Genomic DNA, 71,490 nt, shown 5'->3' with positions numbered 1-71,490 from the left:
TTCAGAAAAATCAGTATTAGAAAAAAAATGTTATTCATTTTTTCACAATAAAGAAAAGTACATATTAAAGAATATAAAGAGCTCCATATCATGGCAAAGTTATAAATATTGATTGATTTCAACGTATTTTTGTGCATTTGTCCCTTTGAAGAATTTGTTACAGTAACGTAGATATTATTTTTACACATAGGCCTACATGCAACATACAATGTAGTTTGTTCATAGTTGCTTGCAAGTATGTTACAAATGAATTTATTTGTAACTATTTATTATATTGTTTTAAAATGTTTTGTTTTACATTTGCAGACGCTATAGCTTTAAATGACTTAAGTTACAGTACTTCCAACACAAGATTTCCCAGTATTTAATATCCATGTATAACTGTAATCAAACAAAGAAAAAAAGAAGGAGAAAATGAAAGTGAATAAAGGAGGTGAAGTGGCCCCTGCATGTGTTAAGTCAGGGCTGGGTTCAGATAAAAGGGCTCATGGGCGACCTACAATTCTACAATTCACTTAGCAGAAGCTTTTATCCAAAGCGATGTTCATCAGAGAGTAAGTACAACACAAGCAAGGATCTAGAAAAAGGAAACAATGTCAGTAAGTGCAAAGGATCAGCTTTGAGTCCGATTGGACACACAGGTGCTGACAGGCACAACATTGACGGCAGACCTGTCTGATGGCTGTCAATCTCTGCCTGTCTGAGGGGAAAGACTTGGACATACTTACCTGGAGAGCCTCACGTCCATTAAAGTAATTAGAGAGTAATCATAACGGGTACACCATTATCACCCCTCCTGCCAGCTCTCACACCTGTTGCTAGGAAACATAGAAAGGGCCCATGGAAAGACTATTGAAAAAAAAATAACACTACTGATTAAAAAATGATCTGCAACATAAAAAGAGGTATAACTGAATGAGACGTTGGCAGTTACAGACATGTAATGATCTGGAATAGTTGTAAAAGGGAATAGGTAGCATAAAATGTAGGAAACAAGCTTTTATGGTGAAGACATGATATATCACATACAGGAACCTTTTATGCAAAATCTAACCATTTCAGGATTTCCAGGGTGAAGTTGTGAGTAGCTATGAATAGGCAATGATGCATGTTTGTCTTCCTGTTGGAGCGTTGATAGCGCTGTTGTTTATGGTGTGTAGTAATGATTAAACAGCATGTTGGTGATTATAACGAAAGGGGGAATATAGGACTTAATTATCACATAAATGTTCCTCACACATTTTTCCAACCCCTCCACTATCCCCCCCTTTTCATTTCTGTTTGTCTTCCTCTCTATCTGACTGTTTTCCTTTGGCTTGATTCACCCTCTCTGGGATACTCACGTTATTTATGATACATTTGCTATCCCAATTGCTGATTCTGCTGTCTTTTTTAATTTCCCAAGGGACGTGAACTGTGAAATCCTGCAGGCCTGGACAGCAACTGGCTGTACTGGGTGAAAACAGTGAGTGCAGTGGAAGACTTGGGGAGAAAGAGAAGGTCAAAATCAGGAAGTGTGAAAGCAAAGAAGGTAACATTAAGCACAGTGGTCTTGAGGAAGAAATACTGCAGTCTTGTTTTCCTCAAGTACGGTTCACTTGTTCGGCAGCATCCCCCGAGTCCGGCAACATCATTAAAGTTGTGTTGTAGTTAAGTTTGTGTGCGGTTTTTTTTATATATTGGTGTGTTAAATGGCATCTAAAGCTGTATTAAGGGACTTTTCCCAGATATTAAGGACTTTTCGAGGTACTCAGTGTGTTTCCAAGGCAGGGAACAGGGTAAAGTCTAATGTAAATAAAGTCTATCAGAAGATTAACAGAGCATCAGGGAGTGAGTGTCTGGCCATGGTGCTATATGCTGAAATATTTACAGCCCTCTGAAAAGTAGTAGCTGCCAATATAACCATTATACACCATTAAGCTCTGTATATCAAACATGGACGAGTGTAAGTCATTAAACAAAAACATGAATTGCAGTTTATATTTGTTATGTGTAAACAGAGTTTTGCAGCTGTAACAATCTTTATCTCTTAAGAAGATGGCAACCTTTGAAATGTCGCTTAAAAATAGGCGTGACTCTTCAATACCAGTGGACTTATTTGTTTAATCTTCACAGGTCTGAATCCCACAGTAGAAAAGCAAACACAAATAGGCTTGAAGAACCTTGAATTCCCTTGAATAGAAAGTCCTGACTATTAAGCCCGGGATACTTTTGGTGGAAGAGCAGTTCGATTAAACGTATTTGACTTACAGTTACAGGGATATCCAGCCACCCTCTACCAATTACATCAGCAGGGAGCTCAAAACGTGTAATGTAGCATGACGCATGTAATTCACACATCACAGACATACACACAATTATCTGAACTCAGACTGCGCTGTCCATGAGTCATAATGAAGCTGCTCTCTCGTAGCTCCTCTCTTTGCATAACGCAGGACACTTGAGGGATCATAGTTGTACACCCACTCAGTTTTCACTGAAGAGATCTCTGCAGCTGTCCATTTCTCGGAGTGAAAGTACTGTACACTGATCTTCATGCTGCAGCAGGCAGATTCATATAATAATGACTGTGATTATTTAAAGCTACACGTCAGGGATGTCAAGCAATAGCCAACTTAAGTGGGCCTCCACATCTTTTTGTAGAAGAAATGGCTTTAATGGATAGTCTTTTCTGGTGTGTGTGGACAAGAGAATTGCCTCAATTTCATGTGTCTAAATCCATGCTGCATTTGTATTTCCACAACATTCATTATTTTCTCTATGACTGTTCATGTGTACCTATGACCCTTATGGCTGTCTCAGTTGATGTTATGCTTAAATGCTCAGGCTTTTCGACTCCAGAGAGTAAATTATAGCTTCTCTCCTTCTCGTGCTGATAGGATACAGTCAGTATAAGATACATACACACTGCTGACTGGCACAAGACAGTCACTGGGATGTTAGAGGTGTGCATTTTGGGGTGAAATTCACATGCCATAATTCTTCCCCTTTGACAACACATTTTATTCTGCTGTCACTGCTGACAAAATCCCCAAGGCTAGCATCATTGCTGGTGGAATATTGCTAGAATTTGATTTTTGATTTGATTTGCTGCCTTGATTTGAGTTCTGCCTTTGATATGGTCAAACATTTTATTTTACTGGAACTACTGAAACTCGGGGTTGGCATCTCTAGTTAATTAGTCTTAAACTGGTTTTATTCCTATCTACATGGTAGATCTTTTAGTGTTGCTATTGGCAACTCCCAATCATCTTGAGTGAAGCTGACCTGCGGTGTCCCCCAGGAGTCTGTCCTTGGACCCCTCCTCTTCTCACTGGGATATATCATCCGCAGCCACAATGTGAGTTTCCACTCATAAATCTACACAGACTATTTAATTTAATTTTATGTTCAATAACCCAATCACCCTGTAATATTGTCCTCTTCATGCACATGCACACCTTTAATGTAAATACTGTAAAAACTCTACCTCATGTATATTAACCATCTGTTACATAATCACATATTTACTATCAATCTCATCTCAGCATTTTTGCACTACTCACCATTGCACTATTGTCTTATTTAGCCTTGTATATATTATTCTTTGCTCATTTATGTTTATATTTAATGTTATACTTTTGTACATTGAGAGCACAGTTCACTGAAGAAAAATTACCTGTGTGTGTAAGCATATGGCCAATAAAGCCCTCTCTAATACCAATGATTTAAACCATCTTAACACACTGAATAACTGCATCCGGAAACTTAAATGTGGAATGGCTCAGAATTTCCAACAGTTAAACCTTAAAAAAAAAATGGAGGTGATCATTATTGGCCCTGTCTCAGCAAAAATAGTGACACCTTTGGACTCTCTGTACCAAAATACTGCTGACAACTGTAAGCATTTTGGTGTCATTTTTGACGAGTACCTCAGTCTGAACTGACATGTCAACTTAGTTATGCAGTCTTGTTTTATGCAGCTCAGGCAACTCTCCGAAGTTGTATAAAGAAAAAACTTGTACACGTCTTAATCAACAGACACGTTACAGCTTGTCCAAAATGCAGCAGCCTGACTCCTCGCCAAAAAAGGGGCGTAAACAACTCCTGTTTTAGCTTCCCATATTTCTGATCTCCTCACTACATACATGCCAGGTTGCAACCTGAGGTCCTCAGCCAAGGCACTGCTAGCCATTCCACAATCGAGGCTGAGGACGAAAGGTGACAGGGTCTTCTTTGTCAGGGCCCCCAGCCTCTGGAACAACCTCCCAGATTGGCAAGCTCTTTATTCTCTTTAAAAACTCTATTAAAAACACTTTTCAGATGTGCTTTGATGGGAGTTATCTGATCGGTTTTAATCCGCTTTTTTTCTAATCAAGGCATTATTAAAGGCAGTATTTTTGATCTTTTTATTGTTTTAATCTGTTTTCTTTGACTCCTTAATACAATGTTGTATTCCCTTTCATCTATGGTCTTCATGATTTTACACTGATTTCTTTCCTTTTCATTTTTATAATCTGTCACCTTTGATCAAAGCAAACCAATTTTTAATTACACACATCATGTTGTTGCATTTCTAATAATGGTATGAACGGGCACGGGATATCAATTTGCTTGATAAACTACTATCAAATGCTTCTGTGCAGCCATTGGGATGTAACAATGTCAAATTGTAAAGCCTTTCCATGTTTTTTGCTTGTGATGTAAACAAAGGAAAACCACATAGAAACAGAAACATGGTTTTCAGATTCAACACTTTGATCAAAAATCATGTCAGGAAGTCGTTCATCTTCAAATTCCCATCTCTTACAACCAAAGCTCAGAGGCAACATGGATTCTTTTCTAACATGTGTGTGTTCATTTCTCTCCAGGAACTTTCAGCTCATAGGGGGTGTTCAGGGTGTAAGCAGTGAAGCGTACTCCTCATGCTGTTACAAATCATGTGCTCCATGTCTAAGCACCAGAAATGATGTTCATTATCCATCCATAATTAAACATGTCACAGACCTGCGGAACAACACAGGTGAACTGCTGTCAGATGTATGTGACAGGTTGCACCTGTGTGTGTGTGTGTGTGTGTGTGTGTGTGTGTGTGTGTGTGTGTGTGTGTGTGTGTGTGTGTGTGTGTGTGTGTGTGTGAGAGAGAGAGAGAGAGAGAGAGAGATAGAGAGAGTGTGTGTTTGGTACATTTCTGTGTGTGCATCTACATACTGAAAAGAGACAGGGTGTGTATCTTAACTAACCCCTCCTGACTAATCCGAATGTCACACTTTTTCACCTGGCTCTTCTTTCATTATCACTGCAGACAGATCAGGGTCTCACCTTGGTCCCTCGTCTGGTTCTTCTGTAACATGTCTGGCTCCCGGCAGGGATGATATATACTCACTTCTAAACCCACACTGCAAATCTGGCGCCTCAAAAACCTGAGGACAGAAATAGTAACCACAAAACGGCCCAGGTACAACAAGAACCTCTTCTAGATAACATAGAAGGCGAAATAAAGAAGAGAGAAACTGAAATGGAGGTAAAGATCACCCTGATCTAATCCTGAGCTGAAACAGTCATATACGATAAGAACTGGATGTACATCATTAGTTGTATTAGTTTGTTTCTGTGTGTGTGCTGCACATGCATTTCAGTAATGTTTGTCATTTGTTCTTCAAAAGTGTTTTGATGTCATATCCCCCTGTGGGAACTCTTCTCTGCCGGGGAATCTTGTGAGCATTTCCCCATATTTTTTTCTATCTTTTATTTTCAGGATGTCTGCCGGCTTCAAAGAGAAAAAGCATTGCAATAACTACAGTTTGTAGTGGATTGCATGACTCAACTGCTGTTGCTGCTGCAGGGATCGAACTAAGCTAAGACTTCTTTTCCAACAGACATTTAAACACAAGGAGACTAAATATGTATTGCTGATGTGCCAAAATTAAATTTCAGCAACCAACATTCACAAAACAAGATGTGTACATGCAGTGCAAGCATGCATGTGTGCATGTGTATGTGTGTGTCTGTAGGGCAGCTGGACAACTAAACTGCTGTATTGCCCTGTGTGGTAACTCTTGGGACGCTGTGGGACTCCGTTGACTATGATAACTGTGTGTGTTTTTGGTGTGTACATTTTGTGGGTAAAGCCCGATGAGGTAATGTCACAGTCCATTATTCTCAAACAGCTTGAAAGGATGTGCATGTGTGTGTGCATGTGCATGTGTGTGTGCATGTGCATGTGCATGTGTGTGTGTGAGCGGTCTCCAAAGAGCGCCTGTCAGGGTGGACTTGAGGATGGTTCCTACAGCTGAGCGCCTGTGCCCAGTGCTAACAGAGCATAGGAGCAGAGATTTAGCACTGTTTAAAATACTGACATACAGGAAGGAGAGGTGGGGGAGAGGATGTGAGTTTAGGTAAGATTTATCTCTAAAAGTCTTTGTCACATTAGAGTTATGCCACTTTCAACCTTCCCTGTCAATGTAAAGCTGTATGCAATGTAAAGCAATGTAAACAATGAACAACCATACATAACTTTCAAAACCAAATCACGCAAGTTTGTCTTCTGCCTACCCGTGAAATTACAAGAAACTTTTCAAGCCTTTATCATAGACAATATCTTAAGTCTCTTTGCAGGTAAATAAATTTGCCTCAAGTGATTCTTGTGCTGCCGTACTTTCTTTAGATCCTGCCTGAGAGAAAGATTCAACTGAATTATATTTTGAACATCGAAGGTCCTTCTCTGAGAGCACCCACCTCCATTTGTGGAGTGGCTGATCACAAGAGTTTCCTCTAATATGTTAAGTCTTTTAAAAAATATATTATTACAAATAATGTACATGGCTGAAATCCAGCGTAATCAGATCAGGTGCAGGGTTTTATGCAATAGGAGAGGGAATGAACAGACAAAGAGGATTGGAAAGGATATTGGGATGTAACAATTCACTCAACTCAAGATGCTTCCTGCATCTTATCCCATCTCTCCCCCTATCCCTTTCCAAGCCCGGCGCAGTCTAGGCCTGTGAAGACTGTTTCGTCATGAGCCGGGGATCCGGCCGAAGATTTCTGCCTTTTAATAAGGCAGTTTTTTCTTACCACTGTAACTTTTGCTGCTTTGCTAAAGTGCTCATGATGGATAGGCCGGATCTTTGTAACATAACAATGAGTAAGGTCTTTTACCTGCTTTTTGTAACATAACAATGAGTAAGGTCTTTTTACCTGCTCTTTTGTAATGTTAACAGACAATGAGTAAGGTATTTTACCTGCTTCTTGTAAAGTGTCTCGAGATAACACTTGTTATGAGTTGACGCTATACAAATAAAAGTTGATTGATTGATTGATTGATTGAAGATAAGATACTATCTTCTAATTTTCATAAAGAAACGAGGTTGATGTTCATTTTCGAATAAATGTTGTTCTAATATTTAAATTCTTTGACAATAAAATTATTGAAATATTATTTGGTATAAATAAAGGACTCAAAAACATGTACAGCGCAACAACTGTCTTTGTTTTACCAATATCAGTTTACATCCACGTTTTTGAAAGTTGTCGTTACAACTGGCTCTATTTTTTTTTTTTTTTAATCACAAACCAGAATCATAAGAACACCTCTGCATGTTGTAATCTTGGTGGCTTTTGCATTCGTTAAGGCGATTTAAGATCTTCCTCCTAGTTAATGTTATTAATGTTTTGGTGTCCAGAGCTTCGCAGAGTGGCGCCGTTTTACCAGCTGCATCATGTTGGTTGTGCTATTTGTGTAGTTCACCCATGGACTTTAAATTTAAACGGATGAATCCTGAGTGATGTCACCCATCTGTTACTACAGCGGGCTTTAAAGTCCCATCAATGGCGGTCGCCATGCTGGAAATGCTTTTTCACCCTAACTTTCAGTCAACCAAACGACAGGGTTGGAATTGGAGCTGAGGCGGGTTTTAAGCCTCTTGACAAACAGTTACAATGTGCATGCCTGTTAATCAAGTCAGCGAATAACTGCTATCCTTCATAAAGTATGAAACACAATCTCAATCTAAATCTAAATCTTCACCCTCTTCCACAGCTACTCATTTCAAACAGGAGAAGCCGAATCAGATAACGCCCTCTGCTGATTAAACTAAAGTATCGCTATCTGTTTTTTTGTCTCATCGATTTAATTGTTCATATTTGTATCATTTTTAATTGTATTGCAAGGTATCTCTAAATCCCCATTTGGTTCATATTAGCTTTGATTGGATAGGATAGGGCGGGATCATATAAAATATGATAAAGTCGGATAGAATGGGGGTCAGTAAGGATAACACTGGATTGGATCAGGACATTGGACAGTAGAGTTTCAAGAGCAAAGACAGCAGATGTGCTTGTTTAGCTTAAAACAACGTTCAAATGTGTACGTATGGACGTTTTGAATGCACCAGTATTTGTGGAACAACACTTAGACAGTCTAGATATGAGTCATTCTGCACACCTGGTTCAGTATGATAAATTCCCAAATTCTTCCAGAAGCTTCCCAAGACCTGTAATCTTTGCTATTGAAGACACTAAAACAGATCATTAGACACCAGCGACTCTAATAATCGACTCATCCCGGATGATGTCAGTGCCCCCATAGGGAAAACTGGCTAAAGGATGATGTCATGGACTCAACTCTATTGATGTCCATGGCTCCACATTGAATGTCTGGGAGCCTGATTGGATTGGCGACGAGCACAATGGATGATGTCATCCATCACACTTGGAAATGGCCCAGTTGTGCCATGGGTACTGCCTGTGTGAATGATGAACTGTGCTAATAGCAACTCTGTTAGAGCTGATGCTTAGTGACAAGGAGAAAAGCCTGGCAGAAGAAAGGGAGAGAGAGTTACACAAAATGAGAGCTGCTTTAGCTGCCTTCAGGCTGTTTTCTGACCTGTCCTAGTTGGTTTGGAATCAAATACTTCTACTTTTGATAGTGCAAGCAGCCAGAACAATGTGCTTAAGTGCCTGGTATGGCGGAGTGGAAGAATATTGTGATTGTGAATCACAGACAAGCCCTCACAGGCACTGGCCTGCTTTTTATGACAGCCAACACTCAGTCCAGAACTGTGTGAGATTGGTGCCGAGCAGGGTGCGATAGACTATGAGACAGTGTCAGCAATGAAACATAAATGTACACGCACTGTACACTGTTTGTCTGTATCGCCGTGATTTGTCATGGGAAGTGTAGGATAGACTGAGTTGCACCTACCCCTCCTCTCTCCGCCAAAGTGAAGTGACAGAGATGGAGACGAAGTGTTTCAGCAGAGGAAACCCATCTGTCACCCTGGCAACGAGAGGGAAAAGAGAGAAAGCAAGGAGAGACACAGCACAGGCCTGTCAATCATGCAGCCTCCTGGAGCCTCTGGTTGTGACGGCTGAGGATTGAGGATTGATCAAAAATAATGTAAGGACAGGCAGGTGGAAGAAATGTTACAAGACAAAATGTGATACAAAACAGTTAGTCATACTGGCATACAAGTTATAAATCAGTTTATTGCCAGCCCACTGTTAATTCAGATGTTTCTGAAGTGACATTTCTATCTGTTGCTTATAGGATCTTACCTGGTCCCATCAAATGATATGCCTGTCACATGCTTCAACTTTCAAAACTGGACAGTAACAATGAATGGTCTTCTTTTTTTTTTTTTTTTTTTTTATCTCAACCTGTTATAGTAGCCCATGTACAGCATTTGGCCTGAAGCCTTAGAGATATATGGTGTCAAGATTAAAGCTGTCAACATGGATTCCTGGAGCTTCCCAGTGACCTTGTATGAACCGATCACTCCTGAATCCTTTCTCTCCATCACAGTGTCAGCATAAGACATGACAAATGTCAGAAGCTGTTATGCCCTGCCATGTCAGAGTAATACAACACAATCGGGGCGCCTGACAACATGGTAAGCACAGGCAAGCAAAAATGATGAGGCTATTGTAAAATGAGAGTACACATCTTCTCTCTGTAGTCCTGCTAAATATTGCAGCTGACACAGATTACTATCAGCACTGTTTTTGCTTCTGTGTCCATGATGAAAAGCACAGACATCAATAATCCTTCTCCTGGATATCTGCACGCCTGATGATTCCCAAACTTAAATGAGTTTAGACCTCATAAAGAGAAGTATTTTGATAGAATGTATCATTGTTTATACTGGGAGGACAAATCTGAACTCTACGTCCATTCAGATGATTGAACATTTCCCTCTATGTGGCCACATAATCCCCTGTGTCCTGCTAATCTCAGCACCACAGGGAGAACTGTAGAGGCCTGCAGCCCAGCAAAAGAGCTCTGCGCTGGGCAGCCAAACACAGACAGACCCCTTCACCCTGGGATTCGCTATGCAAAATTGAAGCGGATAATGACTCATGCTTGAAAAGTCAGTGTGTGGTACATGGCAATAATGTCAGTTATTACATCTTCCTCTTTTAACAGAATAGCAGGGTTAAGTGTGGGAGGATTAGTCTGTGAATAGATGCTTGTCAACACGTTCTCCTCCGGTTGTTAATGATGAAGGCAGCATGCGCAGATGAGAAGAGAAAACTTCAAGATGATAAAGCTATGCACAATGGTATCTGTCTGCATCAGGTGAAACCTCCTTCTATATTCATATGAAGTAAAGTTTTGAACGTTTTAAATGTTAAGAAGAATCTTTAGTGGTAAACTGTGAGCTAATCAATACTACAAATGTCCTTTCCAAAGAAATGAAAGCTCCACAGGATTGGCAAGATAACTAAAAAATGGCAGAGCTAAGGGCACACTTAATTGCACTAAATAGGAAAGTTGAACGTTGATGCTATCAGAATATATGAGACTGGTTTTGTGGTATTGGGTCAGCCTCCACATGCCTACCTTTGTTGTTACTCATCAGGGTCACGTTTGATTGTCATCAACTACATTTTCTTACAGGCAGACATTTATCTCATGATCAGAAATGTAAGTGGTTATTGGGGATATCTTCTTTTTTTGTGACAGGAGAGGATTTTACCTTTTTCCATGATGGAAGATGTTTTCGTGGCAGCTTTCGTTCGCTGAATCAAGGACAGAGGGCGTCACTGTTTGAGCAGATTGTAAAGCCCTATCACACAAATTGAGATGTTGATTTTAGGATATGAAATACATTTGGACTTGAAATGATATGAGCCTATAGAACCCCGTATTCCTGCTCTTGCTGTGGGCCATGTTTTTGTGTCCACTCAGTCCTCATCACTTTCCAGATCAGCCTTCCAGAGGGGGGGGCTACAACTGAATATGTCAGACAACCCCTCTTTCCCCTTCAACCACCACAAAAGAAACCTCTTCTTTTGTCACCTCTTTCAGTTTATCCCCCTCTCTTTAAAGGGGCACATGTTGAGATGGCGGACACACTGGGCCATTCGTCCGAGGAGACAGAGAGGCGCCGGGGGAGAATAGAACGGATTCAGCCATGGTGGCAGACTAGACTTGGATCTGATTCCAAGAACACTTTGGCCAGCTTGCACTCTTCACAAGTAGCAAGTGGACAAACAAATGACAGACAGTAATGGTCTCTTAACTCTTATGGAAGCGAAGCGTTTCGAATCTGTGAGCCAATTATTCATGCCTTTCAATGTAGCCATCTCTCTTGAATGCTTCTTTTCTTTTCTCTTGTTCTTCCCACTCATCTTCTGGCAACTAGTTGTCTGTCTTGTATTGCACAAGGGACGTTTTGCTGAATAGTCTGTATCAGTACGTCCTCATGTTACATCAGAGGCGCTCTTCCTTGAATGTTACAACCAATTATATCCTCATACATCAGGATTACAAGGGTCTAACTGCACAGCACTGTGTGTTTGTAGCATTCGACTGGAAACTTAATTTGTTCGGTAGAATTTATAGCCCCGTTTAGAAGTGATTCGTGTTTTTAACAAATGCGCAAGAAATGTCATGTTGTTTTTGCTGCATTTTCAGCACATAAATAATAAGCACAATGCTGGCAAGGGATGTTGGCACTGCAGGAGAGGCAATGAAATAGAGGTTTTAGAAAAAGATGAAGGGGGAAGGAGGTAGAACAGACAGCCCAAAGGTAACCTGAAAGTTACCGCAGAAGAGGAAATAGAGGAAATATGTTTTGGTTTGTAAAAACAACTCTTTACTCTTTAGAGAAACCTTTTAAAGCATTAGTTCAGTCGATAACCATTAAGAAGACCTCTGCATGTGAAAAAAAAAAAAAAAAACCTAAGTGCTGTAAGGTCAGCTCTACTTCTACTACCTTCCTTTGTAGCTATGCTTCTTATCTGGACTAGGCTTAGCTGAAAGACATTTGCATAGCTACGTTTCTAAAATGGTTTCAGCACTGTGATAACACTGTTGACACACTGCAGTTTCTCAGGACTAAATTTGAGAGCACAGCATTCTCACCTTTCGGAGGCTGCGAGGTACTGACGCGCTCTGTAACTGTCTAAGTTTATTCACAGCACTTCTCTGGGATGTTGTTCCCTTATGCAGGGACCAAGCAACAGCTTTTGATAAAGGCGCAATGTTGGTGTTATATTCTGAATGCAAATGATTTGGAAATAAAAGGGGTTTGGGGAGGGGGGGGGGGGGGGGGGAACAGCAAACAAACTTTGAGTGTGAAGGCTGCAATCTGCATCTGTCACTGATAACGCTGCAACACCTTTGCTGCATAATTCGAGCCTGTGAGGGTAGAGAGGAGAGCAGAGATGTGTCTGCTTCCATTTTCTATAAAGCTGTTTGGAAGCTATAACAAGAGCTCCTCTCACACGCTCTAAGAACATACACAGAAACACACAAACTATCCTGGTAGACTGGTGAAAAATCAGAGAGCAGAGGAAGTGGGTGATAGTCTGAAACACTTATAAACACCCTGATAGACACAAAAACCTCCGCAGCTAAATAATATTTCATATTACCATGTGATTCCTCAAACGCTATCTGAGTCATTATTTTGTCTGTATGTGTGTGTTTGTGCTTGTATGATTCACGTCTGATAACACGGTCACACTGCGGGGAATCACCCTTCCACGTGGCGAAAGAACACTTGGTCACTACAGCCTTAAGCTATAGACTTCTTGTTTTTGCTTACATGTCGTGGCAAAGCAGGTCACAGTTAAAGGTTTTGCAACCCCTTTTTGTTCGTTTGACAATCCGTCAATTGTGATTACACTGTTCACTGTGAACCCCTCGCATTACAATGACTGCCCAAGTTTCCAGACCCAAATTCTCTATCGATTTTAAGATCGAATTCAGGTATAAATTGGTCCAAAACTCCTGTAATCTCAGACTGATATATAAAAGGCCCAACAGTGTTTAAATGTACATAGATACAGCTCTTCAATTAATCCCAAATTTGTGTGCCCTTTGGCCTTCTTTACTTGCTGTATAAGGGCTCAAACACAGTTTCCCCGAGATTACTAACATTTTCACTTCTTTGCATTTATCCCAAGATAAATTGGTGGATATTTTTACTATACTGACATTCTGGAAAATCTATTGGTCTTGTACCCTAAAGCCAGGCAGGAGTGTCATACTGATCAAGTCTACAAAACATTGAATGCAAATATTTCCATTTGCGCAAAATCTCAGCATGGACACCTGAAAGTGAATATTTTCCTTTTGCTTTTTGATCAAGATATGTCTTTTAGCTCTCACATCAGTCAAGTTTCAAGAACAGCCTACGTTCACCTTCGTAATATATCCAAGATCAGGAATATCCTGTCGCAAAGTGATGCAGAAAAACTAGTTCATGCATTTGTTACCTCCAGGTTGGATTATTGTAATTCTCTTTTGTCAGGGTGCTCTGGTAAGTCTTTAAAGACTCTTCAACTAGTCCAGAACGCTGCAGCTCGTGTACTGACCAGAACCAGGAAAAGGGACCACATTACTCCTGTCCTGGCTTCTCTGCACTGGCTCCCTATACAGTCTAGAATAGAATTCAAGATCCTTCTTCTCACTTACAAAGCTCTAAATGGCCAGGCACCATCTTACCTGAAGGAGCTACTAGTGCCGTACTGTCCCTCGAGAGCGTTGCTGTCCCGGAGTGCAGGCCTGCTGGTGGTACCTACAGTCTCCAAGTGTACTATGGCAGGTAAAGCCTTCAGTTATCGGGCTCCTCTCCTCTGGAATTGTCTTGCAGCCGGGGTCCGGGAGGCAGACACAGTCTGTATTTTTAAGAATAGACTTAAAACTTTCCTTTTTGATAACTCTTATAGTTAGGGCTGGTGCTGGTGTAGACCAGCTCTTAGTTATGCTGCTATAGGCTTAAACTACCGGGGGAACTGGCACCCTGAGCTCCTCTCTCTCTCTCTCTCTCTCTCTCTCTCTCTGCATATACAGTACATCATATTACTGCATGTATCTATCTGTAAATCTCAGTCACTAACCACCTACTTTCCTGGGAGCTCTTGAGCTCTCCTAGGCTCCTCAAGATCGTCGGTTGACGGCTTGCCAGAACTCGAGATAACACTTGTTATGAGTTGACGCTACACAAATAAAAGTTGATTGATTGAATATTAGTCGTTGATTCAAATTAATTAGGGCTAAAGTCAGGAAACTGAGACAATTGTTTTATAGTTGAGAAATAACATGTAAATGATAGTTTACTGTAACCACTCACACACAGTACAGGACCTGCAGCATCTGCTTAAGAAAGAGAGAGAGGGGTTTTTTTTCTGTCCAATGTCAGACTCGTCCCTTCCGTGATCCAGAAGGCTAAGCAGCAGGCGTCAAGGCTCCAGAGACAGAAGCTCACACACTGCCCCTCGTGGCCTTACAAGGACCTCTATATCACATCCACTTAATTATTTCTCCCTCTGTACATCCGTGCCTTTCTCTACAACACCTCCCCTCAAATTAATTACACCCCTGCAATAACTAACGTCTCAACCTTGCACAAAACATGGTGACAGTAGCAGCTAGGATACAACCGTGAAATATCCTACTCCCTCAACCAATCAGTCCAGCTTCTTCCCTTCACTCTGTAGGGAGGTTCAGGACAATTTTCCATTGTTTTTTTAAATTAGTCTGATGGAAATAATTAACTATGGGCTAAATGGCTTTGAATGTCAGTCTCATTAGCATATTCAGAGATGGACCCGTCATTCAGGGGTCACGCTATGTGAACGTCGCTCAGGGTTTGCCGAAGGGATTATGGATGAAAAGAGTGTCCATTCTTCCTTCTAATCTGCTTAAGTTTGTTTGGATAACATTTTACAGTAAATACTTGATAAGCGTGTGCATAACGGGATGATTACGCCAAATAAGAAGAAATAAGAATAATGAATTAATATTCCTGTTTTGCTTCTGACATTAGCTTTCAAATCAGCATTTGGTGAACTGACACTTATCCAGTAAATACTGGATGTAATGAAAAACATCAGACATGGTACTCTCTTTTCATTGTTTGAAATAAGGATACAAACTTTAGTAAATGCCTGAAGCTGCACTGACAGCCTGTGTGTATGAGGGAGGGTGAGAGAGAGAGAGTGAGAGAGAGAGAGAGAGAGAGAGAGAGAGAGAGAGAGGGGAGTCTACCGCTGCCTGTCCACAATATTATCAAGTCAGGTTTACCGGAAATGATTTTTCTTTCAAAGTAAAAGGCATGAAAGTGTACTGGTGTACTTTGAACCAACATAAAGGAGCTTTTTCAAAAAGAGAAGTTTTCTTCTATTTTTTTCTTCTAAAGCATCGATTAAAACTAGGGAAAGGTATAGGACCAGGACATTTAGCCTTTAGAAAACCGATTAATTAGTTAACTTCATGTTAAACATTCAAATGAAACTAAAAAAAATCATTCCATATTACTCCATATTACTTTTGCCAAAAAACAACAACCTTGAATAGGCTATCCTGGAGACTAGTTATATTCATATTTAGGTCTATGGAGTCTTTATTAAAATAGAGAGTTAACAAACCAAGAAAAGGATTAATTAAGGTCTTAGCAGCAGCAGACTGTATCATAGCACAGGTGGGTCCTGTATTCATGTTTAATACGTTTTTAATATGTTTTTTTTGTTAAGATAACAAGATGTTTGTGTTGCCATTAAGATCCCTTTTTGTCCAAGGGCTCCGAAGTTGATTAGGCTAGAGTCACTATCTCTCCCCCTCCGGCCAAACGCAAGCTCAGTTACTGAGTGCCTTATTATGACAACCGAAAGCGGAAGTAGAATGAATTTACCCACTTGACTGGTGCGTGAGTAGTTCCCTCTCCTCTTCTCCGTCTAAGCACTTGCTCCGAGGTCGTGTGGATGTGCTGTACGGTCTTCTGTGAGTCTCCGTGGCGCAGGACTGGACGGTCGCCACGCCTTCAAAGACGCACTTTATCTCGGCTTCAGCTCTCCCGCTGTGTCCGCTGTTCACCGGCATAAACCTCCACAGAGCCCGGACACACAAACCAGATACTACTATCAACAATCATTCTCTCCACAGCCCGTCACACTGAGCCGCAGGAGTCCGGCTCCACTTCTCCCACTGATGGTAGTTGAAGAGGCTGTGTTGTAAACGCTTTATTGATTTGGGAATATCTGGAGCGGCAGTTTGATCGATTTGACATCGGATAAAAAGCAAGAAATCAAAGATGGGGATCAAGGTGTAGTGCTGGTGAGTAGAGTACTAAAGCAAGGTTATCCCACTGCTGCTGTATTTGCATATTGAGATTTCGCTCACGCCCACAGTCTGTGCGCGTGCCTATGGTTGACTGCGTGTGTGTGTGTGTGTGTGTGTGTGTTTCTGTGTGTGTGTGCGTGCGTGCGTGTGCGCGCGTGTGTGTGTGTGTTTCTGTGTGTGTGTGTGTGTGTGTGTGTGTGTGTGTGTGTGTGTGTGTGTGTGTGTGTGTGGCTTCGTGCACTGCGCGTAACGATCTATCAACTGCCAGCAGAACATTATGTCGTCACAGCTCGAACTTTACCAGCAACAGTGATGACATCACGATTCCTTATCGCCATAGAGACACTGGAGCGCCGCGTGCATCAGTACGATAAAAGCAGCGAGAGTCTGAGGCGTGAGTCAGCGGTGTCCGGGCTTTTTAAAGGGCGTGTGAGGGGGGATTCAGCTCATTTAGGGAGCTGGAGTCACTGCGTCTGTAGCCTCTGACACATTTCAGGGAGAAAATACAAGACTCATGCAGGGGGGGATGTTGTTAAAGTCCTCATAGAGACAGCACAGGATGAACAGGTGTAGCACTGATGCAATTGTGTTTCTCATTGAAATGAAAAGTGCATCATCCACTAAAGCATCCACGAGGTGGTAAGCAGCTTTTTCCCCCCCATGGGCGATGTAGTAGTTTGCACAGCTCACTCATACAAACCCAAAGGATTTCTTATCTGCCTCTGGCAGCTTATTGAAAGGTGCATGAAAGCAACACCCGGCTCCATCAGAAACCAGTTAGGGTGGCGGAGAAATTCTTGCTGAGGTTGTTGTTATTACCAGTAAAGCATCTCCTCCTGATGCTCGCTCCCACGCCCTCAGCTCCGGTGTCCTCCACCCCTCAGTCAGCCACTACTGCACCTACCACATTTTGTGACTCCGCTCTTTTGCTGTGGATCTGAATGAAGCATCAGAAGCAACTTCACCTGCCTATCTCTTAAACCAAGAGGTGGTATACTTCTTTGTTCTTATTTATTTACCCTCTCTGCCTGTTTAGGAATCCACCCTGGGAAATTCTATTTGCTTACTCTCACCTTGACGGGCAGTGTTTGCTTTTGCATGCCCAGAGTGGGGAAAAACAAACATTTGTTCCTCCCTTGTGCTTGAGAGGTTCCTTTGTGAAAAGACAAAATGCTAGAAATCAGTTATTTGACTGTCTTTCACGATATAAACTCTGAATTATTTCATCCCTGTTCCATCAACAGCACCCTTTGACTTTGTCCTCTTGTGATCAGGACCTTTTTGTAGCAATTTGCTCCACCTCCTCTTCAAGCTCATCTGTGCTCGTCAAAGCTTTGCCGCCCGTGGCGAAAGAATATTTCTGTTTAGAAATGACAGCCTGCTTTAAACAGTACAGTATAGATAGGGGGTTGTACAGGCAAGAGTCACAAGAGTTATGGTCTGTCAAAAGTCTGCAGGTACAGACACACACTACAGCACATGTTCCCTCCAATCCAGGCCGAGTCTGGAGAGAATAACAGGTGTGCTGTTAATTAGGGCAGCGTTTGGTTTGACGTGAGACTAAGAGAGGCACATTCCCAGAGAGTTAGGCCGATCATTCAGAGAGGGCTGTTTGAGGAGAGAGAGAGAGAGAGAGAGAGAGAGAGAGAGTGGGTGCAGGGTCTGTCTGGGGCGGGTCGACAGGGAGGTAAACACAGGAGCTGTTAGTCTGGTGGCAATGACAGCTTTATCACCACCACAAGGTTTATGACTGTGTGTCTGTAAGGGGGAAGGGGTTTGTGTATGGATGTGTGTGTGTGTGTGTGTGTGTGTGTGTGTGTGCTTGTGAGTTGTCATGCATCACACTATATTCTACTCTGCAGACATGACAGAATTCCACTACTGCTTTGTGACAGAGCGGTCAAAACAGGAATCTACTACATCAGCATGTGCGCAAGGAAATCCAATTCATTTGTTTTGTGACTGTAAAATATACATGAATAAATCTTTGACTGATCAGTCAGTAGATAATTAAATTCTGCAGTTCTTCTTTTTTTTGTGCTGAAGCCTACACATTCTCATGATTTAAAAAAAAAAAAAGGCTTCGCTAAAATGAACACAGTTATAAAAAGCTAATTAAGGGGCGCTGAATAGCCTAGCAGTTATGTCACGCCCCATCTACAGAGGCTATAGTCCTCGTTGCAGTGGCAGTGGGTTCAAATTTGACCTCGACCCTTTGCTGCATGTCACCCCCGACTTTCTCCTCCCAACATTTCCTGTCTCTCTTCAGCTGTCCTATCAAATAAAGGAAAAAAGGCCCCAAAAAACATTTAAAAAAAAAATAAAAAGCAAATTGAGACAATTGTAGAAAGGATAACTCTTCCTTTTGTACACTTTCTTTTTTTGTGAATCATCTCAGTGCTGTTTATCAATTGGGAAATTTACAAAGGTACCTCTCTTCAAACTCTTCAAAAAATGTTTCCCCGTTCCACTAGACTGTCAAGTATCAACCTCAGCCGTGGCAGGAGATCGATTGAAAATAGGGACAGGATATGGTGATGGCCTGTGTACCTGCCTGACAGGCCTTCTGGATGTCCTTTGGCTACTCTGCAGCTTTGCCACTGACACCAGGATGATGAGAGTGATCTGACTGACGGGCCGAGGCAGACAGGGTTCAAATGTGGAATCATTCCGTCACAGCAGGCTGCTCTGACAGCAGAGAGAGAGTAAAGGGGGGGGTGCAAGAGACTTTGATGGAATAAAATAGAGAAGAGGGGGTGTTACTGTGGGACTCAACAGGCATCTAATTACCTCCCAATAGGAGCCTTGACTCCATGGTCTGAACTTCCTCCACATGGCTTGCATGCTGTCATTCAGCCAGTTATTGACAGCCTGTATTTATGGATCAGCCAGGGTCGAAAAAACTAATGGTATATGATTAGATCCCTGGTGTTTCCAATAAACCACCGGAGAAAACCTATAGGATACAGCATCAGATAGGCTCCACTGTATGTTTACAAACCACATGTGGATCCACAGGCCAATGTCTTCTACATATTCCAGCCCTTCAGTTTCATGCTACTCTAGTTATCAACCATGATAGAGCCACCATGATCGACACGACATGTTTATCGTTGCCATGGAAACATTTGATGTTGGAAAAAACGTCATGTACACTATACTTGGATACATTGTCGGTAAACGTAGTCAGGTCTGTTTCATCTGTTCGTCTTGACTACGCTAAACTGGGAGTTCTTTTTCATCAGGGATGGGGTGGAGTAGCAGAGAGTCACTTCCATGATTCCCCTCCAGCTTTTAAGTTATCCTTTGTTATTGTTTTGATTGAGAGCCGGTATTTACGCCTGGCTATCTAACTGTCACATAAGCTCAAAACTCTAAAATGGCACTATGTGATAAGAAGTGGAAGGTGGAGACTGAGTTAGTAATGTGACTGACTTAAGATCTTAGTCAAGATCTACTTACTGTCATGGTTCCATTTAAAGATTGGGGTTAATTTATGAATTCAATGTACAGAGTAGGTTGGTAGAGATTTATGTAGATAGATATCGATGCCAGCATTAGGCCTACGCCCAATGGCAAATTCCCCCGACAAACTGTTAACAGTAGACTGTTGTGGTAGGAAACTGTTGCCAAGTATTGATGAAATGAGTCATCACAAATAAAAGACAACACATAGGAAGTGTGAATGCATCAGGAATCACTTCGTCATTGTGTGCTAATGCATTATTTTCGACCTTAGCTCGTGAATTGTATCTCAGCAGGTATTTCATTTTAAAGTATTTGAAATGCGCTAATGTCCAAATATCAACATGGAACAACTGAAGCATGTATTCTGACCTGATCTTAATCATATCAGAATACATGAGGCATGGGTTGTGAACACAGCTCTCTGTGACATCCCACAACAGCAATTAACACACTTTGACTTTGCACATCAGCAAGTGACACACCACTCCGCCTCTGTCCATGCAGGTCCTAATGAGCAGATAAGATACACTCTAATAGGGCAGGAAGCCGACATGATGAAATTAGTAATGTCTGGATATTAGATTTGCATCTGTTTTAGTCTTGCTTGTTATTTTTCTGCAACGGTTATTGTGCAGGTTTGATTGAGAGTAATACAATGCTTAGCTCGATTTGAAAAAGAGCTAAAGGACCATTGAGGTAGCTGCACATAGGCATTGTTTCATTCAGCCTTTCTGTCTAGATGCTCTTAATCACTCCACTCTGTTCTTCCTTCCCATTTTCTTCCATTTGCTTGGGGCGCTGGTAATTCCTCATAAGTGGCACTTGAGGCAAAATTATGCCTGTTTAGAGACAAAAATCACTTGTCCGATTCCCCTCAGAGGAGCATCGCATCAAGAATGGTTGTAAATTGGAGTATTATGAATAATACATGACTGTTTTTTAAAGCGTTATGACCATCATGAATGACAGATTTAGGGCACTCAATGCTCTAACACGTTCTACGTGCCCACTAAGCGCCAATCTGTGCTCAGCTCCAATTATCTCTCAGCAACAGCATGATAGATTGCCCAGACGCATCACATGTCACAGACCTTCAATTCATATTCGGAGGCCATTTTCATCCACCCTGAACCGGGGGAATTGACTCAGAAGTGTATTTTTTCACACATATAAAGTGGTTTGAAATAGGCGTCAGTGGAAAATGGTTCTCGACCTTTAAAGTTGATCTCAAAGCACGGACCATCTCTCAGGCTTATGTGCAAGGATTGATGCCGTTTAAATGCAAATAAAAAGGTCTTTACTAGCTTGGCTTTAGGGTTTAAAGTATGCAGTTTATGTCATGCAACATAGTCTTTGCTAGTTGTTGTATGGAATTTGAGAAAACACTGAAGCACAGCTGCACCTCTTGGACAACAGTGGGACAGATGTTTGTATTCAGAGAGAGAATGACTTCACTTGGATGTAGATACACTTTGACTCTCTAAGCCTCTCTGCAAGCACACACACACAAACACAAAACACAAACCAATGCATGCACACAACTGTGTCCAAACTCGCTCAGGAATGAGGGTGGCTGCACACATGCTCAGGGTGTGTTTGCAGAGGAGAATCCCTATGGGAGCTTTACATCGGGAACGATGGAACTTTTGGAGTGCAACAGGTGCCTGGATGTCAGTATTACCCAGCTCAAACAGTACAGGGGAATTTTCACAAAAGAGATTTGGGAAGTTTGTCCCTGTAGAGTGTGAATGCGTTTCCCATCCTCTGTTGTCTCATACCGCAGAGTGAAGCTGGGGAATGGGTGTGAACTTGGAATGCCTCAACAGTAACTCAATCCTGTGTTTGGCTGCTGTGTGGGTGCAAGTGTGCATGCATGTGTTTCTTTCAAGACACAATGAGCTCATTTGTCTTCCGCTGCCCTCCTCCCTAAACACACACACACACACACACACACACACACACACACACACACACACTCGTCATCAACCAACAGTGGTGCACCGGTTTGCTTTCTTTGTGTGGTGACATATGTGTGGTATTTTGCGTACTCTCTCTCAGTTGTCAGCTGTGCCAAGCAGTCGCTGTGCAGCTCAGCGGCCACATTGGCTCGGCCCATGGACTTCAGTGTAAGCGCCAATACACATTTGGGCTCCTGTAGAGACTGGGGATGATGGCAGGGGCAGAGGGCCAAAAGCATCCCATGCCAGCAGCTCCCACTGGGAGAGCAGGCTGCTGCAGGGCCATCTGTATAGGCGTCCTGACTGAAGAAGTAGGGCGTGGAGCGGGAGACGACGGGGGAGGGCAGGAGTAGAGGGGACACTTTGCAGGGAGACGGAACTGAGAGGCTAGATAACAAAGAGGTGTTTACCTTCTTTTAAGCCCCCACCTGACGTGAGGATTCTCTTTTATTTTCTCCGGTCGAATCATTTCAGCTTTCAAAGAACACCATGGGAAATTTAGGCCAAAGCTTCGATACTCAGAGGTATACAAAACAGTGTCAGGACCAAAAATACGTGATCTTCTTTTAGAGCTCAGTCCCAAAACATAGATGAAACGCTGAACGATGTGGATCCCTAAAACAGAACTGAAGTGTTGTAGGATGTAAATTAGTCTGTGTCTGCAAAGGAAAAGAGGGGTTTAGTGGGTCTGACTCTAACATCCATGCCTGCATACTCCCCTGGGGGGAATATTGCCCTCTAACTCCCCTTGGTCTTCTGTTTTTTTTCTTATTCCTTTATTCATCGCACTTCTGGGTTAGGTAGGGGAAGCGGTTTTTCCTCAGTAGTTTCTTTTTTTCAGCTCCCTTTAACTGTGATCTCTGACACCAGGAAGGAACAACAGAAACAAAACAAAGTGCTGCTGCAGTACCCACACCGGATATTTGAGTGCCGCACCTCTAAGCCTTGTGTTGTTTCTTAGTATTGGTATGCGGCATCCTTTCTGAAAAAAAAAAACAACCGCATTTAGATAATGTTGAGTTTAGCTATCAGCATTGATCCTTACTTAGGACAGCATTAAAAAAAATTTAAAAAATATTGTATCAATTTGACATTTTGCGATTTCTAAGGAAGCAAAAGGATTTTTAACTACTTTGCTCAACTCTCTTTATCCACAATAACTCCTGATTTGTGTTAGCTACAAAATAAATACACTAAATGAAAACAAGTTGAAGAAAAACCTACTTCTCTGGGACCTCAAAAAATCCAACAAGCAAAGAAGAAATTATTACAGGTAGGTATAAAATCAGGTTAGTTTGGGAATTCAAAGTACAACATGGTCTGGATAACATCAGTATTTCAATATAGACTGCAGGGATGATATTAGTATTTCAAACGTACATGTCAGAATTACAGCTCTTTCTTGTCAAAACTCAGAAACTAAGACGTTGTCCTTTTTAAGCATCCTTATGAGATGATCTATTACCAGTGGTTCTCAACTGGAGGGTCGGGACCCAAAAGTGGGTCTCGGAACCGAAAGTTTGTGTCATTCAGTGTATTTGTTCTGTCATGCTTTTAGTGATCGTGTCCAAACTGCTCAAATTTTCTTTAAATAAATATGATTGATTAAAGAATGTGAGAAATGTGGGTCGCGATTTTTCATGAAGGATTAGTTGGTGGGTCCTGAGGCTCGACCAGTTGAGAACCACTGATCTAGTCCATTTCTGCTGCTTGAAAAACCACATGGCTCTGTGTAAAAGACCTGTGTCCTTAACTTTCAGTGGGGTGATGATGAATAGACGTGTGAAGCCGTACCAATGAATCATAGTCAACTGTGTAAGATTTGATGAATATTATATAGTTTCTCTATGGAGGACTTTAAAAAAATTTTTTTTTTACTTTAGACAAGGCTTATATTCAGCAGTGAAACAAAGCCCAGTTTCAGAGCATTAGTACAACAATGGGCCCTTAGTGGCTTTGGACCCCTAATTCTACACCTTTGACTCTTTAATGATAGAGGTCCTAACGTGGTTTGATTAGTTCTGAAGAAGCCTCTATCATCTCAAGAGAAAGCACTCTGTAGTGCTGATTGTCGCCATCCATTAACTCTTTGGTGTCAGAACAGATTTGTCAGCAACTATGTCACCTTTTCAAACACACACACACACACGTCATGTCAGTGACTTAATGTAGCTAAACAGGTTCTACAGAGACAGAGATTGAAGTGGCTGCAAGAATACAGAGATTATCACAGTTATGAGCCGTTTGACGTCTTAAAGCTGCGCCGTCGTGTCAGGAATGTCATTGTTTCATCAACACACACCACAGACACACAGAAACTCAGGGCAAGGCCGTCAAGGGTGCTGATAAAGACCGCGTGTCTCCAGACAGTGCCATTCTGTTAATCGTGATAGAACGAAGAAAGCGGATCCCCTGATGGCAACGATAACAGCCTGACAGAATCACAACACACACACATGCACACGTACATGCACACGCTGAAGGAGAGCCCTGAACAATGACACCCCCCCCCCAGCTGTCTAGACAGAGTGCATGGCTGCCGTTGGCTAGCTGCTGGAGATCTCAGAGGGGATTAGAGCACAGACTACACTCACCTGTTCTTAGCTGCTTGTTTCTCAATGTGCTTTTTCATGCAGCGTTGATGCAATGTGACAGGCACAGAAGGAGCTGGGTGTATCATGAGGTATGCAAACAAGCAAGGCAAGCAGTACAGCTGTGGATGGCTTCTTGGTCACGTCGTAGGGGACAAAAAGTGTTTGGGGAATTTTGTAAGTGTTAACAAGAAGTCACAAGACTTGTTTGTTTTAAAACATGTGAACAGACATGTTGAGTTACAATGGATGGAAAAATGAACAATTCACTGATGACCAAGCCACTAATGTTTGAGTCAGAAGTTAACTTTCCTAACAGCACAACTCCTGAGCCAACAGAGCAATAATAAGATGTTACTAAAAGGCTGAGAATGTTGTAAAATGTAACATTTATTTTATTGAATATCAGTCAGTTTCTTCAATGCTCCTTTCAGCAGGTATGACCAGTATCATTGGCTACTGTTTGCTAATATGGATATTTGTATACTCGGTACCTGGACATATTTGGGTGACAAACAGGAGACAGTTAGTTTCTAACATTCTGCTTGTTTTCTAATTTTGGTACCATTACACTGTTTTAGCATGTAAAGGATACAGGCGGTCTTATTTTCCTTCATTATGCACATTAATGCAACACTGACAGCTCAGTCAGAGATTGGGGTGTGTTATGCTAGTAGCTAATGCAGCCTGGAGCCTCTGGCCTCAGAGGTGAAGAGTAGAACACAGCGGTCTGATAACTTTTCTGTTTATTACTTGCTAACTCAACAGCTCAGTAATGCTTTCATTTTTAGACTTTTGGTCTTCTTACTCAAATGACATCACTTGAGGCAGTTCATCAGAATTAGAGCAGCTCCCTCTGGAGCTCAAAGGCTTCATCCAACATTTCTTTACATGCAGTGGAAGTTTTATAGAACAGTTAACAACTTTATGCATACAACCAGTTGATTCTCCCACACTAGTCTCCCAAGAATCTTCAGAATTTATGGCAAATTCAATGTGGCCTTTTCCTGTAATTGTCACTTTTGACCAGATTAGTCAAAGACTGGTTGAAGATTCATTAATCGACAATGCACCATCTGTCATTGTATTCTTTATGGCACATTATGAATGGAGCTGAGTATTTCACATACTAACGCTGATGAATGTTTGATCATAGACCTACACGTCTATGGAGGAGTTACCTGACTGACATCTGTTCACACGCTGCAGACTGTGAGGTATCGACCGACACAGACGCAGAGCCGTGATGAAACGTTGAATCAGAGCCGCAGAAATGCCGGAGGGCAGAAGCAGTAGAGCCGAGGAGAAAAGCAACCGGGAGGAATAAGGAAAGTGAAGATTATCGCAGACGATAGAGGAAGTCGTTGCTAGTGCGAGCACGTAGTATAAAACTCTCAGTCACTCCTATACATATATGAATACAAACACTCCGTCAGACGTGTGTGTGCGTGTGTGCGTGTGTGTGTGTGTGTGTGCGCGTGTGTGTTTGTATGCACAAGATGACTCACAGATAAACTCCTGGATTAAGTCTCTTAGAGCGAAGCAGACTTTGTACTCATGTCATTTCTATCACAGAGGAAGTTCCAAAATGCTCTTCGACTGCATCTGTGTTTTAGTTTTTCTCTTTATAAAGACATTAGTGCATGCAAGACAACAAGGGCTTACCCCATTTTGAACTTAATCTGGACACCAGTAATCACTTGATTTAAAGAAAACATCTTAAATGCTCTGAACAAGAATTATAGAATGATATTCTTTTACTGTTATTCTGTGGTGGTGTTAAAATAGACCTTTAAAAGTGTGAGTGAAATTTAGTACGGTTAGATACGCTTTAATTTAACCCTTTAGAAGGGGTGGGTGTGTAAATATATTGTCTTGTCTATATCTTCTGTGATACAATCATCGTATTGCTGGTGCCAGATAGTGATGTTTTACTTTTTTTTTTTTAAAATGCCCTCTTAACAGATTTCTCTGCCAACTTGACTCATGCGTCACCACATTATGATTCCACGGCAGGATAATGTTGGACAGCGCTGAAAAGAGGTTAAAGATGAAGCATGGAGTTTCAGCTGACACAGAATTGCAGTGAATACATTAATCCTGCAGTTGACTTCATTGGGGGGCGATTTAACTAGTCAGATGTAAAGACGATTGTCTTGCAGAATATCAATTATAGTCGAACGTTGTTATCCTGAGCCAAGTATTGTTTATCGTATCACAAGTTACGCTGCCATTCCCACCCCTACTGTATGGTGGGAATAATCAAGATGAGAGATTTGTTATCATTTTAGTTTTGCTATACTACCTAGGTACTTAGTTTGATGTAGCTCTGTGAGATGTTTTAAGTGTAATCTGCTTGGTCAAATTAGTGGGGTGCAACAGATTAACCATAATTACTTTGAGGGGCAGTCGAGAAGAATACAGCCCTCTTTAAAAATAATGTATCTGGTTTCAGTGGTCAAAGGAAGACTTACGGATGTCAAATCATCACAGCCCTCCCCCCGTCAACTTTGCTTCTGTCAGTGTGTTCTCGTGTGGGCAAGTGCCCGAAGAAGTGTTGTGCGAGGGACAAGTGTTGTGTGTTGTGTGAGGGACACGTAAGAACAAAGGCGAGCTAAGCCCTTCACACAGGAGACTTTAGACGTGAGCTGTACTTCTGCAGTCAGTATGAGCTTGACCTTTCACACCAGGGACTCGTGACATGGTTTATCCAGGTGGCTGTTAGGTGGGTGGGGGGAAGGGAACCTGAAGGTCAACAGAGGATGAAACCAATGCTGGACAATTCTTAGGCTTCTTCCAGTGATGGATGATAGCTGGGCCTATAACACCTTTTGTTATACTATTACAGCTTTTTAAGTTGTAATTTTTGCATTTTTTTTTTTCTTGTGCACATTGGCACGTATTCTGTTGTGGGCTGGGCTGCAAACAGGGGGAGGAATATGCCGTGTTTACATGTCAAATAACTTCCTACGTGTTGCTCAAGGTCTGGCTGTCAGCAAGTGGTTTAGCCACCTTTTCCCGAGGCAGAGTGGCTTTGTGCTGCTGTACATGCCTGTAGACACAGAGAGACTGTGGGTATCCTTCGTGACGATGGGAGATTCAGCTAGATGTAGCCACCAGGTTTCAGTCTGTGAGAGATGCAGCACAGGAGAGTCAGGAAGATGTCAAATTCAGTAGAAACTTTCATTTGATGTAACCAATATTTGTATCTCTTCCATCCTTTTCATTTTATCTCGCTATTCTTTGATCTATCAGTTGCATGTAGACGGCATTAAGGTGATGATGAGTGATGATAATTGCACCCCGAGGATCATAATGTCCTCTTTATCTGTAGTATCACTGCTGTAGTGCACATTACAGTAAGTGCTTCTTTTCCACCACAGCTGCAGCGTGCATCCATTGAGAAAAGCAGCATGTTAAATTTTTAAAACGAGTAACCCAAAGCCTTTATGAAGTGAAACGAATACGCCACACGATCGCTTTCAGGCAACAACTGCCTCCTCGACGAATGCCCTGGCACAGTTTGTTAGTAATAAGGGGTTATTACCGACAACAGTCTATTCTCATAAATGAGGAACAATCTGTGCTAAGCTTCATGAGTATTATACTCTATGTTAAAATAAGGAATTGATACCAGATAAAGAGATCACTAAATGTGGAATGTTTAATGATAACTTCCCTTAAAACACATCTTTAAATTTAGTTGCTATGGAGTTTCCAACCTATGCCTAGAATAGAGTGAGGCGGAAATCTGTTTTAAATCTGTTTTTTTTTCTATGCAAATTAAATTATTTTTTTTACCAGTAATGTGCTAGAATGTCCTTTTCTTGAAGCCAACCCATGAACTTCTTCCTCATTCTGTCTATATTCTGCTGACTGTTGTGTTTTTGTTTGTCTGTCTGTTTTTCAGAGAGGAATGCCCCAGACTGTGTGCTCAGGCACCATGTTCACCACTCCCAGTAGCTTCAGCCCACATCTGGCCTGTGCTGAGCCTGGAGAGGAGGAGGAGGAGGGGCCCCCACAGGAGGGCCAAGAACCAGGGGCCTGCCTGGCCGATGGGCCCCCGATCACCTCCGCCTCCCTGGACACCCTGATCCAGAACTTGGTCCCCACTGCCGATTACTACCCCGAGGTAAATGAAAATAACAAAAAATTCTCAATTAGAGAGTTAATTTAAGTTAAAGTGTGATTGAAAGTTCAGCCTGTGAGATCGTTAGCCCCTTGTGTCTGTTTAAAGTGCTGCTCTGCATCCTTTAATCACAGAAAGCCTCAGTATTTGTTATTGATGTAACGTCAGTGTCTTAGTGAATGTCTCACGCTGTCCTTTGACAGAAAGCCTATGTGTTTACGTTCCTGCTGAGCGCACGTCTATTCATCCCGCCTCCTGAGCTGCTGGCCAGGGTGTGTGAGCTGTGCATCAAACAGCAGCAGCTGGATCAGAGCCCACTGGATACGGTGAGCACTGCGCCTCATATAAACAACACGACTCATGTATGAAAATGCACAAGCTAATGTGTTCACACAGGCACAGAAAAAAGTATTAGACTTACACTTGTAGTCTGCATATAAGCAACCGCTAAGTTTTTGACGGATTGGCAATTTTTAGTGATCATTGTCTTTTGCTGAGGTATCCATAAATGTGAACCGTACTGTACTTCACTCGTCTCTTTGACAACAGGCAAAGGTGCGCAAGTTTGGTCCCAAGATCCTGCAGTTGCTGACAGAGTGGACAGAAACGTTCCCGTCCGACTTCAGGGATGAGAAGATGGTCGGACACCTTAAAGACTTCATCCACAGGATAGCTCCATGTGATGAGGTACACTGAAGACAGCCATATGATGGCAGTTAAGTTCTTTACCGAAGACAGGAATTAGTTTGCACTTATGTATGACATGCTGGATCTTCATTTAAAAAGGATGAAAATCATACATTTCTACTGGATGAGAATTTGTGATGAGCTGTAAGATCATTTTGATCAGTACTTTACCATCGTGGCTGTTTATGATCTGCCGTGACTAGCAGTGTATCTGCAGTGAGAAATGCTCTGATGGGGAAAAAAATTCAATTATCATCACTAGCAGTGAGCGGGGTGATGGAAGGAGTCAGAGTGTCAGTGCTGGGTGAGTAACCACAGCTCTGTGTTACACAATCTTGCATTACTGGAGAGGAGAGGAAGCAAGGATGTTAGAGGAGTGGCTCTATCTGCAGCCTCGGGGGGGGGGGGGGGAAACAGAGGAGGGGAGATGGATGGAGAAAACAGGAGGGGGGATGGGATGCAGGGGCAGAGAGAGCAGAGAGAGCAGAGGAGGAGAGGAGGGTGATGGAATCGAGGAAGAGGAGGTGAAGAGAGGACAAAAAGAGGGGATGGTGGCAGGCAGTGATGAATGTGCTGCTATTTACAGATTGCTGTCTACAGGATAGGGTGTGTGTGCGCGTGTGTTTGTGCATACATGTGTGAGCTGTAGCTCCAGGTCATTTGTGAGACAGTGACCCAACGGCCTCGGTGACCAGTCATCTGCAGGCAAACACACACATTCCTGAACACAACACACAGCACATCGCTGCTGCTGTCCCTCGAAAACACATTTTTATCTCAACTGAAATTGTGATCTTTATTTTCGGGCTCATTTTTTTTTTAAGATTAAAGTTAAATGACGCAGTAGCCAGCCACAGAGACAAACGAGTAATATGAAGTATCAAGAACAGTACTTAACTAGACAGGTAGGCTTTGACTGCAGGTCAGATTATTACTCAATGCATGTGCAGGAGTGAAATGAAATAAAAAGCGTAATTAAAAGCTGAAATAAATGTACTGTATGGAATATATACAATCTGGTTGGACTTGCCTGTGACCTTTCAAGGATGTTATATAGCTAATGCACAATTACATTGTAATTTGAATCATATTTACATGAAGTATGATGGTGTAGTATTGCAGCCCAGGCAGCCAAGAAGTTCTTTTCATTCATGCGTATTACTGATCTGAGACGCATAAATAAATAATTCATACAAGGCATTATTGACAGCTCTCCTCTCCACCCCTCCCCTCCCCTCCCCTCTCCTCTCCTCTCCTCCCCCTCTCCTCTCCACCCCTCCCCTCTCCTCTCCTCTCCTCTCCTCTCCTCCCCTCTCCTCTCCTCTCCTCTCCTCCCCCTCTCCTCTCCTCCCCTCTCCTCTCATCTCCTCTCCTCTCCTCTCCTCTCCTCTCCTCTCCTCTCCTCTCCTCTCCTCAGGCATATTGGAAAACCCTGAACCAGGTGCTGCAGAAGCTCAGCCAGCGGCTGGCCCTGATAAGCCAGGGAGAAGAGAGCATCGTCAAGGTCTCCCTCAACGCCTCCTCCATCTCTGACAAGCTGGTGGCCTTCAAAACCAAGCCTCCGCCCATCCAGAAGGACATGCTCTCCATCTGCAACGACCCGTACACACTGGCACAGCAGCTCACCCACGTGGAGCTGGTGAGGAGAAGGGGGGAGGGAGAGGAAGGGAAGGGAAGTGGGGGTTAGACAGAGTTCAGGGTAAGACTAGATAACAAGGATGGACAAGAGTAGCTGAAAGAACGGACGGTTTGGACAAGAAGAGGCGGAGCAAAGGCGTTTGAAGAATGGGTGGCGAGATAGTCTAAGTCAGGGACATAACAATGGATTATAAGACATCAAACAAAGAAATGAAATGAATAGAGAAAGAAGAGATGAAGATGGGAGTTGATGTTTTGATGTTGTACTATTGTGAAGCTAGCTGTAGTATAACCTTGATCCTTACTTGTCAGCTATAACAGTGATAAGTGGCGTCAGAGTGTAATATGAAGAGAATAATGCACTGACACATACATGAACAAAGGATCTCTGCAGCATCCCTCACATTGCATGCATGAAGTCTTCAGTCTTTTCATGTGTGTCTTGATGTGAGCACGTGTATCTGGGGGTGGTTGTGTGTGTGTGTGTGTGTGTGTGTGTGTGTGTGTGTGTGTGTGTGTGTGTGTGTGTGTGTGTATGCCTGAATAAGCTTGTACCCTTGTCTAAGCTGTGACATCACCCCCAGAAGTCAGAGATGTGCCTGAGGCTTCAAACAAAGGGGATAAAAACCACTGTGGATATATGTGACCTGACAGCTTCACACTCTGGAACACACACCCACGCACTAGAGAGAGAGAGAGAGAGAGAGAGAGAGAGAGAGAGAGAGAGAGAGAGAGAGAGAGAGAGACGAAGACAGACATTTACAGTGCTTACAGACAAAACTTGTTCCTTTTTAGGTTAAGCAACATTCTTGTTCTCATTAGAAGAATAGACGCTTTTTTGCTTTTTGTCACTTTGCATAGTTTGTGTGTCTGTGTGTGTGTGTGTGTGTGTGTGTGTGTGTGTCTGTGTGTGTGTGTGTGTGTGTGTGTGTGTGTGTGTGTGTGTGTGTGTGTGTGTGTGTGTGTGTGCAACACTGTTCTTTGCGTGTAACAGGGCTTTAAATGTCTCTACTGAGTCATTTTGATTTGCACATGCATATGATAGCACGGTCATCTTTTAATAGAATTGAAATTCAGGTTCAAGTGTCACTGTGAGGAAATATGACTCCAATGAGTCACGTCAATGAGTCATTACTTCCCCTTATCGATTGCCTTCCATTACTGAAATGAAAGAATTATTAATGGGACGATCCCCATCGATGTTTGTGTGTGATGGTTTGTATTGGTGTTTTTGTTTTCCAGGAACATTTGAGTCATATTGGACCTGAGGAGTTTGTCCAAGCCTTTGTTCAGAAAGACCCGCTCGATGGAACCCAGGTACACTTTTATAATTCAGTATGTGACTTTGCAGAAAGAAATCAAGATGTGTAATCTACACAACTTGTCAAGTTTAATGTTTTCAGTTAAAATCCATAGTGTGTCTTCGAAATCCCACATCTTTTTTTGCTTTGTTGATTTGACTTTTGCTTCACAAGTGGCCATCAAAAGGTCACGTTCTGAAAAGCTTCGTCTGCTGTCTCTGTGCAACTGCTTTCATACTCTCTTCTCATTTTATTTTTTTTATTTTTTCTGCCCTTTTGACTCATTTCCTCTCCGCCCCCTCTGGTTTTCCCTCCTGCTCTCCATTGATTGTGTTATTTCTGCTTCCAGCTCACTATCTTTGTCTTTCGCACTCACACAGGGGGTCAGCCTGTAGATAGGAAGCTAATTACGATCAGAGGAATTCCCTATAGTGGCACTTCCTGTACTGACTTGTGTGTATGTGCATGTGTTCATGTTTGTGTGTCATCAGCAGCCGTGCTTCAGCGACCAGAAGAAGAAAACCACCAACCTGGAGGCATATGTCAGGTGGTTCAACAGACTGTGTTACCTGGTAGCTACTGAGATCTGCATGGTGAGTGGCAAATGTCGGTACACCAGGTGCTCATTTATTCTAACTTTAGACTTTAATAGTAAACAAAAAACGAACCCACTGTGCCAATAATGAAGCATATAAAAAGTCTCCAATTTAAGAAATACTTATCCTGTTCACAAAATAGGACAGACACTGTTAAGAAGCATGTCATAAACATGGGAGACTTTCCCTATTTTAATACATAACTGAAATGTTTTTTGGAATATGAATTCATATGAATTTAACCCTAATCCTTCATTGGTCATTTATTTCTACGTTTTAGATGATAATCTGGGCACTGAAACACTTGGCACTGTAGTGGTATTCCTTTTGTAAACAAGTAAAGGTGCGCGCACAAAGCCGGTTTGTTTGGTACAGAGTGTCGCTGCCCCCTGGTGGTTACTTTTTGTAACTACTTGCCAACTTTCATGACTAGTTTTAGTATTTGAGCCTAAATATCTGTGAAAAGGATAAATTATATTGTTAAAATCGAGCTTATATAAAATGAAAAATCTTGTTTGCAGCCTGCAAAGAAGAAGCAAAGGGCTACAGTGATAGAGTTCTTCATTGATGTTGCCAGGGAGTGTTTCAACATTGGAAACTTCAATTCCCTCATGGCAATCATCTGTGAGTCTAATTTTGCAATTTCCTGATAGTATTATAAGAGAGAATTCTGACGAATGCTGCTATTAATAGTTGAATTTGTGTCCTCCTGCAGCCGGCATGAACATGAGCCCCGTGTCACGGCTGAAGAAGACTTGGGGCAAAGCCAAGACTGCAAAGTTCTTCATACTTGAGGTAAACACGATCCAGAGTTTCATCGAACGAGAAGTACTAGACAGGTAGGGACTTGATGTTGACTGAGTTTTTTTGCTTTGACAGCATCAGATGGATCCTACTGGGAACTTTTATAACTACAGGACAGCCCTAAGAGGGGCCGCCCATCGCTCGCGAACTGCCAACAGCAACAGAGAAAGGGTTAGGCGCTGCTATTGTTTTCTTTTTTAAAAGCAAGATGACATCAGTTCAATCCATTTTTAATTTTAAATCATCAAACTTTCTATTTTCCTGCCCGTTGTGTGTCTTCAGATCGTGATTCCCTTCTTTAGTCTGCTGATTAAAGACATTTACTTCCTGAATGAAGGATGTGCAAATCGGCTGCCTAACGGCCACGTCAACTTTGAGGTGAGCCAATTCCTGGTCTCCTCTTTGTGTCATTTCTTCAGGAAAAAAACATCACCAAGGAGTTACTTTTTTTTTTTTGCTTTTGTTAGAAATTTGTGGAGTTGGCGCGGCAGGTTGGGGAGTTCATGACATGGAAACAGGTGGAGTGTCCATTTGAGGAAGATCGGGCCATCCTGCACTACCTCCACACTGCTCCCATCTTCAGCGAGGACGGTGAGAACCTGTGTTTTTTTTAAATACTAGTCTATACAGGTATTTATGATCATTTGCTCATTCCAACCAATCCTCCTTCTTCCTCAGGACTCTACCTTGCATCCTATGAGAGCGAGAGTCCAGAGAACCAGGTAGAGAAGGACAGGTGGAAAGCACTCAGGTAAGAATGATAACACATTATAATAATAAAAGTGCAAATCAACACAACATCCTTCATCAACGTCTCATATCTTTCCTCCATCAGGTCAAATGTTCTGGCAAAGACATGAGGCCCTGATGGCAGCTAACCCTGCAACCAGCGAGGGAGCTCGTGTTCTCGTTGCACTAAATTGAACTGTGAAGGAACCTAGCTGGTACTTAGGTGTTTTTTTTTAATGAAGAAAGGAGGAAAAAAAGGAACAAGATGAACGGGATTCATCAAGAGTGTTTTAAAAAAAAAAAAAAAAAGAACACATCTTTAAAAAGGGAATTAAAAAAGTGAAGCTATGGAAACTGGATCAAAATGCCTTTGCAGCATATGAACTGTTTAGGTAGAGTATGTTGGAGAGGGGTCCAGCCTACTCTGTAACCCCTCCCATATTGTGTGTTTACTCTGTGAAGATATGTTTACTACTATAGCGAGTACAGTTACAGGGAAAACCACTTTCTAAAATGAAATTCATACAGATGCTATTGTTTTTTTGTATTTGCTCCTCTTCTCTCTCTTTCTCTTTCCCTTTTTATTCTTAAGCGTTGTCCAGGTATTTATTTGAACTTGATTTCCTATATGTGTAATGTACTGTAAGGAAACTAACCATGATGTGAAGGGCGCTGGCTAGCCCATTATTAACTTTTATAGGTCTACTGAAGGATTCTGGGAAAGATAGAAGAGAACATGCCTTGAGCATTTTACCAGTTCATCTCATGTGTACTTATATGTGTTTGTGATCCAGATGTTCATGCATTCGATGTCTGTTCAGATTGTCATTGTCTTGTTTTGCATGAGAATGACTGGAAAAGACTGCTCATGGGTCAGGGTTTTTTTTTTAATTATTATTTATTGTATTCTTTGAAGTGTTTACTCATTTCTAAAGTTATTGTGCCATCAATGCAAAACAACTACAGTATAGCTTCAGTCACAGGGCCAGGTGTAGATTGTGTACAGGTGACATTTACCCCTCATCTTTCTGCTCTTCAGGAAGTTTTCTCCGACTGACGTTCAGTTGTCTGATATATTTATGGAGATTTCTGTGCTGACAGATGTATAGTTTTTATTGTTACTTTCCTCTACTGAATATGAAGTCCAATGGCATGCAACGACAGGTGATGTTACAGGTGCATAAAGAGTATCCACCTTGTGAGGAAAACTGCTGCAACAGGAAGTTTGCAGTGCAGATGAAAGACGACGGTGATTTGGATTTTGTCTTAATCTTGATTAGAGAGAGAAACTTGTGCCATATGAATCATGATAATTCAGGTTCCTCTGACTTGAAATGTGTTGTTTGTCGTTTCGTGGGATCGTCAACTTGCGACTCTTGTTTTTGGCAGTTTTGTTGTGATTCGGGGGGCGGGGGAGGGGTCGTGTAAGGAGGAGCGGTGCACTGGGGATGGGGACTATGTAATTATAAGCTTTTTGAAAACAGTCTTATTGAGTTTGCTATGATTGATTGATGTCAGTGTTTTCTCTTAAGAAGCACCTTTCCATCCCAATAACAGACTGACTTTAACTCGCCCTCCTCATTTGCCATCAGTAAACTTGCTTTTCCTGTAACACATTCCCCCTGATAAGTTAAGTATAGAGTCAAACATCCATCCAAGCTGAAGACATGTTTTAATAAAACATTGCCTGTGTTAAACGTGTGTTTTCAATGACAATCTACTTTACATCACTTCTGCTCTTCTGAATGGTGCCATTGCCATTTTCCAACCTTTGATTGAACACATACATTGCTGTGTGCATTGGAAGGAGTGGAGTGTTTTTCATGGTTAAAGAGGCCAAGCAGAAACAAGTTTTGTCTTTAACATCACTGCTACATTTATGACTGGTTCTTAAAAAGCCTTTAATAAAAGTTGACCATGCTAAACTGATTGTATGATTTCCTTTTTGTCTTCGTGCACAACATTGACTCGGGATTCACAAAGAAACAGGGCGAGATCATTATTAGTGATTCCTGACCATCAATCCCCTTTAATTGTTTGCATGTGTGACATTTGTTTCATTATAGCCCCAAGAAAACACCTAAATGCTGTGGTAATCAATGTAAATGGATAAGCTTAGTACAAGATTTCCTCTGCCGTCCAGACGTCGTCTCAAGGTGAGTAATCACTGATCAATTCAAAAATAAGTCAAAAGTTAAAACCCCCACGTTAAACATCATTTTGACGAGAGTGAAACGATTTTTCAAAATGTTCCCTTAACTGATCAATTAACACAATAGAAGAAACTGCCCATCAGTTTTGTCCAACAGCGCAATTCGTAAGATGTCGATGTTTGATTGTGGTTTAAAAAATAAGAAGAAATAGAAAAACAAACCGAGGACAGGAAATATTTGGCACGCTAAATAAATACATGATTTTACAGTAAGCCTAAAAGTAGATTTGTATGGATTGTTTCAGTCACAAAGACAAAATGACAACATGTGACATACAAGAGAATTAGCAGACTTCACTTCATTTATTGGGGAAATCTCTGCTATATTCCACACTTAATATAGAATTTGAGATATAAGCCTTTAAGTTTCCCATCGGAAACATTTCAGTCTTTGAGTTCCTCTCGACCTGAGTCAAATGTTATCTTGGCCAGTGTGGTGTAAGAGTCAAAGTTCCTGGAGCTCAGGTAGGTCCCAAATAACGCCTGGAGCACCAGCACCGCCCTCATCTTCCTCACGATCGGTCTGGAGAGCTCCACGTAGTACCGGAGCACGTTGCCCTTCTGTGGCAACGGAGCGGTGTTGTACATGGATGCGATGGCGATATTGACAGGCAAGGCCAGCAGGATGGGGTACAACCCGGCGCCCACCACACCAACGAGAGCACCTCGTATCAGGGCACAGGAGGGGCAGTTGAGGTCACCGTTCAAGAGGGGATTGGTCACAACCGCGTTGTAGAGCGCGTATGTTGTCAGGAAGGGCATCACGGCCATCGGCAGGGACGAGGTGACGCCTGCCTGTTTGATATTCAGAGCTCTGCGGTACAAGCTGTTCGATACCAGTCCCGCAAGGCCACCATTCCCCGCCAGATAAGCAGGTCCATAGAGAAAGATTTTCTGATCAATGTCAGGCAGTCTCTCGAAATTGTTCATCAGCATTTGGGCAATCGTCGCCCCTGTGAGCGCTCTTCCGGGGCGCTCTTCCATCTTCAGATTTAATGTTTGAATCCAAAGCGAGGGTGTCCACTGTTTTTTGTAGCCGGAGTTCCTGGTTAAAACTGTGATAAATCGATTGTCATGTTAAGGTAAGGTGGTTGTAGAGATGAGAGAAGGGCGCAGCCATGTTGTACCCACAATTCATAGCTTACTGTTTTGTGATTGGGATGTTTTTCCCTGAACGCGGCTTCTCAGGCAGAGCAACGCTGCTGTTTGCAAAAAGTATGCAACAAGTCTTAAAATTACAGAAAAAGTTTGAAGGAATCATGCGTTAAAAAAGTTCTTCCTATGATATCTATCCTTATCATGACCAATGGCCTTAATCACTGTGAGATGTTTTCTTGTTGTAGGAATTGTAGAATTGTAAGCAAACCTGTGTAGAGAGGCCTTTAGCTAACTTCTCAAAACGTTCAGGTATTATTTTTGGTTGACTTATTAAAAATATTTAAGAATGCCACACTGCTGCAAAATCCATGGCCTTTAGCAGATAATTTAGGTCAAAAGTCTATTCAAGTTTTAAACTTTTTTTTTTTTGCATCAAAATATATTTAGGCTCATTTACAAACACGTTTACAAGTGCTCTGTAAGAGTGCATAGGCCTAGTAACACAATACAAATATATGATACTTAAAATGTCTTTTTCATTAAAAAAAAACAAACACTTTTTAAAATAAATAAATAAAAAGTAAACATTTTTAATTTTTTCAACCACCCATGCATAAACTGATCAATAACTTGATAAAATGTAACCTGTAGAAAAAAAAGAAAAAGTAGATCTTTAAAAAAAAAAATCAACTATGCTAGAAAATATAATCGAAAACGCCCTTAGAAACTCATGAATATGATGTTTAGAAAACCATGAATATGATGTTTAACAATTTCCATTTCCACAGACTGGATTCGTCTGAAATGTTGGATTAGTCAGTACCACAAATATCTCAGAAATAAATATCGATTAATTCGATTTTGAATTATACTGGTAGCTTCAATTATTGCAACATTTTCCCTTAAACGTGTTTATTTTACTGTTAGTGATACTCGGGGTTACAGTTTACGTGTCGCCTGATTTCACCTGAAAGAATGAACTCAGGGTGAAAGAACCCTCATTCCCCTGAGTGGGCGTGGTTATTGTGTGTTACGTCATAACATTTGTGTAAGAACGTTGTTCCGTCGGATTCCAGGGAAGCTCGCCATCTTTGAAGACGAATAGGCTGACGACGTTTCTTTGTTTTCACATTTTACCTAAACGTTAAACCTACATTATCAACCGTAATACTATTAAATGAAGGTAAGCAGATAAAGTGGACGAAATCCAATCACACATGAACCGTTTTGTACAGCTTGGCTTTAATTGAAAGGTTGGCTAATGTTAGCTAGTTAGCTTTGAGACAGTCGACGTTTCGCCATCGTGACAAACCACTAAACCTGTTTAGCCTTTGGTAGTGTTAGTCGGTATATAACAATTTATTTTATATTATTATGATTATCACTCTAATAAAAGCTTGTTAGTTAGGCTTTGTTGCGTGAAGTTGTTTATTATTGGATGGGGGCTAAAAGCTAACGTAGAAACTGCTAACGTGGTCGATGCTAAAAGACCGAGCTAACGTAATTATTGTTTTTATATTATTATCTACATCCACTTGACGATTAATACACACATGCTATGTTCGAAGTCGCATTATATATACTGCTGTTGAATGCAGTATTTACCTTCAACAGTGGACTATAGTTATGTCGTTTTTCTTGCAGCATGTGAGGCCCGACTAAACTGACTTCCGGTCTTGGAGTGCGAAGTAAACAACTCTCACGTTACAGTAAAGCATCCAATTACGGCTTGAAAAAACAAAGAGATTTTATTTATTTGGACGTTTCATGATTTAAGACAATGTGCTTCGTGTGGGTTGGTCTGATTGTGATGATTGTTATTGTGATATTTAAGATATCCGTCATTATGTTTCAAAAGCTTTGTGGAGATCTGGAGGTCTATAGTACGACATCCGGGTATTTTGACTTACCGCGATTTGTCTGTATACTGCATTTTGTCCGTGTCAATACAACAGGTATAGTAGTTTAGTAAAAAAAAAAAACAACATATCCGGTTTGTTCATTCAACTGTATAAAAATAGCCCACCAGTTTTCAGGTCAACTTTGTAACTAACGTGTTAAAGTTTTGACCCACCATCATGCAACTTGCAGCCAAGTTGCACTGAATGGTAGATATCTTTTTGAGCTTTATTTAAAGTTCATTTTCAAAGTCTATGAGCTTCTCATTCCAAACAATAGTTTGTTCCACAGATATTCATCAGTAAGACACCAAAAAGGAACACTTTGCTTTGTTTATACTACCAACTTTACAATTTCCTAAGCAACTTTATTTACAGTTATAAATTCTTGAGAAAAATATTGACACAGGTACATATTCAGTTAATATAAATTAAATTAAAATGTGTTCATGATAAATTAATATACTGACTTTTGTTTTGGGGGAGGAGTATCCCCAGAAACTGTACTGCTGATAATGAAGTACACGGTTGAAGGGTTTGTCAGGATTCTAAGGAGTCTCAATTATGTAATTTTGACCTGTATTTCTGTATCTTTTTAGATGCGCCATTCAAAGCGAATGCGCTCCCCAGGCGTTTGGCTTGATGAGTACAGCTGGGAGGAGAGAATGGAGTGTCGTAAACGAAGAAAACGGGACTCTCATAGTAGTGAGAGAGAAAATCAGTCCAGGAGAAGTCATCGTTACCACAAGACGTTTGAGGGGTAACTATTATAATCTGTTGTATATGGTACCTGCTTAGTTCATTTTCACTTTTGTTGGTCTTACATATGCGATATTCCAACTAGCTGTGTTTTATCAAACGGCACTGTGTGACCCCTTTTTTCTCAAGCTGTTCATACACATACCATCAAGCTATGCATTTGTGAGAGTAATATTAAAGTGAAACCTTTGATAAATAAAAGGATGACATCAGTCAGCCTATTGTTTGCACATTACTTGATATGAAACTGTTTTTGCTTTCTTGGTAGGAATGCAGATTTATATTTATTAATTGATACATTTAAGTTTTTTTCAGTTGACAGTTTCCGTGTAATTTATTTAACTTGTGTGCAATATTAATGTGTGTTGCGATTCTATCTTTTTGTGTACATGCATGATAGCCCATGTGGTCACATCAGATGTTTCCAGATCTGCTCTAATTTTAATTCTGTAGAGAGGCAGACTTCTTCCCAGATGACAACTGACACCACCAGAGTGCTAGGGCCCTAATGGTTTCCTGGTCTTTTTTAGATACTTAGGTGCTAACATGGTATGCTGGGTGGATGGTCGGGATGTTTAAAAGCCAGGTGTATATATATATGAACTGTAGGATGGATTTGGTACAATTGCCTGGAGAATAAAACATTTTTGCTCATATTTCTTCACTCTGTATTATTATCGGCAGAAATGGCCTCACATTTGGTTTTCAGTACTGGTGTACAAACTTCTGCAGGTGTTGAATCACAGATTGTATTACGCACCATCAGGTTGTGCTAAAAACTTTCCACAACTTTTAATGCTTCACACTTAATCTCTGCCAATGTGGCTCTCTGTCAAGGTTCATTCGTTTAAAGGAAGGCTTGTTTCTGGTTGCCAATAGACGGCTGTTTAAAGGTTAAAATTTCCCAAATGTGTTCATTACAAATTGTTTTTTCATACTCCTGGTAGTACTATGTTCATGAGTATTTGTATGCCGATATCCGCTTAATGAACTGTAGCCTCTTATTAAACAGGTAGCTTGGTGTGAGGTGGGTGTAAAGTATGTTGCTAATTACAAATGTTACATAAAAGGCCCAGGGGATAGGGTGTCAGGCCATAGACGGACCATTAGCACATTCGTACACAGTCTTCATTTTAGAGTGTGATCACAGACAAGGAACTTGACCGTTCCTGACTAGAAACTTTGCTTTCGTATCCTTGTTTTTAAACTCTTTGTCCTTTTTATTTATAAATTGCAGACAGTACCTGGAGACCCGCAGTTTGAACCATAGACTGGAATCACGGGAAGGACGCACGAGGGACCACAGTTTGAACATGGCCTGTGAAGACAACAGTCGGGATGGCACCTGCAGAGACCAAGAAGTAGACTGGCACCACTATAGCAAGTCCTCCGGACGTAGTGGTCGCAGCAGGCGAAGCAGCCGCAGGCATAGAGACAGAAGACGCAGACGTAGCCAATCTCGTCGCAGGTCCTCCACGGTATGAGAACCCCCTCCCCTTTCCCCTTCTCTCCTGTCTTTACCACCAAATCGAATGGGTCATATCTCTTTGTCTCTGTATCTGTTTGTGTGTCCTACTCTTCACTATTAAGTATGATTTCCAGTAATGACAAGTAGGGGACTGGGGAGTCAGGAAGTAAGGGATTGCTAGTGTTTGTTGAACTAAAAGAAAAGTGGACCTAGAATTTGTGCTGAGATCTTAGTGGGCAGTTATGGGAGGTTAGAATAATAAGTGAAGCTGTACCTGTCGGCAGAGCTACAAAGAACTTCATGTAGAAAGACTGTAATCAATCAAGTTAAGTTTTTTTTTCTGTACTACTTTGAGAAAGTCTCTCATCTGAAAATCTTGTTGCCATGTTTTTCTTCTGTAACACACACTATGTGGTGGCTGGCGCCCAATTTCTGACGGGGCTGAATTTGAATTTGCTGCTCCGTCCATTCGCCTGGCGATGTTACTGAACGGGCCGAATCTATCCACCCCTTCACCTCCCCCCCTTGGTCCGGTTGAATGAATGACGGTGTCGCATTGTGGTGGCCTGGTGCTGGCTGACTGATGGGTTATTGATGTGATGGCGGATTGCGGCGGTTCCGGTGCAGAGGAGGAGCCATCACCGCAGGAGCAGGAAAAGATCCAGGAGTGTTGTGGATGATGACGAGGGTCACCTCATCTATCACAGTGGAGACATGCTGAGAGCGAGATGTATAGAATATATACCTTTTTTTTCTATTGTTCACACTTTGTCTCTCTCACTCTCTTGTTGTCTGGTCTACCTCCAAAGATTAATGTAGAGGCTGAACTATTTGGGCCAATAGACTTAATATTGTTTTGGTTACATATTGCCTGTTTGTGTAACATACTTAGCTCTGAGTTGTATTTCAGTGTTCAGAAGCCTGTAATTGTAGTGTTGCTAAACAGAGCAATATAACATCAGGCAATGAATCAGCCAAAGGGCACTGTTAAACTATCATCTCTGTGTCACTAACTTCACCTCTTTATTTTCTGTAGATGAGATTGTGTGTACTCTAGGAGAGGGTGCCTTTGGGAAGGTCGTCGAATGCATTGATCACTCTAAGTAAGTAGACATCAGAAAGTACTCATCTCCTTTTTTATCTTAAACCATCCATGTGATACTAACATGCTGTGTGATTTATGTTTCCAGTATTGGAGCTAGAGTGGCTCTGAAGATCATTAAAAACATAGATCGCTACCGAGAGGCAGCGATGTCTGAGGTAGAGGTGCTTAAACAGTTAAAGTCCCTCGATTTGGAAAAGAGATAGTAAGTCAGACTGTTGTACCACAAGTCCTATTACTTTGCAGTTAACACATTTTAAGTAATATTTAAAACTTTCCAAGCAAGAAACTTACTAGCAACCTGTCATCTTCTTCAGTGCCTGTGTACACATGCTGGACTCTTTTGACTACCACGGCCACATTTGCATTGCCTTTGAGCTGCTTGGCCTCAGCACCTATGATTTCCTAAAGGAGAACAACTTCCAGCCTTTCCCTGTAGATCACATCAGGCACATAGCGTACCAGATCATCCGGGCAGTGAAATGTGAGTATAAGACATATAGACAGCACTAGATTTACAGCCGTTGTAAAAACAAGTCTTTTTAAAACTACATGGTCTTGTCTTTCAGTTCTGCATAAGAACAAGCTGACTCACACAGATCTGAAACCTGAAAATATTCTCTTCGTCGACTCACGATATGACATGGAGTACAACCCCGACATGGTGAGCTACCTGGATATCACTCAGATAAACCACAGTGGCTGTAGTTTATCCAAAATGCATAACTTGTTTGTGCCAGCAATTGTGTGAATAGAACGTTGTTTTTGTCAGAAACGGGATGAACGAACATTGAAGAACCCAGATGTGAAAATAGTGGATTTTGGTAATGCCACATATGAACACGAACACCACACATCTGTGGTGTCCACACGTCACTATCGTGCTCCTGAAGTCATTTTAGGTAAGTGCTGTTTTTTTTTTTTAAGACACATCTGTGTGAGGCTTTTGGATGATCCTTCATTGGTTACTTAGTTGACTTTGTTTCTTCCAGATCTGGGCTGGGACCATTCCTGTGATGTCTGGAGCATAGGCTGTATACTCATTGAATACTACCTTGGATCTACTCTCTTCCAGGTGGGTGGCAGTAGATAGCACAAGTTATTATTTATACTGTGACTTTCAGCATGGTGTTATCAAGATGGCTTATATTTTTCACTCTTTTTAGACCCATGACAGCAAAGAGCATCTTGCTATGATGGAAAGAGTCCTGGGCCCCATCCCAGTAAACCTCCTTCAGAAAACCAAGTAAGTAGACACAGCTACTGGGCAACATTTGTCATTGATTAACACTAATTGTAGAGTCACCTAAACATGAGCAACATTAGGAATTTGATTTGTTATAATTTTATGATCATTGTGGTGTTCAGGAAACAGCGGTATGTTCACCGATGCAAGCTTGACTGGGATGCGCACAGTTCTTCAGGGAGATATGTCCGAAAACACTGCAAACCTTTAAAGGTAAGAGCAATATTTCTGGAGATGTAAACATGCCACATGCAATAAGTGTTAGTGTTTCTGAAAATCCCCCTCTGTACATACTGTTAATTAAATTATGCTACTCAAGTTATGTAGAAACAAATGAAAATGCAGTGCTGTAGTAGACCAATAAGTGCATACTATAAAGATACTTATTTACAATTGTCTGTTTTATCCCCATCAGCATTACCTTTCATCGAAGGGTGAAGACCACCAGCAGCTGTTTGACCTGATAGAGAAGATGATGGCGTATGACCCAGCTAAGAGACTCAGTCTGGAACAGGCTCTTCAGCATCCCTTCTTCTCAGTCTACCACACGAGCAGCAGCAAGAGTAGAAGCAGCAGCAAGAGCAAGAGCAGCAGCAGTAACAGCAAAAAAGACTGAACTCATGAACATGTAAACCTCTGACCTGTAAACTCGGTCAGGGCTCAGCTGTCACCATGACGTTTATCATGACGCTCAGTGCCAGCCTCTACTTCCTGACTCTCCAGGAGAGGTGAACTTTGACTGTATCAGTCCACTGCCCTGCTTTACTGTGTCCTGTTGTAAACCAGTGTGTTTTTCTTAGTGTAACTCATCAATAAGTTGTGTTTTCCTCCGGCATGTTTTGATGTAATGAATCCTCTGGTGATTTCTATTTATTCACTTCTGTAATTTAATTGGTAGCTCCTACGCCATTACTGGTGTATGTGTTTTAATTCAGGAACAGCCCAGTTTTGTCCATTTTCTCTATGCATTGTCAAAGGGCCAATGGGTAATGTAGCAGATTGGGAATTGCTTTACCTTGCATCAGTCCCACAAGTAATTTATGCAGCGTTTCAGATGCAAAAAAAAAAGCTTTCCAGGGCAGAAAATCCTTGTACATAAATTTTGTTCAGATGTGTTTTTTTCCACTTTCTGGTTATGTGACTTTTGCAGTATCATGTACACTTTTCAATAAACGTGAATAGACGATAATTCTGTTTTTGAGTCCATGCTGTTACTGTTTCACTGCAGTTGCTGTACCCGCAGTTGTCCGCCAGATGGCAGTAAAAAGCCTCCACATTAGTTTAACTGAGATACCGCGGACCTGTCACTTCAGGTACAATAACTGACCGTAATGGACGACTATCACAGTAGCCTTACATCGTTAGTATAAACCCCTTTTTATTTGGCTTTTATTTTGGCAAAACTGATTGGAAGATGAATCTTTTTTTAATTATTTAAATGAACTAATTTACAGTAATAATTTCAATACTGTGAGATGGAAGCTTTACAACCTGGATTTCGAGGTAACGGAATACTGATCCAGACTCGAGATGCTTTAATTACAGATTTGTATGATTCAAGGGGTTTAAGTTTTGAAATTGAGCACCATTATAGCCTACATGTTAGCATTATTGTCTTCACTGTCATCTGACTGAACCTTCGTGATTAATCCCTCGTGGAGGTTCACTACTGTGAGCAAGATGCCACCTTAATGACTTGAACGGAGACATATGGCATAAGTGTAAATCAAGTTTCAAATTTCTCTTTGTTCACGTTTAATTGTTTTGGTAAACCATAAGTAATACTGCCGGTTTCAACTCTGATAAGCAGTTATTAAAAGAACCGTTTATTCTAATAGCAGTAGCTCCTTTTTATATATAGCACATTTCATTACAGATAAGGTAATGACTCCATGTGTTTTACATTGAGGTTCAAAACAAAAATGAAAATAGCATACAAAAAGAAAGTGTGACACACTTTTTCTACACACGCGCACACGCACGCATAGCCTACAAAAAGTAACTATTCATGCTTTGGAGAACAGATTTTCAGGTTTTGAGATTTGCTTTAATAACAACAAGAAACCTCATTCGACACTCATTGTTACTTTAACACCTTAGAAACTTTGGGTTTGGAACAAAAACGACAGTGGAAAAACCGCACAAACTACATCAGACTAAACGGAGGCTCGTCATTGATTTAAAGTTGGCCAATCCTTTACTCCCTTACAGCTGTCAATCTGCAGCCTCCCACGTGGTCTGCAGGGCGGGCGCATCTCGACGGGTTCAACTTTTAACTTTTAGGGAGGCAAACAATTGGACTCATTGGTAGTTGCAGTTGCACATCCATGTAGGATACTCCCCAACAGGAAACAACGACCTGCACGTTAGTAGGCGCCCTTCTCTGGTTGTCATCCAGATCGCTCCCATCTGTGCGCACTGCTGCTGCCTCTTGTTCCAGGACTCATTAAAGACAGCGCTTTGAACTCCGAGCCCAGTGTGCAGGAGTTAGTTGTGAATGTAAAAGTTAGTCCACGGAGCCTGATAAGACCTTGGTTGCAAATTTAAGCAAAACAAAACAATATATTTTGTTTATTTTCTTAACATCAAGGGGACTTTTGGAGCAGGATTTCAGCATGGATACAGCCAGCGACTCTATCGGGGAAAGTAAGCCGGTGTGTCAGTGCGCGCCGAAGTCCGTGATCCAGCGGTGGCTTCCAGGATTTCATATCGCTCTGTGCCTGTTGATGTCAATGAGCTCCGTCGCCTTGTGTCTTCTCATGAGCTTCAGGACTTTCCAGCTGGAGAACCGTCTGCAGATGGAGATGGACAAAGCGTCCATCTTCCAGCCGAAGCACGCGGCTTTTCTAAACGAGGATGGGACCCTGATTCCAGAGCTGAGCACCTCCATAGGGAGGCTCGTGGAGGAGGTACTGTTGTGGATAAAAAATAAAAGTGAAAGTTGCTCATAAGTAAAGATATACCACTGTCAGACTCATGGATAGCCTGTGCGTAAAGTGTGCGTAATAACAAGGAACATATTGAGATTTACACTCTAGGACTTGGCATTTTTGGCTAATGTACCCTAATTATTCCTACTAAAGTCGGTCTTGTTTAATGCATGACCTTAGGGATCAACCATGCATGCAGATGGCCAATTAGTTTGCAGTTAAAGCTCTTTATAGGGTGACATAACCACTGATAATAGACACCAACCTTTAATTTTATCACATGGAAAAAGTAATTGAGTGAACTCGTTTCATTTTAGAACTGAATTTAATAAGTGAAAGCTCATGATCTCATTATTGTAATTGGTGGTGGTTTGGATTTAAAAAAAAATCTTTTTCCATTCTTTGATTTTCTGCTTAATGATTTCCTTCTATTCCCAAATGTTGAACTGCTTCCATTGCTTGAAGTGAAGAAAGCTTGTATGTTTAGGACCTGGTTTTTTTTAATCTAACATTTGACTTTCATGTGTGTGCAGAAAATTGGAGAGATGAAACCAAAAATGCGGACAGCTAGGGATGTTGGTCAAGATTGCTCCTGTCCTCCAGGTATGCCTTCTTTTGTGGCCCTACTCACAAAAACATACACACAAAACACACCAAATCCCATCATACCAGGAGAAAGTTACAGTGCTGACATGACTGACTGTTTGTGAAACCTGATTTTCTGTCTGCCTGGGATGCTTTTGGCAGCTGAACTGTATGAGTGTGTGTTTATGATTCCGTGTGGAGGATTAGGGCCCCTAAGCCTGTGTAGGGCCCTACTGTGACAGCAGGACTCAACACTGTGCAGATCAGTGGGGTATTGGGGTGTCCAGCCGGAGCCCTGATGCCTGCTGTCAGTGGGGGATGCTCGCTTTAATAGATGGAGAAGCTTTGTGCCAAGATTGGCCACGTTTGGCCTGCGGTGTTCATTACAGGGCTTGTGATCGTTCCGTGGGTGGAGAACAGTGTGTGATCCACATCATGTTACATACAGTGTCCCCCTGTTATGCCTGTAACATCAGAGAAAGATGTATTTCTTTTTTTTTTTTGGAGGGGGAAGTTGCTGCTACATGTGATGTGCCGTGTCTGATGACCTGCTGTATGTTGAACGGTTTTACCTCACCTGTAGGGAGAAAAATTGTGCTCTGGTGCCAGAAAAAATCTCTGGCTTGCAGCAACAGGATGTTTGTGTTTTATCGAAGCTGGCATTCATGACATTCCAGATTTGATAAAATTGCAACTCCAGTGGAATCTTAGCATTGTTACACTAAAGAGAGGGTCTGCTTGCACACTGATTTTGGTGTATAGAATTTGAGTTTTTATTAGTTTTATGTGATTGTTCCCTCCCTGGCTCTCCATCCTTTCTTTCCTTCTCGTTGTCTTTGGGTGTGAATAGTCTCAAAAGGAAAATAAACAAACAGGTGAAAGCATTCACAAGTGGAATTTATGGCCCACTTTCAACAAATTCTGTTTTCCAGTCTGAAGTCTACCGTGCCAAGACGACTCGCCAGCTTTGGCTGGCAGGTCAGCGAAGTTGGCACGTGTATTTGTTGATTACATTGAGCCGCCACTGATACTGTTAATGCAATTTGTAGTTCTCCTTTGTAATTCAGTGCTTTTCTACATAGTAACTGTAGTCAGAGGTACCTTGTTAAAATGTCAAACTTAGAGCAGCCTGCATTGCCCTCAGTGGGTATTTATGTATTTTAATGTTATTATTTCATTAGTTGGTATCATTGTATCAGATTTGCTTCACATTTTCCTTTGGATTTGGTTGAATTGCTGTGTAATCAAATGGTTTTGGCTTTAAAATTCAATCTGTCCACAACTATTCATAAGTCTATTTAAAGTTCCCTCTCTCCAGTTTCTGATCTTTTAATGTGGTGTTTTGTTTTTGGTGAACAAAAGTCTGTTTGTTTATTGTGGCTTTGAGGTCCCAGAATGCCTGGACTTGTTCATGTGCCAACAATTATATTGCCTAATACGGACTTGGCAACATTTTTCTATAAAATGTGTTTACATCTAAAGAGGGTTTCTCAGCTGATAACCTTGGGTTGGGGTTTAAGAAACATACTTGATATTGGTACTATACGGGATTTGGGGTTTTTGTGACATACTATCTTGTTCATTTATTTATGCCATGTTGTGGCTACTTGTGTGCATCTCATCTGTGCCCCTGTGAGAGGTTGTACATGTCTCTATCATGGTCCCACAGTGCTGCATGTATGATGTGAGTCTGCGTTTCAGCCCCTGAGCCTTTGAGGGGCCGACAGAGGCACCTCTCTCTCAACACGACTCTGTAAGAAGAGACCCTCCTCTCTCTTTAGCACCAGCTCTTCCCACCTGAAACTTGAATCTCTCAGCACCAGGATCACAGGCCGAGGTATTTCTGCCTGGATGTGTGCGAGGAGATCACTACCACACAGCATGAGCAGCATTTCTGCCATTAAAGCTATTCCCTCCGCATCAGGGGGCTCGCCTTTCAGCATGCATGAAAACAGGGGCCCAACAGGGGGCAGCACTTGTGCAGCAGCAGGGGAAATTATGATGTTGGGCTTTTCATTGACACTTCTGACTAAATGACTTCCCTTTGAGGAAAATTCAAGTATCTTGAAGGGAAGCTCCTCTGGTGGAGCAGCAAAGAAATGGTCTTAAAATATGATTCTAATCTTGACTGACATTTATCTATTGTTTCCTCTCAGCTGAAGCAGCTTTGTGACACTTTTATGCTCACAGATACAACCCGGCCAGCAGTCGTTAAGTGTTTGCAAACTATGTGACAAAGCCAGAACTCTGCTTACAAGCTTCAGGTGTTTGCTATTAACACCCGGCTGTTCTCTCAACACACACACGCAATGTATGCTCGCACTAAAACCTATGCACACATTCATTACGTACACATTAACACAACACCTTTGGACTTGGCTAATTAGAAGCATGTGATAGCTGTATGTGTCCTGTGTAGGGGGAGTGCATTGTCATCTCTGCAGTTTGCATTTAAAGGCTGTTTTACTGGTCTGATCCATGCTAGGGGGCGTAGAGTCTGCCCACATTTCATGGGCGCAGGCCCAAAAATCAAATCAAGGGCAAAATCAGCCAATAATGTAGCTTAGACACAAGTCACTGTGCAGTACAAGAAGGTGCTAAATGTGCAGTCATAAAAGTACATTTTTCTCACATTCTCGAAAATTCAAGGCCCCTTTTCAATAAAAAAAGCCACATTTTCTGTGGTTTTAGTCGTTATGAAGATATGCTTCTTTTCGTTAACTGTTGTGATTGTAGACTTAATATACTTTGGATTGGATGGTTGGCTGTATTACAGTGTGTCACTTAACACTCAGGAAATTGTCATGGCCATTGGTGACTAAACTTGTGATATTTTATGTTAAGACCCTTAATCAGACCCTTCTTGAAGCATTGCCCTTTTGTTTATTTTATGTGTAAGCGGTTCCTACTTCTGTATGTTGCATCTTCTTTAAAACGGAGCATCCTCTGTCAGTAAAGGGCATCCCAGTTTGGTGTTAGTGCATATGAGGGCAGGGGGTCAGACCTCTCCCTGTGTGCTTGGATCAGATAAGACCACATTGACACCTTTGACCGGGAAAACAGACCCCCTGTAAGTCTGCTTTTGTGTGTGTTTATGTAAAGGAGAGAGTATGCTTACTGTAAACATTCAAAGTATGAAGAAAAAAAAGTTCTCATCATAACTGTTGATTGTGTCTCAAATTCCGACATGCAGTAGAAGCAGAATAAAGTAGTACGCTGAAAAAGACAGTATGAAGTCTGATGTTAAACCAATCAGCTGTTTGTCGGTCTGTGGATCTACATCTCACCTAGGAGGCAGCCTCCCCCGACCCTCCAGCTTCCTGCTCCCCTGCCTGGAGGGGGGAGACAAGGAAAGCCTGGCTTTGAGCAATAGACCCACAATGGGGCCAAACACCCCCTCCCCCCCCCCCCCCCGGGCTGGGATTTTGTGTTTAGAGCCATAATAAATCAGACAGGAAGCTCGCAGCTACCTACACAACACATCACTATAGTAAGACTATGTCAGCTATAAGATCCATTAATGAGCCATTAAAAATAGTAAACGCAGGAAATTTGTTTTCTTAAGTGCTCTTGTTTTGGATTTGTTCCGCTCTAGCTGTAGGCGGTTTCCTGAAGTATTAATATGCAGGAGGGCAGCACACAACTACCTCTGTGTGTGTTTGTGTGTGTGAAAGTGAGGGAGAGAGTTTATGTTTCTTTATGCTCGGGGTGTGTGTGTGTGTGTGTGTGTGTGTTTGTGTGTGTGAAAGTGAGGGAGAGAGTTTCTGTTTCTGTATGCTCGGGGTGTGTGTGTGTGTGTGTGTGTGTGTGTGTGTTTGTGTGTGTGCTTCCAGCGGTATATGTTATGCATGTGTGTTTGTTTTGATGTCTGCAGACATGTGTTTTAGTGTGAAGCTCCCGGTGACTGACTGCATAGCTTTAAATGCACTGTGCATGAAGTCAGTTACGAACGAAGTCTCTGGTAGAAAACCCAGGTGGCTTTTTACATCATCCCTCAGGGAAGAGGAGATGTTCATGACAGGGGAGAAAAGCAACTTTTCTGCAATAGAGAATAGTTTGTGTCCTGCTGCTGCACAGAATCGTGTGTGTGTGTGTGTGTGTGTGTGTGTGTGTGTGTGTAACCTTACATCTTCCATAGAGAGTTTGTGCAGTGTAGATCATTTTCTGCTCCTGATAAAAAATAATAGTCAAATAATATTCTCTTACACTCCCTGTATATTGAGCAAATAAATGTGTTCAATGAATAACTGTAGCCGCGATTTATGCTTCAGAGGACAAAATGTTGCACAGGAAATGATAGTAATCGATGAAAGTGGACAGCTGAACACAGCGCCAATGCAAAAGCTACATTTGCATCAATCAAAAACGACACAGACCCATGAAAGCTATTCTGCAAAAGCTCTGTGATGATCCCTCTCTGCCTGCCAAAGGATGCAAAAATATTTTAAAATTCACTAACTTTTGAAGCGTGGAAGTATTTTCCTCTGCTTTTCCTTTTCATTCACAGTTTTTCTCTCACGGTTAAACTTTAATCTGAACTGTGTTGTTCGGTGGAATGTTTTGTTGTCTATCAAATGCTGGCTGTGCTGCGTGTTGCTAGCGGGTCACCTGGTATTATGGGTGGTCATTTTCGAGGCAATTTTTCATTGTGCACACAAGTAGACGCTTAAAGTAAATCCTCAGTAGTTAGTGTTTCAGTAATAATAAGATTCAGGTCACATGTTCTAATTGTTTTTACATTAAAGTATGAGCCTTCACCAAACAACTTTTCAACTCTGATTCTTTCACAGACAATATTCAAATGTAGGAATGAAGCCATGAGGTTTTTGATGGAGTTGAGGTGCTCCTCTTATCTTCACTGTTAGTCTGAGATGTTCTCTAACCTCGGTCAAGCTGTTTCAAATCAATCTATTTCTTGTCTTGACAGTCTGATTAAAGTGAAACTGTTTGATATTATCATGTGTTTTTAGTCTTGGCTCACGCAAAGAGAGAAGTTGTGGTGTGGTGATTTGAACATTGTCATGCTTCAGAGAGAAACTTTAGGCTTCTTTTTTTTTACACCAACATTACTTCTCTAACATTGCTCGTATAAACATTTAATGATGAGCAGAACACAGATGCAAGAGTTTGATCCAGACAGCCCTAGAGGATTCGGGTATGTGCTTAAAAACCAAAAGTTGTTACAACTACCCCGAGTCTCCCCTATACTTTACTGGTGGTTATCACTTTATGATGGAGATTGTTTGGGATTGTTTGTTCCCTTCATCCTTATTTCTAAGCATCCTTCTTCACATTTAGCATTACGTCACAGACTGCAGATACCATGGTGCACAGCTGTATGAGCCTCTTGTCCTCAGGTTACTTCTGCCCGTGTCTGTTAACACTCTCTGGTCTCTGCAAGAGTGACATAAAAATGAGTGACTCTTCTTGATATCTTGTTCTCATTTGGAGGATGATCTTTGACAGCTTGAGTGTTTTCAGTTTATTTGCAGAAAGGAAGGAGGAATGCAGACTCTTGGACACTTGGAGGTTTATTTGCGGATAGTTGTGTCTACTCTGTATTGTTAAAATCAAAGGCTGCGCTGAGAGAACTTTAATTATAAAGTCTCATCTTGTTGTCTTGTCTTTAAATGTGCTAGCATGATGCATCACACACTCTAACTTTAACAGATTACAGAGGTGATATCAAACTAACTGTCACAGCACCATGACTTCATTAAGATGCCTTTGAGCTGCGTCAAACACATAACTAGTGTTTACATTTGTCTGGAGATTCAAACATGCATAATATACAAATTCAAAATAACTGCCTGAAAAACAATGAAGAAGAAAAAAGTACACACTTATTATTCACACTCAGAATGTTAACTTTTGACTCGTCAGATGAACCATTGATACGTAGCCCATGCGTGTGACCGGTCACATAAAGCCCCATCCGGTCACAAGCTTTGTTAGATCAGATTAGTTGGTGTGAATTTAGTTGCGACCGCCAGGTTAGCCATAATGACGGCTCAGGAGGTTGCAAAGCAGAGAAAATGTGGTTAAAAAAAAGTTTGGAGAAAAACAAACATGACACAAACATGTGTGTTTTAGAAAATGATCAATATTGGTCGTTTTTTTTTCACATCATAAATGATCCTAATACTCGTCATGCCTAATACCCATCAATGGACAAATGTATGTGTGAGTCAGAGGTGTGCTTGCTGTCTCAAATATGTTGGAGTCACACGATTACCTCGTGTCAAATAGTTATTTTGTCCATTTCATTGTAGCTTATTAACGTAGTGTTGGTAATAACGTTTTTTTTTTTTTTTCAAGTTTTAGGAGAAATGTGAATGAAAGTCCTCCAGCTTTACATCTTATTAAAAAAAACAGTTATGTGTCGGTCAGAGAAGACAACTGCATCACATTTCACTCTTCAACGTTGTCTTTCAACTGTTACTCGTGGGTCTTAACTTAAAAGTCTGTGTGAAGCAAAATCACAAATTGCTGGATGAACACACTGTGTATGTTGTAAAGAAAAGTAGCTGAAAACATGTGGAAAACTGAGAACTATGTTTTGCATCACCATAAGGTTTCAGGGTTGTTTAGGGGGGCAGGGCGAAATGGGGGAGATTGATGGGTTTTCCTGAGCATACTCCTTCCGCCCCTTGTGCTACAACAACATAAAAGCAGTGAGTGCTGAAGCATCTTTCAGGTTCTCAGTTGTGAGTAAAAACAAGATTCAACATTAACAGGCTGCAGTTTTGATTGCCCTCATTCTGCAGGTTAGTCTACCGAGAATTTGAAGAACAGCTCGGTGTGTTTTTTTTTTCAATGAGGAGGTCACATGTTTTCAGGCTCAGTCTCTGCAGCCCAGAAGGTCCTGATGTTCTTCAGGTGCACACAGAGGAGAAGTAATCCGAGGAGTCAGGCAGTGAAGTGTGAGATATGCGGATCACACACACAGACAGACTTGTCCACACTGATTCATAAAGAAATCAGTGCTGGATGCAATTATCTCTTCATATTAGCGGTGAGGTCATTAGAAGCAGGAAATGATGTGGAATGAGTAAAAGAAGAAACATGAACTTAACTTATTAAAGGATTGTCCTCCATATGTTCAGATTTAAAAATGAAATTGGAGGTTGTTTACTCGATGCTAGCTGTGGAAATGGATCCTGTTATTGAGCAACAGCTCTGTTGGACCCGTTTATATTTACATCATTGTCTTTTTCCAGGCAGGTCGGAGAACTGAGGCTGTGCTGTTTATAAGGCTGGGTTTTTTCTCAGGCTCCTCTTAGCTCTGTATAGTGGTGTAAGGATACCAAATCAAGAAGTGTTCCAGTACACATATCCAACACAAACATGGGCAAGATCAGCCTTTCTGAGGTTTACAAACATTCAATAGAGGTCTGCATTCCTGAGAAAGTACATCATGTGAAGTTTAAAGTAGTAGTTGTACTACAATAAGTAGTTATTTTAGCATATACACAACAATGTGTCACTAAATAAATGTTTACAATTTGAAAAATAGAGAACATTTCAGGAGGTTTGATCTAACAGGAGTTCTAAATCATCTGAAAAACACATGGCCTCAAAGTAAAACTGGATTCAGAAGAACATCTGATTTGCTGCTTCTCGTACAGTAATGCTTTGTCTGATTTTTAAAAACACCAGTTGTTTACAGAAGAACAGTGTGCATCAAAGTGTGCAGCATAAAGTGGCGTGTTAAACCGCAGAGACATCATTCATTGCTACAGTCTTGGCTTGATTCGAGAGCATGGCCACAGAATCATTCATGGTGTTTGTGGCGGAGAGGAGACTCTGTTCACTTAGCGCGTCGTCTTTGAACAGTTACATGTAATTTAAGACGGCATTTCTTCTATCTAATAATTATTTGAATATGTTCTTGTTTTATATGCTTGAATTCAAAGTTGTGTTTGTTGAGAGGGAAGCTGCTGGCACCACATTATCTCATAGCGTAATGCAACTTTTCAACATGTGTTATTTTAGTAGCATGCAAAACAAAACTGTTGCTTTAAAAAAAGAGAAAAACAGGCGCCGTTGGCCACATATTGGGGAGAGTGGGATCAAATTAGAGTTACATTAAGCATGAGTCGGTAATAACATGTTGGCTTCAAATGAAAAGAAATACCAAATACTTGTAGTTTGGCTTGTTTTGTCCATTTTTCTCTAAATGTTCTCCTCCTCTCTTCCTAAAAACAACTGCAATAAGCATCTTTTTTTTTTTAGTAAGCCCTTAAGAGCCCTAAAACAGGTAATTATTAGATGTTCTGAATGTCTAAAATAATCAGCCAGAATAAAGAGTCATTCTGAGAAAACTCTCTCAGTGTTGCCATATTCTTAGTAAGAGCCTGTGCCGTCTGGTTGGGAGCTTAGGAGTGGCCGGAGCGCCAAATATGGAAACCATTATGATGTTTTCTTTAATTATCACAAGTGGCAGGTGACAAGGGGAACAACCATTTTAATGGGGGAGCAGAAAAAAACTCTTTAACACCACCGTGTGGCCTCTGGCTGGCTGACAGCGCTGTGAGGTCAAATGATCCGTCACCGTGCTGCAGCGTGGGCTTGAACCTGTTCAAGCATCTGAATATACAGGACTAGTCAAGATGTAAACAGAAGAGGAACTATTTTAAATTGGGGTTTTAAGAAAAATAAATTAAAACCACCAAACCTGTTAAGAGAGTGTAAACAGGAGGACTGCAGTCATATCACGTGCTAAGACGTCCAGAGTAGATAAAGATCCAAAGAGGTAAGTTTGCATTATCTGTCTTTTCCTTGGCATTAACGGGACATTCACACATCGGGAATGTATCGAGGCTGGATGCAGCTGCAGGACGGGGCTCACGCGAACACACCTGGATGTGTTTGACGGATAGCATCTCTGGATGTGGACCCAAACAAAAAACGGGGCGGCAGAGCGTGTGCAGAGGTTATCGTTTATCCCCGCGCAGACGCCCAGTGGAATAAGCAATCAAGGTGGTGGAGGTGCTAAGCAGAGCAGTGGCGATCCAGATGGTCTCGCTGTGCTGACATGCTCCTGCTCAGCGTTCAAGGCCCTCGACAGGCTCGTCACTCTCCCAGCACCTCTTTAATGAGAGGCGGGCTCGTAAAAACTGGGCCTGAGGCCTTTGAACGAGCCCTGAGCATCACTGGTCCATGTTACTGTGTCATAACAGGGAGGCGAGGGCATCTCGGAGCGGAGCGCAGGACGGCTCTCAACAACTTAACACCACAGCTCGGGGCGTATTTACGCGTGTCAGGCCTGTTTTCACTCTTACTTTGACCGTTTCCAAATGTGTCTGTCATTTTGTCCCTCGCGTGTCCATGTGCCCCAACTTTGTGATTCAATAGTCTCCTTTTGTGTCCTCTCTGTCCATCTTTGTCTCTTCAGACTTTATGTTTAACGCGTGCTCGGGGATCTGGATGTCCTGAGGCAGCTGAACCTTCCACAGTCGGTCAGTCTGTTCGCTGTGTGTATACATTAACCTAAAGTTCAGCCAAGAGTGAAGCGGGGGGGGGGGGGATTGAGATGGCTATCAAACATACTGTAAACAGAAGATGAAGACATGCAGAGGGACATTCTCAGGGGAATCAGGTGTGTGTCTGTCCAACAAGAGCTCTATCATTTCCTTGTTTTACAGCGAGAGATTAATGCCAGCTCTCCAAATGTTGAAGTGGACCAGAGGCCTGACAAGAGTGAGACGTTTGAAAGACTAACTCAGAAACTAAATGTTTGCGTTTTTCAATAGAAGTGACTTTAAACGATGGTTGTTCCAGCATGGATGACACTAACAGAAATGCTTCAAATACAGCCTTAAATGCAGTGAATTTGTGAGAACATAAAACAATGACGCATCATTTTTTAACTCCCTCCAAAAAAAAACTATAGGCTAGAAGGTGTAGCATATTTAAAACAGTTAAAACACAAAGATTTATTGTTAGGGTGGCTCACTCTTTGGTGCATGTAGGCATCCTGCAGTGTACTGAGCCAGCTTAGTACGAGAATTAAACACACACACAAGAGAATTACAAACATCCAGTGTAAGGTGTATACAGCTTTAAAAGTTCATAATAACATTCCAGTATATATATTTTGACGCCCACTAGCGTTTCAGGGGTATTTTGTGTCAGCCAATTGCTATAGGTGTAAGAATAGTTATAAAGAAGGACTATTTTAATATCTCAGCTATCTATCACCAGGGTTATTGGTCATTTCTCAGGGAAGTCAAAAGAAGGCGGAGACACTATTAGTTCACACCTTAAGACATGCTCTTGATCAGTCAACAAGCGTGTGTTACATATCTACAGCTTAACATCAAACCACATTTACTGCTGTATTAGTATCAGCTTGATTGGGTGTGAAACAGCCTGCCGAAGCAACTAAAAGGTAATTTCCTCCTCTGTGGGATTCTTCTGAAAATAACCCTGTTTAACAAAATCCTCAAAACACAAGCTTGGTTTTATATAGAAATCTATATCTGTTCATCTAAATTCAGATGTCTGTTTTTTTTTTTGTGCTGTGCTTATCAGCAGTGTTGTAACTATGTTACTATGACAGTGTGATAATGGGTGTTTAATAACAGTTATTGAGCACACACACAGTGGACACACACCTTGATTTATCGCCATTAAGTCGAAGCACTGGTTTTGTAATGTGAACGTTATTAGTGCTACGGCTGCTCGCTGTTCTCGGTCTAACTACCTCATCCAGCTGGATGCACAGAGGGAGGGTGGGGGTCTCACTATACAGAAACATATTGCACATGTTGAAACTCTTCATCAGCAAAACCATCTGTTTTTTACATATTGGGCAACATTTTGTGTGCGTCTGCATTCTTGATGCAGAAATGGTGCGTCTGTATGTGTGGCCCTGCATGTTGGGCGTCTCATGCGTGTTCCTGAGTTTCTGCATACCATCCAACATCTATAGGGATTTCTTATCTGCATATTTGTTGCTCCACTCAGGAATCATAATACAATGAGTCCTGAGTGTATTTTCAGGAGCCAGGAGAGGATATCACAGATGTCCAGTCAGCTCTGGTTACACATGGAATATCTGGGTCGAACATGTGGACAAACTATCAGGTCCTCCATCTCTCTTTCCTCCCATTTTCTCCTTCACTGCATTCACATGTTTCTCTTCTTTTGGTTTCCTCTACTTGCTGTTCTTACCTTTTTGGCAATCTTTCTGATTTTTTTGATGTTTTGAACACAGGTTCAGATTGATTGAATCCTGAAGGTGTTGAAGCATCAATTGCGTGTGAATGTGATCTAATGATGGAGGAGCATATAAAGCATGTGTTTGTTTGTTTGTGTGTTTGTGTGTTTGCTACAAGATAAATGTGATGGATCATGAGCTGCAGCCTGGACTCACATCAAGAAGAAGAGAACTGTTGTGGTTTAACAAGACAGCAGGGGAAGGATTAAACACATGCACGCACACACACACACACACACACACACACACACACACACACACACACACACACACACACACACACACACACACACACACACACAAACATACAGCCAGAAACATCTAGATGCAAACACACTTCCTTAATGTGCCGTCATTGTACCACTTGCCGGTTAGACTTCTTGGATCAAAAACAACAGGGATGCACTTTTGGAATGAGCTGGCCCTTTTCGGTCTTGTTTATTTACTTGGAGTGTTTTCTCACGTCCATGTGGTTCTGATTGTGTGATTTGGAATGAGGACAAAGACGGGAATGAGTAGAGAGAGTGGAGGGGGGGCGAGACAGCGGCAGGAGGGAGCATCAGAGAGACTGATGTGCACAATGTGATCCTGATAAATGGAAATACAGGAATTCAAGTTACATGTGAAGTTTACATATGGAATCAAATATTGCAATTAATGTCAGTGTCTTTCTGTCATTTTAATGTCTCGTCTCAAGTCATCAATTTTGTTATTGCAACATAATCTTGGCATGCAAAGCTGCTTTCACTGCCTCGAGCCCCATATGATTCCTTTTAGGTTCTGAACAAAGAGTTTTCAAGAGTGGATTAAACCAAAAAAGTCTGTATACACAGCTATAACTGCCCAAATTGGCCCTTAAATAGGGAACTAATTTACACACAACTGGCCAATAAGAAGGCCTGACCCGAATCAAGTGGATCGTAATAAAACATGTTGTTGAGAGTAAAAGCCAAACCACCAGCGCAAAGCACTTCTCTGGTCTAGTTAGAATTTTGAGAATTAGCTCGAGTTCATGTCTACGAAGTTCGCTCACAGGCAGGAGAAAATAGTGCTGATCAAATGAGTAGAGATCGCTCAGATTTTTATTATGAGACGGCTCCAGATGGGAGGTCTGATTTCTGGCGAGCGGTCTCTCTTTATGGAGCCGTCTTTTTTCATCTTAAGCAGAGAAACATATGGATAAGATGTTATGAATGATTTTGCGATGCAAAGTGATTCAAGCGGAATAATTGCAAAGATTCTCCATGGGAATACTTGTCCAGCTCTGAAATTATGTATGTTACACTCAGTTGAGTTCCTAAATTATACTTTGTGTTACCTGGCTGCTGCTGAGCACCGATCTGTCAGTGTGTCGAAATCATTTTACAGTATTAAGTATTTATGTTGGGAGAGCTTCAGTTCACCTAAAGCCCTTTTCACACATGCACTTCTGGATACACTTGGGGTGAAAACAAATTCAGATATTAGAGTTAAACATTCAGCTCACCCTGAACACTCAGGGAATCTTCAGGAGTTTTTTGCTCCTCTTGTGAAAAGGCCTTCAATAACAGATGTAAATAACATTCAGCTTTCATTTTCCAGTATTCTCACCTGACCCCTAACACCTGTAATTAACTTAAAATCTTCTATCCTCCTGTTTTAAAGGAATCTTTTAGAGCCTTGCTTAACAAGCAGCTGTCCAGGAGTCCATCTTTCCACAGCGTGTCCTTGATTTGTTTGTGGCTGAAACCTTTAAATTAAATCAGACAGACGTGAGAATTTGTCTGTCTGTCTGGTACACCAATTAATTCCAGCGCAGATTAGCTGATCTTATTTGGTATAATTGCATCTGAACTTCTAAACTCTCTATTCTCACATACCCCGTTTCCTCCCCTTTTGGGAAGACAGACAACGGTAAATCGAGCGTTAAGTAACAAGATGTTTATCTTTCTTGCTCTCTGCGATTCAGAATCTCTTTCGTTGTCGGCGTGTCTGTTTCATTGCGTTGCATGTTTGCCTGTTAGAGGAGTAACATGGACAGAGGGGATGACTGCAGGAGATCTTAGGGGTTGGTGGGGTGTGGAAGCGCTGTGTGTACCCCAAGCAAACAGGCCAGATAAGATCAGAGTGGAGGGAGCGCAGCTGGAAGCCTTCCTGAACTGACCCCTTTCTCCGCCTCTCTCACATTCCACCAAACCCTTTGCTGCCCTGTTTCTCGCCGTTCCTCCCTGTACCCCTATTTTACCTCCTAACATAACTTTCCTACTTAAGCTCCTGTTTTCTCTCCCCATACCTGCTGCATCCATTATTCTTCATTTTACAAACACTATCCCCATGTTTGGAGTTTCCTTACATCGTTTTTTTTTCTCCTTCCGTGTGGTGTTTCCCCTCCTGTTCTTGACTTTACGGCATCTTCCCCCTCCTCCCCCAGGACCACAGTAAAGTGGGGTCAGCCTTTAGCATGTAATGCTATGTCTTTCCTCTGTTTTTTTCCCTGCTCTTTGACCATGTTCATTAATACAAGCCTCTCTGAACCGACCGATTGCCTTTCATGTTTTCCCCTGGGTCGTGTCCTAGACATGACAGTATGCCTAACATTTCAAAATAAGGTGTCTCTGCCGTGGGTGCTTTTTGTGTGAATTTGCATTCCTGTGTCTCCCTGTTAAATAGATCAAGACAAAGCAGAAGTAGTGCAAAGCAGCTGTGCTTGTTGTCTTTTGTTACCTAATTTATCTTCACAGTATGCAGCCATTACTCTCAGTGTCATTCTGCAGAAGGGAGAGGCACCTGAATGTGTTTTATTTGCAGCAAAAGAAGTCCACATTGAAATGCAAATGAATGAGGAAAGGGGGAGAAATATGACACCCTTTCTTGGAATTATTTACATATATATTTAGCCCAGTGTGTGCTGACACAAAGACAGCTGTTGTTCCCAGCTCAATTTTTATTTTGGCCATGCAATGGTCCCTCCTGTCACTTTAACCAGACCAGTATCTGTAAATAGTCTGAGCCGCTGACAGACCGCTGACAAAGATCACACTCTGCACAACTGAGATGTTATCTTTGGATATTGATACAACCCAGGGTTTATCCGTCTAATAACCCAAACGAACCCAACCCAATCTCAGGTTTTAAACGTTTTGGTGGAAGGCCCCCGCGAGCGTCACATGTGTTGTTTGTTCAGCCTCTTCGTGTGCAGTAATAATCCTCAGCCCATAACCTCACAACCTCTTGACCTATCAGCAACAGTAAAGCGTCATAATCTCTTCTGCAGTAAACTTCAAACACTCAACACGTTCTTTTAAGTGGGGCCAAAACAAAATTCAAGAAGTCCATTAGACTCAGCTCTCCTGGAGCCTCTCTCCTCTTTGCTCCTCCTCTCTCTGGGGATCAAACCTCAATCAACACCCTGGACCGCATTACGCAACAGAAATAGGAAAGGGGTGGTGTTTTATTTGGGTGAATGGTTACCGTCAGAACAAACTTAATCTAAAGACTATTTGCACTTTTTTCTTATTTTCTCAAAAACACTAAAACGGAAAACAACACAACACAAAATATATATATATATACTGTTAACTTTAATCTGAGCTTTATTTAACCAGAAGAAAAGTGTTTTTATTGAGGATAAAATGTTATTGTTCGGAGTTTCCTGGCCAAGTCAGACTGCAGAACAACTATTCAGACATAAAACAAACATGATAATTAAAAAGACAACAAAAATAACGTATTTATCAAAGATCACAATCAGACATACTTTAAATTCTTTCAATATTTACAGTCTATGATATTTACCCCCGGGGGGGAATCTGAGCATTGCAGTCGGCCTTATACAGAATACAAGCATGACATATGTGAAATATGTCCAGATTGATTTAGGATTTTCTCGGATTTAATGAATATAAAAACCTCTCAAAATTCAACTTTGTATCTTAATAGTGTTTTAACCGATTAGGACTTGGCAGGGTCCAAAACAAACATCAGTACCAAAAGAATGAGTATCAGAGCCATGAGTTTCTCTAAAGGGGTAAGGGGATAACAGACACTCTGGGGGTGTAGCAGGACAACAGGAGGGGGGCTCGGGAGTGGTGGTGGGGTGTTGAGGACTCCACGACAGGCCTGATTTGTCCACTCAGGGGGTCAAACGGCCCCCTCACAAAAAAAAAAGAAAAAGGAAAACAGATCAAATGACCCGGCTTTAATGGTCCTGAAGTTGTCTGTCTGTCCACTCCAGTCTGTTGGTCTGTTTACAGGTCTGCCAACTGTCAATCACCAGTCACTTAGTCTTGCACAGCACACACACACAATCACACACAAATATACACACACAGGGTACCCTGGCCCCTCAGACCAATATGTGACCTGAGGCGCTGGTACTAAGCGCGGCTGCGGTTTCAGTAGGAGATGGACGTGAATCAAGTTAGTCGAATTTCTTTGGATCTATTTGGCACGAAACAAAAGGACCCCGAGGAGGAATTCTAACCAGGTTACAGAGAGCAAACAAATGTGTTTTAAGACAGGGGCCAGTATAAACAGGTGCATGAATATGTACACAAAACACAGCTTGCATGCCAGCACATACATGCAATACTGATGAAATATGAAAAGAAACTTACACACACACACACAGATTTTGGATGCATTCCAGAAGAGCTGTGGGGATACTGACTTGATATTGAAGCGTGCTGTGCACACACACAGACGCACGCGCACATGCATGCATACACAATACAAAAACTTTAAATTTAAAAAGACACAGAACGGAGAACTTTATGCACTCACGTACAGAAAGTCCTGATTCTCCTGATTCATGTCTTTCCTCTTCTCCTCTGAGATTCACAGATTGATACTGTTGTTTTCTGCTTGCTTTCTCCTCATTTTATCCCCTTTTCTCATCCCACTCAACTCTGTTATTAAGATATCTTGGGCACTTTATATAATCGACATTTAGTGAGGAAAAAAAAAAACATCTTCATGCCTAGCAGACCCTCGCCATGCCCCTCTCTCCAGCTGGAAGTGATTGTACGTGTGGTACTGGGTTCTTAAGTCTTGGGCACTGTGGTGTGGTATTGCGGTAACAGTGAGGGGGCAGAGGGCAGACGGGCTAAGCACAGCTCTTCTTTTAAGTGAATAAAAAGTCTTTAGTGTCACTACAAAAATCCTGTTTTTCATTCAAGCTTCATACAAACATACATGCAGGCAAGCTGACGGTCCTGTGGGCGATTAGATGTTTTTGTGCAAGTGCTGCCCATGTGTGCAGGGCCTGATGCTACCTCCGCCTATGGAAGCACACTCAGACACTGCAGACCCCTCCACGAAAGCCTCAGTAACAGAAGAACCTGCATCTGGCTGTCGTAATGAACAACAGTGCCTCCTCCTCTGAGCAAGCATGGGAAACATTTACAAGATGCTTTTGAACGTCTGAAACACTTAACTTTCACGTGTGTTACTAAATAGAGTTACTGACAGATTGTTAGCATGCATTCATACAAACAAAAGCATGGCATTTTGTGGTTTAATAATGATGGGACTTCTTTGCTATTTTATTTTTCAAGCTGTTCTTGTTGTGGGTCTTAGGATGTTTTGTCAGTTAGTCAGTCGATTCGTCGATCGGCCACTTTGGTGGAGACTGACATGTAACAACAACAACAGCTGGATGGATAAGCATCATTTTCTGGTCACCTTTGATCCCCTTATGATGAATTACACAGACTCTGGAGATCCCCTGACTTTTTCCTTAGGACCACAGAGAGTTGTACGAATACCGATACGGATTCCGTTATTTTTATTATCACAACTAGTCATCTTATTGTTGTTGTTGTTATGTAATGCTACACAAAGCTGTAGTAAACCTGGCATCTCTTATTCAAAGGGCAAAAAGTAATAATAATAAATAAAAATGCATAAAAATTCAACCTATTCCAAATAAATGTATCTGAACTTTGTGCTGACTTCACATACAAACAGGAAGCAGCAACAACTGTATGGTTCAATCCAATCTTTTAAACTGAAGTGTAAGAATTGTACTTTTCCATCTTGTCTGAACGTCTTGATGTAGATGATTTGTGTGTTTTTTTTATCGTTCAGTCTGAATGTCTTCAAAGCCAGACTCAGCGAGTTGAGATTGAAGTGCTCAACAACCTTTTTCTAATCAGTGACGTGGATCGGCGCCATCAGTTCGATATCCGATACATAAATTGGTATGGTAAATAGCTTTGGTGTTCCTCTGGCATTTCAGCCGGTGCTGTTATTATTGGTCGACATTTGATTGCGGTAAGTTTGGTTTATGAACACTAGCCTCCGCTGTATCCTGTTTTTTAGTGCATATGTTAGCATGCAAGTGTTAGCATGCTAACAAGTTCTTACCCAGGGACAACAGATGGAGATGAGCTAGTTAGCTTAATCTGGTGTGAAGCATCCTTCCTGGACTAATGTTATTTTGTACATAGTCCCTAATTCAAATAAATTTATTAACTAAAATAAACTCCTCCTAATCCTTCAACCTGAAATGTTTGTGCGAGAAAGTGCAAACACTTACACTTAAATCCTGATTGTCTAAAGGTCTAAAAAGCTAAGCTAAAAAGCTACGTGGATTGAAGGATAAACTGACTTTTAGAGAAAAAGTTCATATATTTATTATTGCAGAGGAGCTTTTATTGTGTGAAGAAAGTGTGATGCTCACATGCTAAACTAAGATTGTGATTAAATCAAACATGTTTTGAGCATCAAATTGTCAGCATTGTCATTTTGAGTGCCTTAGCGTTTAGGTCAATGCCCTACAGACTGTAGGACTACAGATTCTCCGTCTTGTTCTAAGCAACTTTTATCCACATGCGCATTCATTGCTAAATTAATTTAGAAGGGTAAATGTATTTCACTCCACATCTCTCATATTTACATCGGCTTTAATAAACGTAACAGTTGATCATGTCTCTTAACAATGTCTGGATGTGCTTTTCCTTCCATTTCTTAGAGAGTGCTTAAACCGCGTTGAATCAAAAACTCCTGCTCTTGACAGATTTCTGTGTCTTCATATTGATGGTTAAATTGATCCCAAGCTTAATCCTATTTTAGGAGTCCGATTCCTGTTTCAAGCCTAGTTCTTGTTGGTTTCTCAAATCCCCTGTTTGACTGGGTTTGGCAGAGGGAGGCTCAGCAAAAACCACCGCTGTCACTTTCAATTGACAGGATCCCGTTTTTCGTTTGATTGGCTCTGTGGTCGTTTTGGACTGATTCAGTCATGATGTTTCTACTATGGAGGATGTAACAGTATGAGGCATTAATGATGTTTCCAGCACCTCACAGGACTCCTCAAACACACCTGCACACCAGTCTTACAGGGGCTGCAATTCTCATTAGTTTTTTCTTTTCACTTTGCCGTTTTCTGTCTTTTATGTCTAATGAAACCTTTGTTCTGTTCGTCTCTTTCTCTTTAAGTAGGACTACAGATGTCAGAGCCATTTGCTGCCCCTGTGTCAGACAGACAGGGCTATTAAAGGGGGCAGTAAAAGTCTCGGACCACTGTAGAACATGATCCCTAATGTGTGATTAAAACATCAGCCAACCTTAACTGATCTTCTCGTCCTCTCCAACTTCCAGTTCTACTTCACAGCATTAATCGATTATCACCACTTCGTCGTCCCATTCCATGGATTTGGAAAAACATAAATTATATCCAGCTACTGCAAGTAGATGAAGAAAAAAAAACTTTGCTCATTTACCGTCAGCTGATTTAATTCTGGCTTGTTAAATATTTGTGGTGCTGCAGAAGAAAAAAAACGTATTGTCCTTTGTGGAAAACCACAGGCAGCAGATGCCGCAAGCAAGTTTCAACCAAACACCAAAGAATGATTTGTGGACAGTTTAATCCCGGTCTGCTATTTACAGAGTAGGAATCTTCTTTTCCACTCACTTACCAATCCGCTGACCCGGGCTGACCCTAACATCTTAGGCCAGCATCTCTTTTTTTTCCGCTCATTTCCTCGACGGGTCTCATTCATTTGCCCCCAGAGTATTTGGTGTCCACAAATCCCTAGAACGTGATCTTTCTCTCCCTCTCCCTCCATACAGCCCTCATGTGTCACCACAGACACGCGTGCTAGCCTATTAGCACGCTAAGTAGCTTTCCAAATTCCCCTGATAGTTTTAAAGCCACATGCTTGAGGGATCAGAGCAGCAGTGTTAAATTTAGTCTTTCATTAACCTCGCCGTGTCTCAGTTTCCCTTTATTGTGCAGATAGAAGGCGTGCGTGTGGACGGGCTTTATGGATGAGTGTGATTGTGGGTGTAAAGTTAGCACCCTGGTGATCAGGTCCCGAGAACGGAGATGAGCGGAAGGATCATCGCCTTAGCCGAGATAGAGATAACTGGTAATAGACGCGTCGAAGGATGGAGCAGTCGGATGTATAGATAGACGGACAGAGGTGTGAAATGAAAGCACCTGGTCCAGAGAGCGAGCGGGGCATCCTGTGACGGATCAAAGGGTCGTGACTCCCGACAGGTGTGGAGGATAGATGCCATATCTGCAGCACTGTGGAGGGAAACATGAAGAAGGCAGAGATAGGAAGAAGATGCCCACACTCAGGGGAAAGAAGCAAAACACACTACAGCAATCCTGCTCCCCGGTGTGTGTGTGCGTGTCAGGAGAGATTTGTGCTCTCTTAATTTACAATAAATCAATTTATCAATGCACTCTTAGAGGCAAATTACTCCTCAAAGGCCTCTTTCAAAAGATCAAGTTTGACTTTCTCATCACTCAGTGAATCTAATGTATCCAGTGTTTTCTCAGGTCTGAATATGGTTTATTTGACTTATGCTAATGAGAGTGTCTCCTGCCAAACTGGAAAAAAAAAAGATAAATATACTGCAGGGTTATGCATAAGGGAATCACTTTTCAGTCAGTCTTACACCAGGACTGAGAACCCTGCTGCTCTTGAGTATTGTTTTTTTTGCCCGCACTCAACCAATCCAAGCTGTCACAGATTTTGCAGCCACAGTTTGTTTACTTGTTTGCTGCAGAATTATGGGAACTATTCAGCTCTGGATATAGATTTATGATTTAAAAAACGTGTTTATTTAAGAAAACAAAGGTCTGTGGTCAGACATAAGGAAAAAAACGAGCACAAGACAAAACAGTAACCTGAATCCTGTTGAGATTTTTAAAAAAAGTACACAGTATGCAATGAAGTGTGACTGAAACATTAATCATCCAGGTTCTAGTAAATCAGAAATAATGAGAAAAGAGGTCAAATTGGTTGACATCTAATTAGTGTGTTGTGGCTTGGAGGGGGGCAGCAGTTCCTCCTTTTGAGTTTGGTTTGTGGCGGTTCATGTGTGGATCTGTGTACTTGTAAGTGTTTGCGTGTGTGTCTGTATGTGATGCACAGGATCTGGCAAATCTTCACTGACGGAGGCCAGGATGCCAGGCACCACTGGGAATGTTGGGAATGCAGGGTGCCCTTTCACAATGACCTGTGTTTGAGTAAGCGAGAGACTGAAGGGGAGTGAGCGAGTGGCCTTGAAGAGTTTATAAGGTCTCCTGTATAAACACAGTGACCCTGCAACAATGCTCTGTACCCTCTAACCAACGAGCTCTAAGGGGGCTAATACATTTTCCATGCCTGATGTTGCAAATAGACTCTCATTATATGGAGCTTGGTTCATTTAAGAGGCATGTAACCTCTTCTGCTCGGGGATTTAACACGGAACTATTTTCGAGTTTTCATTAAAATTCTCACTCTATATTTGGCCGTTTTGTCTGTGGGCTGTCTAATTGAAAAATATCTCAGGAAATCAAGATCAGCTCTGGTCAATGAATTTGGGGTATATATGGAGAGCAGATGTTTAATTTAGTGAAAATTGAATTTCTTTGACATTTTCTTGGTCTCTTTTGTCATGTTTTGCTAACCTTTTTAATTAAAAGGTAAAAAAAAAAAAAAAATGACGCCAAAGCTGTCCGCAAGTAGAAGTTGAGCGCTGCCACGTTTGAAGTCTTCATGGAGCCGTATTTTGGTCATTTGTCTCCTTGATAAGTCTATCGCTTATGTATGCCTCTGCCGTGGAGAATCCAGCCTTGTGTTTAGCATCGGTCATGCTCTTATCAGAACTGTTGGAGGTAAGACTTCCTGATCGATTGCCTGCTCCTGCTAAGTGGTCACCCCCAAAAGTTAAAACGGACAACCCAGAATAATTCAATTTTACTCTCTAGTCCATGAGAAGACCGTAGAGCAGTAACTGTTTTTCTGTGGCACAAAGATCATAGATCAGGAGTGTCCTGCTGCAGAGGAGTGAAGACCTTTTTTTTTTTTTTTTTTTTTTAGGCGTGAGGAATGCTTTGGCCCACTGTCGTCCCCTCTGGTCTGGTAATGGTGGTGTCGGGTTGACTGTGATCCCGATTTACTTGCACTCCTATCGTCCCCTCCCTAAAAACATAATACCAAACATCCCAGTGCAGGGCTGGATCATGGCATCAACACACCAAGCATTATTGTCCCACCGAGTTCTTTTCTATCTCATAGAGAGCCTGGCACGCTAATCCTTCTGTCCGCATAATCACACATCAGATGTCAGATGGGTGTTTGATGGGAAGGACAGTGTCACCTTGTGCAAATGAGACCTGGTGTTTTCAGTCAAATGGATAAACATTCAGATTGTCAGGCAGACAGCCAGACAGAAAACGGACTGAGGCTCAGCCAAGATCCTTCAAACAAAACCCCCTGCAAGGAGCCTGGCATATTTAAAGGCTCACTATTATAGTCCTCTTCCACAAAAGCATATTGTAATGTGACCATAGCATTAAACATGCATGCATATATATGCACAGACAAGCTATTCTTGTCTGACCGCTCCTCTGAAAAAGTGCAGAGCTGGATATGTTACACTGGGAAGGGCCCTGGAGAATTTGGAGGGTAGAGTTTGAAGCTGTGTAACCTCTCAGGCAGTTAAATGTCACTGTCATTGTTGTTGGCTCTGCTGTATGCTGCTGACTGTTCAACTCCCTAAAACGCTTAAACTTCCACCATTATGGGAGTAATTGTTCTGGTGAGGTGGAATGTGGACTCTGGATCTGTGTGTGGCCGGGCTTTGCTCCCCTGCAACGCGGCTCCAAATGTTCAGCTTCCCTCAGGGAGGTTTGCGTTGCCGTGCTTCACTTTCCTTCCACACTTGCTGACCCATGCTGCTCGCTCAGTTTAGATTTCTACACATTTGTGGGAGATTCTGTTTTATTGACTTCTTAAAAATAGAAAAAGAATGTGAAACAAACCAAATGTACCCACATAATAGTGTAGATCAGGACACCAATAAAATTCAGATCGAGCAGAGGATGATGCAGGTTAATTTTGTATTAAAAATGATGTTTCACACTCACCAAAAGTAACAAGTAAATGCCATGCAACAGCTATGTCTCCACAGCCAATGGAAAAAAACATTGAGTTACCAGCCATTGTGGTTTGTACTCCCACAAGTTATAAAGTCCTGTGTCAACACTTCTGCCTTTTTGAACATCCAGTCAAAAGCCTCAGGAATCTTCCCCACTATACTATCAATTGCCTATGAATTGTCTCATTGTTAAAATGATGCTGTTTGGACTCAAATTTCTCTAGCAAGCCACTGTGGTCCATCAGATTAGGATGGAGGATGAAGAGGATCCTCTAGTGTAAATCTTTTGATGTCAAAAATGTAATGTCAATAGATTTTGTCATTCTCTGTGGGTGAAAAACTGGAACAGATGTCAATTTGAGCTAAAAGAAATTAAAGGATAAGGCCTGTGTAATTCTATAGTGTCCTCATTGTCACATAAACCCATAAAAGACCAAACCCAACATTCTGTTGATCCTAATGACGAGTAAAGCCAAAAGAATGATATGGCTCATTTTTCTTTTTCACAGAGCTCCATCGCTGTTTATTAACTATTGAGGACTCATCAGTTGACTTCACTTTTGTACATGTTTACATGAACCTTTACCTTATTTCATTATTTAGGTTTATATTAGGTTTATTATGGTAATCATGGGAAAAGTAGTTTATTTTGACACAAATCAACTGTGTTACACCAAATATGTATAAATCCACAGATGAAAATAGTTCCAAATTAAAAGCCATTGACTCATGTTTAAGTAACACGAAGCGAAATATAGTACACAGACATTTAAACTGTGTACTTGGTAGCTTTTTAAAAACTGAGTGTATGTTTGTTTTTTTGTTTTTTAACCTTTTCAGTATGTGCTTGAAGTTGTTGCCACAGATAGCAGTGAGAAAGTCTGAAAGTAAAGAGAGTCTAACACACAGAATATATTTTTTTTTTTTTGTTTCTCCACTTTATTTAATTAATCCTTCTGGACTTAAGTGCAGAGCTTCAGTTATTCATATTTAAGACAAACCAAAATCATTAACTCCATGTGACCCGGCATGTTGCAGTAAAGTGTGCACAGTGTGTTGGGCGTGCAGTCGCTCTCTGATGCCTATCGCCGTGATTAGAAGTGTCATTAGTTCCGGCTCTGCCATCCAGCAGAGCCTGAAAAAAACATGTTTACCTG

The 71,490-nt window shown here is 41.6% G+C and overlaps 4 protein-coding genes across 6 annotated transcripts in view; 3 read left to right on the top strand and 1 right to left on the bottom strand.

The window, feature by feature from the left end:
- Window positions 1–16,159: 16,159 nt before the first annotated feature.
- On the top strand, window positions 16,160–36,382 carry LOC132981804 (ras-GEF domain-containing family member 1C-like). 2 transcript variants are annotated; one of them, XM_061047880.1, is made up of 14 exons: window positions 16,160–16,546; window positions 28,480–28,701; window positions 28,902–29,024; window positions 29,248–29,385; window positions 30,803–31,024; window positions 32,266–32,340; window positions 32,819–32,917; window positions 33,442–33,544; window positions 33,636–33,715; window positions 33,800–33,895; window positions 34,007–34,102; window positions 34,192–34,315; window positions 34,403–34,475; window positions 34,560–36,382. In XM_061047880.1, the coding sequence occupies exons 2-14, from the start codon at window positions 28,486–28,488 to the stop codon at window positions 34,582–34,584; spliced, it is 1,470 nt and encodes a 489-aa protein (XP_060903863.1). In that variant the 5' UTR covers window positions 16,160–16,546; window positions 28,480–28,485; the 3' UTR covers window positions 34,585–36,382. The 2 variants fall into 2 exon arrangements, with proteins under 2 accessions (XP_060903863.1, XP_060903862.1); XM_061047879.1 differs by having other exon boundaries at window positions 32,816–32,917.
- Window positions 36,383–36,951: 569 nt separating this feature from the next.
- Window positions 36,952–37,823, bottom strand: tmem126a (transmembrane protein 126A). Its single transcript, XM_061047881.1, has one exon. It carries the CDS (start codon window positions 37,647–37,649, stop codon window positions 37,050–37,052), a length of 600 nt encoding a protein of 199 aa, XP_060903864.1. The 5' UTR covers window positions 37,650–37,823; the 3' UTR covers window positions 36,952–37,049.
- A 962-nt stretch (window positions 37,824–38,785) lies between these two features.
- On the top strand, window positions 38,786–45,425 carry clk4a (CDC-like kinase 4a). 2 transcript variants are annotated; one of them, XM_061047876.1, is made up of 13 exons: window positions 38,786–38,946; window positions 40,261–40,421; window positions 41,658–41,898; window positions 42,516–42,618; window positions 42,925–42,991; window positions 43,079–43,195; window positions 43,308–43,474; window positions 43,560–43,654; window positions 43,763–43,892; window positions 43,983–44,065; window positions 44,157–44,236; window positions 44,359–44,449; window positions 44,652–45,425. In XM_061047876.1, the coding sequence occupies exons 1-13, from the start codon at window positions 38,941–38,943 to the stop codon at window positions 44,850–44,852; spliced, it is 1,542 nt and encodes a 513-aa protein (XP_060903859.1). In that variant the 5' UTR covers window positions 38,786–38,940; the 3' UTR covers window positions 44,853–45,425. The 2 variants fall into 2 exon arrangements, with proteins under 2 accessions (XP_060903859.1, XP_060903860.1); XM_061047877.1 differs by lacking the exons at window positions 38,786–38,946; window positions 40,261–40,421; window positions 42,516–42,618 and having other exon boundaries at window positions 41,761–41,898.
- A 960-nt stretch (window positions 45,426–46,385) lies between these two features.
- The window catches only part of col23a1a (collagen type XXIII alpha 1 chain a), a 124,403-nt gene continuing 99,298 nt past the window's right edge, over window positions 46,386–71,490 (top strand). The window contains 2 exon segments of the mRNA XM_061047875.1: window positions 46,386–47,145; window positions 47,700–47,769. Of these exon segments, the coding sequence (XP_060903858.1) occupies window positions 46,852–47,145; window positions 47,700–47,769 (364 nt within the window). The 5' untranslated portion in view covers window positions 46,386–46,851.

The sequence above is a fragment of the Labrus mixtus genome, chromosome 10, assembly GCF_963584025.1.
Source record: "Labrus mixtus chromosome 10, fLabMix1.1, whole genome shotgun sequence".
NCBI lineage: Eukaryota > Metazoa > Chordata > Actinopteri > Labriformes > Labridae > Labrus > Labrus mixtus.
Note: the sequence above shows the minus strand (reverse complement) of the source record. Positions and strands in the feature narration are given on the sequence as shown.

What these genes read in the sequence shown, in the direction of transcription:
- clk4a (XM_061047876.1), top strand. An exon ending in CTCGATTTGGAAAAGAGATA is followed by an intron (nt 43,196 to 43,307) that starts GTAAGTCAGACT and finishes CATCTTCTTCAG; the next exon opens with TGCCTGTGTACACATGCTGG. An exon ending in AACACTGCAAACCTTTAAAG is followed by an intron (nt 44,450 to 44,651) that starts GTAAGAGCAATA and finishes TATCCCCATCAG; the next exon opens with CATTACCTTTCATCGAAGGG.
- tmem126a (XM_061047881.1), bottom strand. Translation starts at nt 37,649, where the DNA reads ATGGAAGAGCGCCCCGGAAGAGCGCTCACAGGGGCGACGATTGCCCAA.
- LOC132981804 (XM_061047879.1), top strand. Translation starts at nt 28,486, where the DNA reads ATGCCCCAGACTGTGTGCTCAGGCACCATGTTCACCACTCCCAGTAGC. An exon ending in GGATAGCTCCATGTGATGAG is followed by an intron (nt 29,386 to 30,802) that starts GTACACTGAAGA and finishes TCCTCTCCTCAG; the next exon opens with GCATATTGGAAAACCCTGAA. An exon ending in TTCCCTCATGGCAATCATCT is followed by an intron (nt 33,545 to 33,635) that starts GTGAGTCTAATT and finishes GTCCTCCTGCAG; the next exon opens with CCGGCATGAACATGAGCCCC.